This window comes from Triturus cristatus, chromosome 2_2, assembly GCF_964204655.1.
Source record: "Triturus cristatus chromosome 2_2, aTriCri1.1, whole genome shotgun sequence".
Taxonomy (NCBI): domain Eukaryota; kingdom Metazoa; phylum Chordata; class Amphibia; order Caudata; family Salamandridae; genus Triturus; species Triturus cristatus.
This window is the reverse complement of record NC_140582.1, coordinates 1,256,477,663-1,256,549,751: the sequence shown is the minus strand read 5'-3', so window position 1 is coordinate 1,256,549,751 and position 72,089 is coordinate 1,256,477,663. Positions and strand designations below refer to the sequence as shown.

The following is a 72,089-nucleotide window of genomic DNA, read 5'->3' as shown; positions in this document are numbered from 1 at the left end:
TTATGTTCAGGAAGGTGACCCTCCTGCACATCAACAATCTTTAATAATAAAAAAAGCATTTTGTAACTTCCATATGTGCTGCATTAAGCAGCACACATAGAAGTGACAAAATGACATTTCAAGACTTTTTATGTGCAGGAAGCGGGACCTTCCTGTACATAAACAATCTTCCCCTGTTAAGTGCAGCGCCAGCGCAGGGGAAACGCAGGGCTGCACCATATTCTTGTAAATATGGTGCAGCCCTGCGTTTCTGAAGTGGCGGAGTGTGTTGTGAAGCCACGGAGGCTAACGACACTCTCCGCCACTTCAGTTGTATTTTATATTGAAAGAATTTGCAAGAAAACGAAAAAAGTTCATCGGAAGGTTGGTGCTGCATCTCCGTGACTAGCTTTTCAAGGGTTGGTTTTATTTCGCAGTACGAGGCTCCTGCTCCTGTCAGGGCCAGACTGGAAATCCAAAGCAGCCCTGGCAAATGATTTCAGACCAGCCCCCATACGGTGCACACCAAGCGCAGTGAGTGAGCCCGACCACTACAAAGGGGGCTTTGGGAGGCTCTCCCCCCAAAACATTTAGGAAACAATGGTGCAGTCTACAACACATTTATCATTATATATTGAATTGTATTCACTGTTAAAGAATAGTAAATGAAGACCTGACTATGCACCAGAATACGACAATCTTTCTGGGGGGTCTTCAATGATTCCCCACTATCACCCTTCAACAGTGCTTATCTCCCCATAGCTCCTCTGTCACCTGTATTTCATTTTATATAGCATCTCTCATACCATTGTAGGATGTCAGAGCACTTTACATCACACACATATAGAGACAGTGAATCATACGTGTAAATCAGTGTATAGAAAATGTTACATAAGGCAAAGGGTACTACAAGGTGTATGATTCACATGTCATACATACTGGTAGGCATTTTTAAAGAGTGCTTGGTCTGGAGAAGCACAAACTCAGGATTCAGAACATAATACAGTGGTTAGCATTGACTTTAACATTAAAAATGTATTTCCACCCAAATAAACCTTTTTAGCAGCATCAGGATAATGAAAGACTGGGGAAAAACATAAGTCACTAACTTGTACCTTGCAGTTTGCAAGCAGCTGTTTGATGACAGTTTATAGGTCACTCTGCTAGATTACGTTTGTCACTTATGAACTGCACAGTAACAAAAGAATCTCTCTGACAAAAGCAATAACCCACTGACCTATGCATATAAAATACTGTTTATTAAAATACATGGTACACGTTCTTTGCAGAAGGCATATTAACCCTCTGAGCTACATTAGATAAGTCAAAGCTGCCACTGGACAAAACTCTCATCTCTCTCCAGCAGGAACACTAATCACTGGTGTTATCTTGACATTTTTATTGTTCTTTGAAAACTGCTAATTAAACAAGATACTTTGCAGTGCTTTCAAAACTGCTGTCTGCGGACCCCCTAGGAATGTGTAAGGGACCCCTGGGGGTCCGCGGACCACAGTTTGGGAAACACTGGGTTAAGGGGTTTATTAAAGGCAAATTCAAACTTGGGGCATTTATAGCCCTTAACATTGGCTGGATAGTTATACATAAATATATATATGTCCATCATGTTTTATGCTATGCATATATGTGTATAAGCATATATATATATATATATATATATATATATATATATATATATATATAGTGTTTTAATACATGCTCCAGGATCCCCACACCTAGGCGAGAATATTCTAATGCTAATGACTTTGATGACGATTACAGGTAAGTAACTTACCCACTTATGGCAATGAACATGAGACTCATTTCTGGCTTGCCAGTCGCACTTAGGGGATTAACTGCAGTAACAACAAGGTGGTGGATGAAATTCACTAAATCAATCTCAGCCACTGGCAATCGCTTGGGCCGAATTCCAGTCCATCGTTTTTCACCACCATGCCACTCTAGACAAAGGCATGCCTTATGTAAATCAATACTAATCCTGCTCCAAATAGGAAACCGGAATTGGTTGCTTCTGTTCTGAGAGGACCTGGCCTGGCATTCGGGCTTGACTGTTCCTACTGGACCAGGGTCAAGACGGACTTGCATACGGCTGGCTCCAAACTGAAGTGTACAAAATAACAATGGACTGGGTTTTGGCCAGATTAGGAACTTGTGGATAAACCAGCCTACCTTACAAATAAACTATCAAAAGCCAGACAAACAAGACCTCTAAGAAGCTTAAACAGACTTCTCCTGATTCTGCCTAAATTCAAGAAAGAGAAATCTCAAGCCTGCTCCTTCTCTGGGAATTGCCCCAGAATCTGGAACGCTCTACCCCAAAACATACAAGAAAATCAATCTTTTCCTCACTTCAAGACGAAACAAACTCCTTCTCCTCAACAAATTTTATAATCCACCCTCCTAAAGTTCCTGACAGACTCGTGCTGCCACCCACAAAGTTCCGACTAAGCTTCCAAATCATTATCTCAGGGAAAACCCCCATGCCTCTACTCCCACACCACTAAGATGCCCGTCCCCAGCTACCCGTGAACTCTCTCACCCATTCAATTTACCGAATGCTGCAACCTCACTGTCACTCCCACGCCCTAGGTATGTTTACGTACTCCCTGGGTAATCCTGTGCAAGTGTTTCTATGCATTGTTAATATATTATTGTTTCTACCTCAATAATGTATCAGCTACTGGTCCGAATGCCTTCATATATTTCGTTTATGCACGCCGCAGCCCATTGTATTCTTTGGTCCTATGTATGTTAACTTACTCCCCGTGTAACCCTGTACTAATGTATCTATGCATTATTAAAAACATATGTACAGGTATGCTGTTTCTGAATCAGCTACTGATCCTAATGTCCTCATATTTCACTTATGTACTGCCATTATGTATTTATGCCTACCTGTCGTAGGCTCAGTGGGAGGGTGTTCCAGGTCTTGGCGGCGAGGTGGGAGAAGGATCTCTCGCCGGTGGTTGTTCTTCGGATGCGCGGGACGGTGGTGAGTGCGAGGTCGGCAGAGAGGAGCTGGCGGTTGGGGATGTAGAAGGAAAGTCGTTTGTTGAGGTAGGCTGGGCCGGTCTTGTTGAGTGTCTTGTGTGCGTGGATGAGGAGCTTGAATGATATCCTCTTGTTGACGGGCAGCCAGTGCAGGTTTCTCAGGTGTGGGGTGATGTGGCCGTGCGTGGTACATGGAGGATCAGTAGTGCCGAGGTGTTCTGGATGCGTCGCAGTCGTTTGATGAGCTTGGTCGGGGGTCCCGCGTAGAGGGAGTTTCCGTAGTCGAGTCTGCTGCTGACGAGGGCCTGGGTGACTGTTCTTCTTGTATCTGTCGGGATCCACCTGTAGATCTTGCGGAGCATGCAGAGGGTGTTGAAGCAGGAGGAGGAGACGGCGTTGACTTGATTGGTTATGGAGAGCGTTGAGTCAGTCAAAGATGATTCCCAGGTTGCATGCGTGGTCGGTGGGTGTCGTGGCTGCCCCCAATGCCGTCGGCCACCAGGAGTCGTCCCAGGCTGAAGGGTTGGAGCCAAGGATGAGGACCTCCATTTTGTCCGTGTTCAGCTTCAGTCGGCTGATCTTCATCCAGTCGGCGACGGCCTTCATTCCTTCGTGGAGGTTGGCTTTGGTGGTGATGGGGTCCTTGGTGAGGGAGAGGATCAGTTGAGTGTCGTCGGCAAGGAGATTATGTTGAGGTCGTGCTGTGCGAGCAGGCCCAGGTAAATGTTGAACAGTGTCGGGCTGAGGGAGGATCCCTGGGGTACACCGCAGATTATCTCGGAGGCTTCGAATCGGAATGGGGGGAGGCGGACGCTCTGGGTTCTGCCAGAGAGGAAGGAGGTGGTCCATTCCAGGGCTTTGTCTCGGATCCCTACGGCGTGGAGGCGTGCGCGTAGTGTGCGGTTGCAGATGGTATCGAAGGCGGCGGAGAGGTCCAGGAGGATGAGGGCTGCGGTCTCACCGTTGTCCAGCAGAGTCCTGATGTCGTCGGTGGAGGCGATGAGGGCGGTCTTGGTGCTGTGGTTGCTGCGGAACCCTGACTGGGAAGGGTCCAGGATTCTGTTTTCTTCGAGGTATCGGGTTGGCTGTCTGTTGACGATCTTCTCGATGACCTTGGCCGGGAACGGGAGCAGCGAGATGGGCCAGAAGTTCTTGAGGTCTCTAGGGTCTGCCTTGGGTTTTATGAGTAGGGCGTTGATCTCGGCGTGTTTCCAGCTCTCTGGGAAGGTCACGGTCTTGAGGGAGAGATTGATGACGTTGTGCAGGTGTGGTGCGTTGGAGCTGCTGGCTTTGTTGAAGATGTGGTGCGGGAATGGGTCTGACGGGGAGCCGGAGTGGATTGTGCTCATGGTCTTGATGGTGTCATCGATGCTCACGCTGGTCCAGGCAAGCAGGGGGTCGTGGTCGATGGTGTGCGGAGAGTCTGTTGTGTTGCTGTCTGTTGGGGCTGTCTGGGTGTTGAAGCCGTCGTGGATGTCTGCTATCTTGCGGTGGAAGAAAGTGGCGAGGGAGTCGCACAGGGATTGCGACAGTGGGATGTCGATGGTGTTTGAGCTGGGGTTGGAGAGTTCCTTCACGATGTTGAAGAGCTCCTTGCTATTGTGTGCGTTGTTGTCGAGGCGTCTTTGAAGGAGGTCCTCTTGGCAGTCCTGATGAGGTGATGGTGGTTGCGGGTGGCATCCTTGTGGGCTGCGTGGCTGTCCGGAGTCTGTTAGCTGTGCCATTTCTTCTCTAGTTTCCGGCAGGCTCTCTTGGAGGCTAGGAGTTCTGGGGTGAACCAGCTGGCCCTCTTGCTGGTGTCCCTGTGGGGGGGTTTCTTCAGCGGGGCGAGGGTGTTGGCGCAGTCGTCAATTCAGCGTCTGTGGCTGTGGGCAGCGTCGTTGGTGTTGGAGGGTTCGGTGGGTGGGCTGAGAGTGAGGTTTGCTTGTAGTTGGTCTTCGGTGATTTTTCTCCAGCAGCGGCGAGGGATCTGTTGGGTGCGGTGGTGTGTGGTGGGTTTCTGGAAGGAGAGGTGGATGCAGCGGTGGTCGGTCCAGAGGAGTTCGGTGGTGTGGCTGAAGGCGATGTGGGGGCTTGCGGAGAAGATGGGGTCAAGCGTGTGGCCGGCGGAGTGGGTAGGCATTGTGACGAGTTGCCTCAGTCCGAGGTTGGCGAGGTTGTCGATCAGGGTTGTCGAGTTGCTGTCGTTCTCAAGGTGAAAGTTCAGGTCTCCAAGGAGGATGTAGTCGGTGGAGGTCAGGGCGTGCGTGCGGATGAGGTCGGCGATGGAGTCACTGAACTGGGGTCGGGGTCGTCTGTAGATGAGGGTGCCTCTGAGGCTGGAAATGCATGTGTTCCGCGGTGCTGAGTGTCGTTGGTGCTGGTCGAGACCCTGATGCTGTTCTTGTGGACGATGGCGATTCCTCCTCCGACTCCGTTGGTGTGGTTTCTGCGGGTGATCTTGTAGCCGTCTGGGATGGCTATCTCGATGTAGGGTGCGGAGGAGTCGTTCATCCAGGTCTCTGTTAGGAAGGCGACGTCCGGAGATGATATGTCGAGCAGGTCCCAGAGCTCGACGGCGTGTTTGCGTGCGGAGCGGGTGTTCAGTAGGATGCATCGGAGGTGGTTGAAGTCTTTCTTGGCGGGTTGTTCGGCGGCTCTGAGGCTGGTGTAGCTGCAGTTCTGGCAGGTGAAGGGACCGTGTGTGTGTTTCGGGGCGGCCTTGAAGCAGGTGTTGGTCCGTCCAGGGTTGAGAGCGTGGAGTGTGCTGGCATCGTAGCGGTGGAGGTCGTCGTGGCGGGTGCAGCAACCACGGGTTCTGGCGCTGGGCACGGTCCAGGCGCGGACGGGGGCAGACTGGCTTGCCTTAGGCACGCCAGTGGCGCACCCGCTGCGCGCGGCCGCACAGCATCTGCAATATATGGGGATGTGGGAGGGAGGAGCAGCTGGGAGGCGGGATGCAGGGGCAGCAAATGGGCAGTGAGGGGCGGGGACGCAGCGGCGGGAATGGGAGCGGCGAGGGCACCTGAAGGCAACCGGGCACAATCAGGGTCAGCGAGGGGGAACAGAAGCCAGAACGGGCACGGAATGCAGGGGCAACGAGGGGAACAGAAGGCAGGCAGAGCGAGAACAGAAGGCAAAGCGGGTACAATCCGGGGCAGCGAGCGGGAACAGTAGGCAAAACGAGTACAATCAGGGGCAGCGAGGGGGCACAGAAGGCAAACGGGTACAATCAGGGTCAGTGAGGGGGAACAGAAGGCAAAACGGGTACAATCAGGGGCAGCGAGGGGGAACAGAAGGCAAGAGGGCACAGAATGAAGGGGCAATGAGGGGAGCAGCAGGCAAGCAAAAACGGGCACAGATAAGAATGCAGGCAGTACAGGGAGGACAGACAGCGACAGAGAGACAAACCTAAGGCCTACCACTGGCCACCAGGGATGAGGCGCAGGTGGTAGCCTGCGGGTGGAGGAGGGCCTCGACTTCTACAGCAGCGGCAGGGTCAGGACACACAGGCGGAGCTGTGTAGTGGGGGAGCAACATACCAACAAGGTCACCACATAGTGTATATATACAAAAATATGTCTATTTATTACATAAACACTCACAAACACATTGGTACATCTCCTACCCGGAGATATAAATCCAAGTAACACAATAATACTTCAATTGCAATAGGTAAGTAAGCACAAAATACAGTGGTCTCCAGGGGGAGACCAAACCATGTACTTACAAAAATGTAATGCGAACTTTGATCGAAGTCAGGACTTGGAACAGGTGACTCCGACCCAAGGAACCACCTAAGGCAAGTACCCAGGAACCCACCTGAGGCTGTGTGCAGAGTGGAAACCCAGCCGCATGTCCAATAGAAATCAATGGGGGAGTCATGGTTGCAGTTTTGAAGAAGAAGGACCCTGAAGAAACCCTGTGCAAGACAGAAGGTTTGAGAGTCGCCCCACCCATGGATACCCCAGGAACCCAGGATACCTGCACCAGGTAAGTCGGGTGCATAGGTGTGAAGTGACGTCGGAAACCACTGTAGACCAAATTGGAGTGAAGAACTATTAGACATGGGATTTCTGGTTGGCTAGGGCTTGCGCCTAAGCCAGGTAGAAACCACCACTCTAGTCAGGGCAAGGGAGTTACACGCTGAAGATAACCCCTGCTCACCCCCTTGGTAGCTTGGCACAAGCAGTCAGGCTTATCCCAGAGGCAATGTGTAAAGCGCTTGCGCAACACACACTGCAGCAGCAACACACTAGGCACACCACAAAAGGAACTCCACACAAGGTTATATATAAAAATAGACTTTGTATTATCCATAACACATTAGAATAGTAATCACACAATATACACTGTGCCAACTGGCACTAGGCAATATTTACAGGGGATTATATACACATGACAGGGCCAATTGGGCCACTGTCAGAACCATCACAAAGCACAAATAGTAAATGTAGAACACAACCAGTAATTACTGGCAAAACACTGAACTCGGCATTATATCCTGCAACATAAATCACACTATGCAATCAGCATCACATTAGGCGTAAAACACATTATGCGCCAACCTCATAAGCTTAAACATATTCTAAAATAAACCTCACCACCATAAACACATTATGTAATAACCTCATAAGCAGAAATCACATTAGACCATAACCTCACAAGCATAAATACATTATGCAATAACCTAAGCATAAATCACATTAAAGGCATATTGTCACATAAATCACATAAGGGCCTTGCGCCCTATAACCTACAACTGACCCCCAGGCCAACTGGCCTTCTCTAGGGGCTCAAATGCCCCGTGTCCAAAATGTCATGGCTTGGGCTGCCAATGCAGCAGAATCAAAGGTGCGCACCAACAAGGTGCAATACTGAGCCCCTCTCACCTGGGCTCTGCTTCACCAGTCTCCTCGGGACTCTGTGGCAGGCGCAGTAACACGCGGGGCTCTCTCTGCTCATGAGAGCCCCGCCTCGAATCCCGCCTGCTTTCAGCTTCTTCTTTGGCACCGGGGCTCCCAACAGCTTACAGGAGCCCGGCTCGGACGCACCTGACTTCCGGTTCTCGATCGGGCCGCGGCGGTGATTTCTCTGTAGCGCCATAGTGCAGGGTGGGCACCCGCCTCAAGGATAAATACATAAGCGGGGCACCAGCTAAACAGCATTAATGCGTGTTGGGCACCCGCCGAACTTCCTCCAAATGCGGGGTGGGCACCCGCTGTTTCCATATGCATAAAGCGGGGTGGGCTCCCGCTCTGTGTGCAAAATGGGCGGTGGGCACCCGCTCCACAACACAGCACAGGGGAATCCCTACGACGGGGATTCCCTCTGAAACATGGGCAGCTCAGCGCTGCGAAGCCCACGCGCTCTTCTTCTGGGGCAAATTAAAATATATCGCTCACGAGGCGCTAGGGAGCCTGGGCTTAAAAAGGAAAGGTCCAAAGCAAAGTTTCTATGGGCATAGCTGGGCCCAGGGAGGCCAGCACACAGGGCCCTTCAGAAGGGAGGCAAGCCCTCATGGCAGTTCCTCCTGGGCCCCAGCAGCAGCAAGCCCCCAGCAAGTCAAGGAACAACACAACTCTCATGGGGTCACAGCCCCTATATTTATATTCCACATTCCTTTGTCTGCAATAGAGAGCTTGGGGGAACCAGCAAAAACTGGTTCGGGGGGCAATTGGAACACTTTGTTTACCAGGCTCCTCTTCCCCTTTGTCAGGTGGGGGCTCGGTGATCAGACACACCACAGGGGGCGGAGCCAGCATTGTACAGGGCAGGCACAATCATATTCAGGGTCAGGGTACTACTCCTCCCACTACTCCAAATGTAGATGTCCTATTCAGCCTAGTGCTGACTCACCCTTCCCCTCCTGGAGCCACACACACACCTCCCAGTTCCTGTCACTCCAAAGCCAGACATGCAATTCACATCAGGCAGGTAGACACATAGCACACAGAAATGGCAACTTCTAAAAGTGGCATTTCTAAAATAGTTATAGTAAATCTGTGCGCAGCATTACCACCATTCCAAATATACTAAACTTGACCACGCTACTCCGCTCATATCAGGAATTACCACTGAAACACTTATTAGTGAATCACCATTGCATTCCTATGGGAGGGCAGACCCGCAGTAGTGAGAAACCAAAATGGCTTTGTCACTACCAGGACATGTCACACACTTAAGGTACATGTCCTATCTTTTACCTACAATGCACCCTGCCAATAGGGGTGACTGACATGTAGTAAAAGGGGGGTCACAGACATGGCACACACTTTAGGTGCCACGTCACAGCAGCAGTAATACTGCGCGCACAGGCCCTGCAATGGCAGAGGCCTGAGATAGGTTTGAGATAGGTTTGAAAGGCTACTTTGGTGGGTGGCGCAGTCAGCGCTGCAAGCCCACCAGTAGCATTTAATTTACCAGCCCTGTGTATATGAGATACCACTTTACAAGGGACTGACAGGTAAATTAAATAGGCCAAACAGGCGAAGACCAATCTTACCATATGTAACACAGAGAGCACACGCACTTTACACTGGACCGCAGTGCTAAAGTTCCCAGAGTCCTAAAACCAACAACACCATGTCAGAGAAAAGGCTAGGAGAAAGGCAAAAAGTTTAGGGATGACCCTGCGAAAAGGGTCAAGTCCAACAAGAACCTGTAAGCAGAAGATACAGTATCTATACCACCCAGAGGTATGGAATAGCAATGCCCATCGATGACGGGCATTTCAAGTGAGGTGACAGTGACCTTGTCGCTGCAGCTATGGGGACCATGTGACGCTAAGGAAGACCAGGAGCAGTGCATGAGATGTCCCACGTCAGAAGTCAAAAACCAGAGGGTCTGTGTCTGGCAGGACCACCAAAAGCATTGGCAGCTGCAACAGGCGTGGAAAACGGAGAAGGAGAAACGTTGGGACCAGCAAGGTCCAAGGAATGTAGCACAAGCAGGGGAGTCAGAGCAGGCAGGCCCCGAGCAAGCAGGGGTGCCCACTGAAGCAGAAGAATACCCCAAAGATGACCCACAGGCCGAAGGCACAGGAGTCGCAAGAGGACCTTGAGCAGCTCACCAAGAAGAAAGGCCCATGGCGCAGAATGCAGTGAAGATGCTGTACTTGGCAGGAACAGATGCTGGAGCTTCTTGTGGCCCAGAGCCAACAAGCCTTGGCAACTGCATTTCAACAAGGTGCATAGGGGTACAGTCCCAACGGTTCCGACGAGGGCTACAGAGAAGACAAGTCAGACCACGAGGGAGTAGCAGAACCACCACCTGTGTTGCTGGGCCTTTTGAAGTCCGTGGGACGTCAGGAGCAGCAGACGGGTCAACTTTGTTGTGGTGCCCACAGATGCAGGGGAGTGACTCCTTACCTCCAAGGGAGATTACTTTGGGTGTCCTTGATGCCCACAGGTCTGTTGAAGATCCTGGATGAAGCACAGAGATCGAAGAAGACTTGCAGAACAGCTAGACCAGGACCAGCAGGAGTCTTCCTTGACGCAGTCTCGGTTCCAGTAGAAGTCCAGGTGTCCAGACGGTCGAAGAGTGACATGATTTCAGGCAGGAGTCTTGTACCACAACGAATCTGCAGTCCTACCCACAGGTAAGTCCTTAAATACCCTTTGAAAGGAGTTAGGACAGCTCAGGGGTCCTTCCCAGAGGAGAGGCTGGACAGAGGGGAGGAGTCTCCCATGTCCTTTGTCCAGTTTCGTGCCAGAGTAGGAGTAAAGGGCTACCAGAACTGGTTTAAACTGGTGTATGCGAGGAGGGCACAAAATGTGTCCTTTAAAGCAACCTGGTGGCTCTGGCAAGCACCCCCACCCCTGCCCAATACACTAAGTCCTGTCTGGGGAGGTGGTCACATCTCCCTGCGACAGGAAACCTATCAGGCAGGCAGAATCGTTTCTGTGATCAGCAGCAACACTAGCTTGCTGTCTGACCCTGAAAGGCTGTAACCGTGAGTACATGGGGGGGACCCCAAGGGAGACTCCCAGTACATGGGATCATACTTCCAACACTGAAATCAGAGTTGGGGTATAATTACAACATGTTTGATACCAAACACGAACGGGTTCAGTGCAGCCACCATACACATCTCGTAATCACAGATCTCCACTGTATGTATTAAAATGGCTGACCGCACTTACAAAGTATGGAGAATCGACTCTGGGGTATGTAGGGGTGTCCTGCTCATGCAGGGACACCCTCACACTTATAGCCAATCACCCTGCCTTCAGGACTGAAAGGCCTGCTAGAGGGGTGATTTATAGGTTTTAAGCGAAGGGACATCAGATCTGAGGAAATGTATATCTATTGTGAAAGGTGCAAGCACCAACTCACACAGGATGCAATGGCAGGCCTGTAGTCACAGTTTGAGTGGTCTCCCATGGGTGGCACAATACATGTTGAATCCCATGGAAGACCCCTGGTGTATCTATGCCTTGGGCACCATAGCACCATATACTAGGGACTTAAAAGGGTACACCAGTAGCCAATTGTGGATGTTCAGAATCACTTACCATAATCAATTTCAGGAGGAAGCAAAGTGACTGGGGTCCTGATTAGCAGAATCCCAGTCAGGCTAGTAAAAAAAAAACAACATACAGACACCAGCAAAAAGTGGGGGTAACAATGAAAGCAGATCCTACTTCCCTACACTACCCCAGTAGGTAATGATACTGTGTCCTGTTAAAGCAATAGTTATATTTATAAGCGGTCTCTTCCTCAAAGATGCCTTAGATATTGTGGTCACGCACTGCCATTCCGTCTTTAGGTCTACCCCAATTTGTACTGTATTATGCGTTGCTAAAACAGGGGGGTTGCTACTGATCGAACAGCCAGGTCTTGAGTGTTCTCCTGAAGGTCTGCAGGTCTTGGGTCTGTCGTAGGCTCAGTGGGAGGGTGTTAATACTAATAATAATACTCCACATTTGTAAAGCGGTGTCGAAGGCGGCGGAGAGGTCTAGGAGGATGAGTACTGCGGTCTCACCGTTGTCTAGCAGGGCCCTGATGTCGTCGGTGGCGGCAATGAGGGCGGTCTCGGTGCTGTGGTTGCTGCGGAACCCTGACTGGGAAGGGCCCAGGATTCTGTTTTCTTTGAGGTATCGGGTTAGCTGTTTATTGACGATTTTCTCGATGACTTTGGCCGGGAAGGGGAGCAGAGAGATGGGCCGGAAGTTCTTAAGGTCTCTTGGGTCTGCCTTGGGTTTGAGTGGAGCGTTGATCTCGGAGTGTTTCCAGCTCTCTGGGAAGGTCGCGGTCTCGAGGGAAGGTCGCGGTCTCGAGGGAGAGATTGATGACATTGCGCAGGTGGGGTGCGATGGAGCGGCTTGATTTGTTGAAGACGTGGTGCGGGAATGGGTCTGACGGAGAGCCGGAGTGGATTGTGCTCATGGTCTTGATGGTGTCGTCGATGCTGACGCTGGCCCAGGCTATCAGGGGGTCGTAGTCGATGATGTGACGAGAGTCTGTTGTGTTGCTGACTGTTGGGGCTGTCTGGGTGTTGAAGCTGTCGTGGATGTCGGCTATCTTGCGGTGGAAGAAGGTGGCGAGGGAGTCGCACAGGGCTTGCGACGGCGGGATGTCGTTGGTGTTGGAGCTGGGGTTGGAGAGTTCCTTCACGATGTTGAAGAGCTCCTTGCTGTTGTGTACGTTGTTGTCGAGGCGGTCTTTGAAGGAGGTTCCCTTGGCAGCCTTGATGAGGTGGTGGTGGTTGCGGATGGCATCCTTGTGTGCTGCGAGGCAGTACGGGGTCTGTTCATTGTGCCGTTTCTTCTCTAGCTTCCGGCAGGCTTGCTTGGAGGCTAGGAGTTCTGGGGTGAACCAGCTGGTCCTCTTGCTGGTGTCTCTGTAGGGAGGATTCTTCAGCAGGGCGAGGGTGTTGGCGCAGTCCTCAATCCAGCGTCTGAGGCTGTGGGCAGCGTCGGTGTTGGAGGGTACGGTGGGTGAGCTGAGAGCGAGGTTTGCATGAAGTTGATCTTCGGTGATTTTGCTCCAGCAGCGGCGGGGGGATCTGTTGGGGGCGGTGGTGTGTGGTGGGTTTCTGGAAGGTGAAGTGGATGCAGCGGTGGTCGGTCCAGAGGAGTTCGGTGGTGTGGTTGGAGACGTGCGGGCTTGAGGAGAAGACTGGGTCAAGTGTGTGGCCGGCTGAGTTGGTGGGCGTGGTGACAAGTTGCCTCAATCCGAGGTTGTCGATCAGGGTTGTGGTGTTGCTGTCGTTGTTGTTCTCAAGGTGAAAGTTCAGGTCTCCCCGAGGAGGATGTAGTCGGTGGAGGTCAGGGCGTGCGTGCTGATGAAGTCGACGATGGAGTCGCTGAACTGGGGGCGGGGTCCGGGGGGGCGGTAGACGAGGGTGCCTCGGAGGGTGGAGATGTGGTCTGTGTGGATCTGGAAATGCATGTGTTCGGCGGTGCTGAGGGTGTCGTCGGTGCTAGTAGAGACCCGGATGCTGTTCTTGTGGACGATGGCGATTCCTCCTCAGACTTCGTTGGTGCGGTCTCTGCGGGTGATCTTGTAGCCGTCTGGGATGGCTATGGTGATGTCGAGTGCGGAGGAGTCGTTCATCCACGTCTGTCAGGTAGGTGACGTCCGGGGATGTTGTGTCGAGCAGGTCCCAGAGCTCGACGGCGTGTTTGCGTGCGGAGCAGGTGTTCAGAAGTATGCATCGGAGGTGGTTGAGGTCTTTTTTGGCGGGTGGTTCGTCGGTTCTGAGGCTGGTGTAGCTGCAGTTCCGGCAGGTGAAGGGACCGTGTGTGCGTTTCGGGGCGGCCTTGAAGCAGGTGTGGGTCCGTCCGGGGTTGAGAGCATGCAGAGTGCTGGCATCGTAGTGGCGGCGTTCCTTGTGGCGGGTGCGGCGACAGAAGGCAAAGGCACAGGTAAGGGGGCAGCGAGTGTTACAGAAGGAAAAACGGGCACAGGGTTACCGGGGCACAGAGGGAACAGAACGCAAAAGGGCAGAGAGACACGGGGCAGCGAGGGGAACAGAGGCAAAAACCGGGCAGCGAGGGGAGCAGGGGGGGGAACAACGGGCAGAGAGACACAGGGCAGTGAGGGGAACAGAGGAAAAAAACGGGCAGCGAGGGGAGCAGGGGGAGAACAACGGGCAGAGAGATACGGGGCTGCGAGGGGAACAGAGGGAAACAACGGGCACAGAGCAAGTATAGGCAGTGGGGGAGGACAGAGAACAGCAGTAACAGACAGAAAAAAACGGAAACAGTATAGGCAAAACAATAGGAAATCAAACCTAACTCGGCAGCGGCAGACCCACAGGCGTTGCTGTGCGGCGGGGGAGCGACCTACCAGGTAGGGTCAAGGGTCGCTACCTTTAATCCCTACTGTCCATTAAAGGTAGGTGGGTCACAAAGGTTTGCAGTTCTAATAAGTAGGTAATTGTTCTAAAAGGGTTGGGAACCACTGGCCTAACAGAGTAAATTTACTTTCAGTTTCCTAATTATACAAGTACATCTTATATTAGCCTCAGCTCCAGTTAGACCAGTTTGCCTCTCACTCCGCCTGTCATGTGCATCTGTTTGCCTCTCACTCTGCCGGTTGTGTGAATCTGTTTGCCTCTCACTCTGCCTGTCTTGTGCATGTCATTTTTTTTTTTTTGCGGAGTTTTATATAGCGTGAACTTGACCCGAAGGTATCGGGTATCAGATCGCTTTACACGAGCACCAGTTGCGTTACAGGAGGACACATTCATTTTTTGTTAGACACAAGGAGATTAAGTGATTTGCCCAGAATCACAGGATGTTCAGCGTCATTGCCGAGACTCAAACTCGGTTCCCCAGAATCGAGGTCGACCACCCTAGCCGTTAGGCCAACCCCTCTCACTCTGCCTGTCTTGTGCGTGTTTGCCTCTCTGCCAGTTGTGTGCATCTGGTTGCCTCTCACTCTGCCTGTCTTGTGCATGTCAGTTTGCCTCTCACTCTGCCCATCTTGTACATCTGTTTGCCTCTCACTCTGCCGGTCGTGTGCAATCTCTTTTGCCTCTCCCTCTGCCCGTCTTGTGCATCTGTTTGCCTCTCACTCTGCCCATCTTGTGCATCTGTTTGCCTCTCCCTCTGCCCGTCTTGTGCATCTGTTTGCCTCTCACTCTGCCCATCTTATGCATCTATTTGCCTCTCACTCTGCCCATCTTGTGCATCTGTTTGCCTCTCACTCTGCCTGTCGTGTGCATCGGTTTGCCTCTCCCTCTGCCAGTCTTGTGCATCGGTTTGCCTCTCTCTGCCAGTCTTGTGCATCTGTTTGCCTCTCACTCTGCCCGTCATGTGCATGTTTGTTTCGCACTGTGCAAGTGGTGTGCGTGTTTGCCTCTCACTCTGCCTGTCTTGTGCATCTGTTTGCCTCCCACTCTCCCTGTCTTGTGCATCGATTTGCTCCTCACTCTGTCATGTTGTGCACCTCAGCGCAACCATCACCCTCTCTTGCTTAGCTTTCCTGCTCACTATACAGAGGACCATCCCCACACTGCAGGATGGATGGACCGCTCACTCATCTCAAATGCCTTGTCGGAAAGTGTCATTAACACTAGAAGTGAGGGTTTCCAAGTTCCAGGAGAGCTGAGAGAGGCACAATAAGCCAAATCTGGCATGGGGGGTTGGGTGCATGGAGTATCTGTGTGGGTGCATGGAGTATCTGTGTAGGTGCATGGAGGGCTGGAAGCATGGCTGGCTGGGGGCACTGAAGTATCCAGGTGGGTGCATGGAGGGCTGGAAGCATGGTGTATTCGGTGGGGCATGGAGTATTCGTGTGGGGGCATGGAGTAGCCAGGTGGCATAGAGTGTGTGAGTGGGTGCATGAAGGGCTGGGGGCATTGGAGGGCAGAGGCATGGAGGGCTGCCGGCATAGGAGGGCTGCCGGCATAGGAGGGCTGCCGGCATAGGAGGGCTGCCGGCATAGGAGGGCTGGGGGCATGGAGTATCCCGGTGTGTTTTACGTTTCACTGTGACGTAGCTCAGTGACTCTTTTTATGAACGTTACTGGAAGCACATGTGTGGGTTCTGGAGACAGTTTCCGCTGGCTGGGCTTGCACCTTCAGGCTGTAACAGCCTTACCACTAGACAATTAAAACAATGCAGTGCCCTTTGCCTTTCCTGCACAGCAGAAGGAACTTCAGCTCACCCAAAATTCCCAACAGAGCTGTGCGTGGTATAAAAACTGAGGAAAACAGTAATGGACTTTGCAATGACTTGCACAGAAAATATACAAACACATCCATGTACACTAAACCAATGAAAGGTATGCAAATCTTCCATCGCGTTGTGCAAACAACACTTTTATTAATTAACTGAAAAACATAAATTACCATCTTGATATCTAGAGCTATTAAGAGCAATAAACAGGAAATGCACCTTTTTACTTCCTGCATAAATGTATTGACACTGGACATCACCCCTACTGTGGGGCAGGACTCAGTTTGTGATTGTTTGCACTTCCATGTGTCCTTTGACAATGCTTCTGTCCCAACCTCAAAGCACCTCCCCACAGGCGCTGCCGCTTCAGTCGTGGTCAGCAGCGCAGTCGCCAGGGCAGCTGGAAGCCAGGTCATCGCCATCCTCATAGGCAGTTCCACACCAAATGCAGTAGAGATGTTTCTCTCTTAAATAAGCCGTCAGGGACTGCAGCTTCTCCAGGGAAGTCAACTCTTCAGCCGTGGAGTCCTCTTTGTCATCCCCATCTTCCTCTTCCTCTTCCTCCTCATCCTCCTCATCCTCAGGTTTGTCAATATTGGGCCAGAACCACAGTTCCTGAGGGGCTTGCAAGCCCTTCTGCTCGTCGAGCTGCAGACAGGCTCTTTGACTTTTCCTCAAATCTGCCTCAATCCTCATTTCTTCATGCTTGCTCTTGAACCGCAGGCGGAAGTGGTCTGCAGCTTGCTCCGATGCGCGCTGTCTCATCTGTATCTTTCTCCTATAATTTTCAAGCTTCTCCTCTGCTTTGCGCTTCTGCAACTCTTCATGGCCAAGTCCACTTCTGCCTGTTAAACAAAAAGATATTCATTAGACTCCGAGAAGAAACAAATAAATGTAAAATAAAGTGTTTTAAAATGTAAACTGTAATCCAACAAAAATAAAACATTACCAGCGTATGTACCCCGCAGCAACAGAACATGACAAGGATAAAGTTCACATCAACAAAACCAACATATTAATAAGGTAAGAATGATTTTTACTCAAGATCCTCCACAGTTTTAATTGTGCCTCACCAGCCTGTGTGCAGCAGTCAGATGTTAATCTGGGTACAGTAACATTGTGCATTTGTGGACCCATCACCCCCTCCTGCAGGCTGTCGGTTCGATGGCAGCCCACACCACAAATCTGCAGCTTGCCCTTATAGACCAAGACTTGTAGAAAAACGGCACCAAATTTTTTTTTAATCAATTTCAGTGATGGGAGATAAACAATTGAGAGACTAATAAAAATCTCGCCTGACACTCATAAATGAAACTCTGCAACAAAAGTGTAAGCCTCTAAATGTTACCGGACAATCATGTAAGCCACAGAAATCAAAAAGAAACAAGCATTTGCAATGCAATAGGTCTCGCATTTGCAAAAGTTTAAGCTATTAGCATTGTTCATGCCTGTTTTTTATCTATTTTATAAAACAAACACATAAATAAATGTCATTTTCATTTACAATGCCAATAGCTAGTGTTGCATTATTATTAGCAATGCCAACTGCGCACACTTTTATAATGCGAGACCTATTGCATTGCAAATGCTTGTTTTAACGAGGCCTCGAAACGGGTCTTTATCGGGCTCTGTTTTGTGCCCTGGCACAGGAGGTCTGGCACAGGCGGTCTGTGTTTTTTCTTGACTTCAGTGACAGCAGTCTGCTGTTACTGCAGTCCGGAAATAAGTGCCAGGGCGCAAAACAGAGCCCGATAGAGACCCGTTTTGAGACAGCAAGCACATCGATGTGTGAGTGCTCACACTGCTCACTTCTCACTAAAAGAAGTTACGGCATAACGTCATGCCTAGTGAGCGTTGTAGGGGAAGGGACATCCTTTAAAGAGAGTCATTTTCTCTCTGGATTTCCCTTCTCTTTTGGAAACTCAGGAGCAGCAATATTGTCGTGGTGTCACCAGGGCTTTAAGTGGAAGCTTTTCCAATATGATATACCAGCCATAGTTGCTGCTTATTTATCTTAAACTAACAACCATTGACAAAGCCAATAGTCCTAACTTGTTGTAGGTATAATGTTACTTGTTGTATCATATCTAGATGCAATGACAGAACCAGCAAAATAAAAGTCGGGAGGGGGGGGGGGGGGGGCACGCTATGCTTAGCACAGATTTTTTGCATATGTGTTTTAAGCCACGCCCTTAATTACATTGGCCACGCCCCTTTGAGAGACCCTCCAGTTTTTTCATCCCACTTAGAGCCCTGGTTACAACTGTAGGGTGTTTGTTTCACGAGTTCTAGATATTTGTTTTCACGCTCACGCTCTAGGCATTGACAGTTACAGCCGCTCAGCAAAGCTTTGTGGGTCCTTTGTCTGGTGGAGCGCGTAGATGATTTAAAAGGTGGCTGAGACATGCAGGATGAAAGAGTGTCAGTGTAGAATGCTGGAGATGAGAGACTGCCAGCGTAAGATTCAGAAACTGAGAGAGATCGCCAGTGTGGAGTGCAGGAGATGAGAGAGGCCGTCAGTGTGGAGTGCAGGAACGAGAGAGACCGTCAGTGTGGGGTGCAGGAGACGGAAGAGATTGTAATTGCGGGGTGTACGAGGTGTGGGAGACTGTCATGTAGGATGCAGCAAATGAGACTGTCAGTGTGGGTTGCAGGAGATGAGACACTGAGTATGGGACGCAGGAGACGAGAGAGATTGTCAATATAGGATGTATGAGGCGGGAAAGACTGTCATTGTGGGATGCAGGAGTTGAAATAGACTTAGCGTGGGACGCCTGGGATAGGAGAGACTGTCACTGTGGGATCCAGAAGATGAGAGGCAGTGTGAGTGCTGGTGTGTGGGTAAGAACGGACGGCATGTAAGTTATGAGAGTGCAGCGTGGTTTCTGTGGGGTGAAAGGGAGAGGAGGGCTGCTGGTCTGGGTGGATGGTCTATTGGAAGAGGGGGGTTGCCGTGGGAGGCACTGATGATGCAGTACTAAGGGAGAGAGCCAGTGTGAGCACCGAGTGGTCGCGTGACATGTGAGGGTACAGGTCGCGGTGCCTATGACACTGAGTGAGGGTAAGAAGCCGGATTTGACGGACAGCTAAGGTTATCTTCCATTGGCCTGCGGGGCGGCCGCAGATTGGTCAAGCGGAAGGGGAGACTCTGTGTTGCTGTGGAGATGCCAGAGTTACCGCAGAGTGCAGCTCCCACTACTGCTGGGGCTTCATGACAAATACCTCTCCTTAATCCTTGCGAGAGGCACCATTGCGTAAGGCTCGGTCTCCCTCTGGGAGCCCCTTCCGGGCGGCACCGGAGGAACAGAGGGAGATGGAAAGGGCGTGGAAGGGATGGCTCTACAGCTGCTGGCGCGAGATCTGGGGGCGGAAGGAGACAGGAAATAGGGAAAGAATGCCAGAAGAACTGTAATAATGAGGAGGTAAGCTACAAAACAAGTTAACGAAAAATGCTACTGCCGGCCACAGCTTGCAGTGCATGCGCGCGAGTGGTGCGCGCGCAGCAGAAATCACGCCATATGGCGCCTCTGCTCAAGCGCGCGCCCGCGCACATGCACTGCAAGCTGTATCCTGCGGTAGCATTTTCTGAAGCCCTCACTTAAAGTCTCGGCCAGACCAGCGCAAGCGCTGGGTCAGGCGAGACCTAAAAACTGGTTAATTCAGTGTGAAGTGTAAGGGGAATGCGAGGGATTTCTTGGCGTAAGAAATGATGGAAGACTTGTGAGTGAACTGCATCTGCTGGCTCATCTACAAGACTAACAGGAATAAAAGAGAAATGTGTTGCCGTAGACAAACGGTAACATGAAGGTAGGCACGGTCATGCAAAGTTTGTAAGAACATCAGTCTTAAGAAGGTGCGTGCACACACCCTGTAATGACTTCTCAGCATAATAAACTCACACTGATGCCAGCGCTGGATTTATTACAAAATGCACTCAGAGGGCATTTTAGAGATGCCCCCTGAAAAACGGCCAACTCCATCGTGCCCAGCTGACTGGTCTGCACCAGCCTGCCACACACACACATGTTTCTGACCCCCTGAGGTGGAAGCCCTTGTGCTCTTGTGGGTCAGGCACAAAGCCTGCTTGGGTGGAGGTGCTTCTCATCTACCCCCACGCAGGAACAGCATTCAGGGATGTGAGCCTCAAAGGCTTCCTGCTCTTTGTTATGCTAGCCAGGGCCTATCCAGCTAGTGTAGATGCCAGCCCCTTGACCAAGCCCCACTTTTTGGCAGCAAAGTCGGTGGGAAAATTAGTAGGCAGGAACTGTGCGTCACCATCAGCCAGGCCAACCCCTAAGGTGCCTTACACCGAGGTAACCTCCTCCTTAGGAAATCTCCATTTTGAATGGAAGGATTCTAGCCAATAGGATTGGGAAATGCCCCCTTCCCAACAGGAGGAGAAATACTAGGGGTGTAGTTACCCTAAAAGTTAAGTATCCCATTGGCTACTACCCGCCTGTATTGCCCCTAAATTCAGTATTTAGGGGCACCCCTGTATCTTGATCTTCAGATTCCTACAACCTACGATGGAGAAGGTTGATGAAGACAGTGCAGCAAAACCAGAAGCTGCCGACAGACTTGGCCCCCGCCCTCCTGGCCTGTCTCTGGGTTAAAGAACCTGCGAAGATGACGACGCCTGTCCTGTGGCCAGTGACTTCCAGAAACCCGAGGAAGACTGCCCCCTCTTCAACAAAGACCAGATCTCTTGGGGACAGCGGCCCTGTCCAGAAGAATCTAGCTACAAGGACTCCAGATCCAGCTCGAACCACGATTCCTGCCCACTCTGCACCAGATGCCCATGGCCCGAGTCTGAGTGGCTCACTTGTCCTGTGAAGTCTCCCCAGCGATCCTGACCTCGTCTCCAGCGGTTGCTGACCTCTCCTGGACTCCACGAAGACGCCTGCCTGCAGCCTCTTTACGAAGGGTTGCTCTGACCACATTTGGCCCCAGTGAAGAAAATCTGACACCAAAAGACACCCCTGCATCCTCAGCAACCCGACTTCGGTGAGCCCAGCCGACAGTGCCCAGGTGTCCGGCGACTCCTAAACTTACCTGCCCAGCTGTTGGTCACCATAGTCCAGCCTTCTGGTCCGAGCCTACAGCCTCTTTGTGCGACCGAGATCCCGCTTTACTTGCATTGGGCGCCCGACGCTGATTTGCACATTGTACCCGACTGACCCCTGTGCCGCTGGTGGTGTAGGACCGGTACTGCTTTGTAGACCCCGCTGTGCTCGCTTTAATCTCCAGGGTCTGTGCACTGAAACCTCGGGCACTTACCTGCTAACCACACCTCTTGTGGGTGCCCCCAGTCTCCATTGACTAGCATTGGGCTCAGTGACCTCTGCACCCAGCTGCCCCAGTGCTGCTGGTGGTATAGTACCTACCTTGATCTGGCCCTTGCCCAGTGTTGGTCCAAACCTTCGAAGACAGGATGTGTTAAGTTGAGTACTTACCTGTAACTGCATATAAATTGTTTTCTTTCCATAGGACTGCATTGCATTTCTGCCTTTTGCAGTAAATGTCTATCTCTTACCATTTCTACGTTTGCTAAAGTTTGATTGACATTGCCAAAGTATTTTTAATACTCCTGTAAAGTACTTTCAGACCTTTACAACACAATACCTACTGTATTTGAAAAGTACTGCTATACTCGAAACTGTTACTTACCTGCAACGGAGTTTCTCTTGGTTCTAATAATAAAATAAAGTAATAACTTTCATACAAAAATATCAGTCTTGGGTCTTCGAGTGTGCAAAAATTTCTTTCCATGACTGTGTACAACAAATGCTTAACACAGCCCTCTGATCAGCCTAACTGCTTGACCACACTACCACAAATAGAGACAGTTTCCTACAAATGTTTAAATAAGTCATATTTAAACATTGCCAGTTTAATAGAATAATTGTGAAAACGTTTGATGGAGTGGGGGGGATCCGATGATTTTTGTTTTCCTGGTGAGGCGCGGCATTAAAAGGTTTGAAGACCCCTGGTGTACAGTGATACTTTGCACAGCAGAGTGATCTACAGTATGGACCACCCCCCACAGATGCGAAAAGAGCTGTCTGCACCTAGCTATCAACGGCCACACTGAACAGGGATTAGGGACGAGACAAAAGGCTGCCCTTTTATCTTAACAGAGACTGAAGGCCCACCTTTCACCAACACCATCTATCAAATGGCCATGCTTCAGGGGGACTAATCAGCAGGTAATGTGTCTACTCTGTTCCCACTTCAGTGTTGAGGTCTCCACCATACAGCTTCAGGAATGTAAGCAAAACACTTCCACTGCCTGGGGGAAAAAAAACTTTACTACCGGTTGACCGGTTATTGGTTTAATTGTATTTTAATGCTTGCTATTTTAACTCGGTCACTAGCTGCCCAAGGACTCTAACCTGAGGCGTCCTGCTTCCTGGTCCACCACGGCTTGTGTCGTTTGCGTGCAAGAAGCTTTTAGCCTTATTTCCAGTTCGCCCTGTCAGCAGCAGGTTGCAGTCTAGCTGCTCCACTCACATCACTTACGGACGGCTATTTCTAGCCGATGTCGACGCGCAGCAGGCCAGGACCCCTCACTCTCCACCATCAGATCACAGTTACTCTCTAAGATCTGTTTATTCCTCAGTAAAGCAGAATAAAATAGATAACTTACACATAGAAAATGCCCCTTATGATCCCTGTTGGAGTATGTTTCCTGTTCAACTAGAAGGCCCTGTTGCTTGCCAAAAATATAGATTCCAGTGTTCCACAATGGCCTCTACAGAAATCAACAACCCATCAGGGCTAAGAAGCAACCATAAAAATCTCAATACTGCCACCCCAATTGTCTCTCAAATGACTCCCTCCCTAGAGGGCACATCTGCTCCGAAGAGCTTTTTAGTTAACGCTAGATCCTTGCCTAAACATGCGGTAGGGACCTGTTCGCCTCCTCATCACCGGAGGTTGGTTTCCTCACTGAAACCTGGTTAAGTTCTACCACTCTTACCAGCTCTTACCCTTGCACCACCTGAGAATTATAAAATGCTCAACTGGACAGGAGAAGGCAAGACTGGTGGCGGCGTTGACATGGTCTTCAAAGACAATATCAAGCTTTCAATAATGGATATTGTCGCGGGAGACTGGGCAGAAATTTGCACATTTAGGTTTGACTTCTTCTCTAAAATCAGCTGGAAAGGCGCTCTAGTATACCGACCGCCTGGATCCCAAAAAAGAGATTAGTCAACGCCTACTCGAATATATTGCACCCCTTGTGCTAGCAGCGCAACAGTTCCTCCTGTTGGGAGACTTTAATAACCATGGGGAAGATTCAGTTAACCCAGAGACTAGCCAATTATTTCCGATTTAGCGACACTCTGCCAATACCGACGAGTCAAGGGATCTACTCATGTCGCAGGTCATACACTAGAAACAAACAAAAAAAAACTATCAATGACCTGCGAAACGCCCAATCCTTCACTCTGGGCAGAGCACACACTCTCCTGCTTCCAGATTCCTACTCACAATGTGACAGGAAAAACAAACACATGTTACAAAAATCTGTCTAGATAGTGGCAGAAAATTCCCCCGGTTTTGGTGGCTAAGGAGCTGATGTTCACTATCCCTTCAGATAACCCAGACGTTGATCAAGCACTCTCTGACTACAATACAGCTCTGAATTCAGTTTTTGAGAAAATAGCTCCTCTCAAACATTATGATAATGGGCTACATTGACCCCACATGCCTTGGTGCACGACAGAACTAAAAATGTAGACAGCCTTTTGTAAGAGTTAGGAAAGAAGGTGGTGTCAGACTAATCATATAACTAATAAGGAGACCTATAGACTATCCTTAACCGCAAACCATCGCAACATCAAGATAGACCATAAACTGTTTATAGTAAACCAAATTGCAGAGGCTAAAAATTCCTCCAAAGCCCTGTTTAAAGTGCTTAATACTTTAAAAATCAAAGTATATTTATTTCAGTTCATAAAAAGCATAATGTTTAACACAGCTTTGACCAATAGAGATTACAAGTTCATTATATGTAAACAAGCACTTCTTTCTAGCATTAAGAAAAGGTTTATTGAAAAGATTAATAGGATCATAAAAACAATAGTTCATATATGCAGTAATTTTTAATTCATAAATACATTAAGGTGTAATAAAGAATAACAATGATATATATTATCCATTAAAATAGTAAAAGGATAATATAGAAGAGGATATGAATACAATCAAAGGTTCACAGAAATCGTAAATAACAGTACATTTCAAAAATACATAATGTAAAAAAATATTATAGAAATTGATAAATTAAGTTTGAACAATTGCTATTAAAAATAGAGGCTAATATGATATAAAAATAAATGCCGATACTAGAACGCTGGGTATTCATTACAATTGGCTCCAGTTTAATGGCATTATTGGTTTGTTAAAAATCAAGTGCTTTTCCTGATAAAGAGCGAGCGCGTTCGTCCAGAGTCACCTTGAGTCAGACAGTTATTCATTTATTGAAGTGACACAATACCCCTTCTGTTCCTCCTTTTTCCAAATGTGTGTACAGATATGTTCATGCCGGGTCTCCTAAGGTGCATGAGGACTTTAAATTGAGACTCGTCGGGATAAAATACGATCATGTTTATGTAAACCAGCCAAGTTATTGTTGTAATAGCATCAAGCCAAGGTACTTCTAAAGACGCAGACGCCACGCTAACTGTTTGACAAACTACAAGTGCTTAACACGTTCATAAATCCGGCTGCACGCTCCCTAGAAATAACTATTTCGCAAACACTCTGTGATGCCTTCGCCAACTACTTTGAAGACAAAATCTAAATGATTTATCAACATTTCTCCAGTCCACCTGATCAGGCTTGTGAGGAGCTCGATTTGTGTGCACGTTCCCCTAATTGTGCTACTAGCCTAAGTACATTTGAAGATTCTTCACCGGAGACAATTCAGAAAACTTCTTGTCTCAGCTAAGTAAGGCTCTCCCTTAGATGTCTGCCCTCCCAGAATTATGGCAGACCTCTCATATGAGCTTCCCCCTTAATCGGTTCACTATTTAATTTATCTATCAACATAGGTAAAATTCCATTGGACTGGAAGACGTCTAAGATCAGACGTTTTAAAAAAAAGGCCAATTTGGCACCGAACAATCTCACCAACTACCGACCTATCTCGCTCCTCCCTCTACTGGGGAAGCTATTAGAGAAACACAAACAACTTATAGACTATTTGGAGGCCAACAGAATCTTAGACTCATTTCAGTCCGGTTTTAGACCGTCACACAGCACAGACTGCTCTGTTATCGGTCACTGAACACATCAGATGCTCTCTCGATGCTAACATACCATCAATGCTGGTGCTGCTGGACTTGTCTGTAGCATTTCATACTGTATCCCATCCCAGGATACTTGGTAGGCTGAAAGAGATTGGTATCCACGGAACAGCTTTACAATGGCAGTCTGATTTCCATTTTAATAGGACCCAAACTGTCATTCTGGGTCCCTACAAGTCTCGTACCATGACACTGGACTTTTCAACATTTATGTTGCACACCTCGCCAAAATTGGAAAAGCCTTCTGCTTCAATATTATATCATACGGCGACGATACCCAGCTTGGTTATCAGCTGTCTGGACTATAGTAATTCACTCCTGGCATCTGCCAATGAGACGTTGCTATCTAAACTTCAGGTGGTACAGAACACCATGGCACGTCTCTTTTGCACCCTCCCCTCTAGAACGGCATCCTGCCCTCTCCTACATGCTTTACATTGGCTGACAGCGAGAAACAGAACTATCTTTAAGATCTGATGTTTGACTCACAAAGCTATATTTAACTATCTTCAAAGCTCACTTGCTACTCCCCCCTACAGACTCTTAAGATATTGCAACAAAGCTCTGCTCACGGTCCCTAGGTGCAGAAAGTCCCAACCAGAAGGTAGGTTGTTTTTTTCCTTGACCCTTTGTATTAGAAATGCAAATCTGCAAGGACCACCTCCAATTCACGAAATTGCTCAAGACTATCCTATACTAAAAGTAGTACTCTCCGCCTGGTATCTTTATCTTCGCGCTGAGATACACCTGGTGTGATTCGCGTGCATAATAAATTAAAATAACCTATTTTGAGCATAGGAAAAGACCAGGGGCTACCAAGATGGAACCCACATCCCTCCATTACTCTGGCATACAATGCATGTACTGTTAACGCCAAGTATACAAACACACACTACACCTTGCAGGTTAACGCTAAAATATACGTTAACATATAGTTGCACAACTTTAAGTGAGTGGACAAGTAGGCTGCTACTCCAGGTCTGGGCTGGGAGCAGGGGGTTGGGGATCTTGGGTAATGTTTCCGAGGTGGAATTTTTCAAAGTTCTTTGCTAAATATTTCCCTACAGAACTCGGTCCTAAAATATAATTTATATGAGATGGTATACATGTTCACTGATTCACTGTGCTCATAACCTTATTATAGAAAGGAAAGCAGAGTTGTAGTAACTGAATGCACGTTCTGTACAGGTTTATAATAATCTCAAGTGACATGCCTCGTTATGCTATCAAAATTAATAAAATATATTATATTGAAAAGGGGTCTGGTCACAACTATGGATTTACAAAACGTGATGTGGTACTACCACCGCTCTACATTCTAAACCCAGTGAAATGAGGACATTCATGATGCGCTCTTAAAGTTCACAGGACAGGTCTATTTCTTTAGAGAGTTCTATATAGCGCTGGCAGGACCCAAGGGTATCAGTGCGCTTTACAACATGTACACAGGTAAATAAGAAAAAACAGAGAGAGAACAAAATGGAGAATCATTTGGAAGGCACTACAGTGTATTGATCCGAAGGTTAAAGGAGCCGAGCGAGGAGGAGATCCTTTAGTTTTTTTTTTTAAGATCACGAGGGGTTTGTTCTGAGATCTGCTGGTAGGAGTTCCAGATTTGGGGGCATTTCCCGAAAAGGAGCAAGCCAGGGCTTTTTGTTTATGCCTCCTTGGGGGAGTGAGAAGTAGGTTGTTGGTGCGGCTCAGGTTTCTTGCCCGGCCTGCCTTGGTGAGCTTGGCAGCCAGGTAGACTGGCTTACCAGTGTGACGGACTTTGTGGGTGAGACCAGCAGGTTTGAACTGGCAGCGAGCTTCAATAGGGAGCCATTTGAGGACTTTCAGGGAGGGTGAGATATGATCGTGCCTTTTAGCTCCAGTGACCATCCTTGCTGCTGCGTTTAGAGTTGTTCTCATAGGGGCTAGGTGGGATTTTGCTGTGCCTGCGAGGGTAGAGATGCCGTAGTCTAATCTGGCTAGAACCAGGGCTTGCGTTGCAATCTTGAGATCATTAGACTTCATGCACACAATAGATTAGCATGCGTCTAAGGCCAAAATAAACAAGCATTTGCAATGCAATCAGTCTCGCATTTGTGAAAGTTAGAGCTATTGCGGTTGTAAATGACCATGTTTTTTACTTATGTTATTTTGTTTGCAGCGGAGTGATTATTTAGAAAACGAGTGTTAGAGTTATTGGCATTGTAAATGTAAATACTGTTTAGTTATGGAGTGGATGTATGTGGTGTGTAGTGGAATTATGTGGTTGCCATCCTGATAATGTGAGCATTTAAGAAGCAGAGGTGTAGTAAGGATGGATTGAATGGATGATACCTGCATGAGTACATGGATGGATGCGGGGGTTATTAGATGAATGAAAATATGGTAGGTGATGCATGGGTAGGATAGTTACCGGTGGTTGGTATAGAACCAGAAAGATAGATACACAGGCAAAATATCCTTTAAAAGTTTTTTACTACTTTACTGAAAGTTTGATCAGAACTGGACCAATTCCATATTACAAATCTTGAGCCCAGACTGCCTAATTAACCGTGCGAATAATTTTGTTATTGAAACTGTTTGTGTATTGATTTTTGTAAAACAAGGTTTTTTTTGCTTTTGGTACACGGGGAGATTTAAGTGAGTTGGCCAAAATCAATGAGTGGTCAAATTTAGGGGGTTTTAGGCTTACTGCCTGAGAGTAACTGCATGTACTATGAGCAGAAAAAACTAGAAGTTTCCTTTAAGAAAGTTTTTTCTTTGGCTTTATTTTCAGAGAATATACCATATCCATCTTCGAAGACAGCAACCCCAGCGGCAAACCAGCCTGCGTACAGTGGGGTTGTCCCAAAAGTCTGCATGCACCCCTCCTCAAGCCTAAACCAGCAGCATGGTCTCCAGTAAGCTTTGTGCTTGGGTTTGACATGCATATTCACACAGCAACATTTTTTGTTGCTTCAAATATATATATTTTTTTATTTGAAAATAAAATTATTATATAAAACATTTGCAGATCCAAATTTGCAGGAATGCTTTGCTTTAACACAAAAAAAAAAAAAGCTTTCCGAAACACTGTCTGTGTGAATGCCTTTTAGATCGAGCTTGTGTTAAAACCGAAGAGGAACGAACTGTGTATTTATAAGGGGCACTATTTTAGAAACGTTCAGAAATGTCCAAATAGTTCTGCAAAACTGCCTGCAACTGCAGAGGCAACATCAAAAGGAATTAAGTGAATGCGGTTTTTATTTTTGAATACGTGCCTTTAGTCATAAGATGGCTTTCCCATACAAGACATGGCATGTTTTATAGTGCCCCAATTCTCTTCCTGAATGTCGCTTGCACTCACTTCTCAAGGACGTCATGCCAGCCTTGCTGCTGCTCATCTTTGTTGTGCACTTCCGAGCTCTTGATCTGTTGGCATGTGTTGATGGCATGAAAAGGTGCAGCCTCCCCCACCAAAGAATAGAGCCCTACCTCATACAATTAACTTTTGGTGAAGAAAAAAAGTAAGAAACAGAGGAAAGAGCAGACAGGGGAACGAGAGCACACAAGCAGATAGATTAGTCATCAGCTAGGCTGGATAAAGAGACAGAACTTATCTGGGTAGAGGCAGAGAGTAAACTACCAGACATATGAAAGAAAGAGCAGATAGGAAGAGGAGAGACAGCAGCCAAGAAAGGGACAAGTCACATAGAGGAAACAGCAGTTGGGAGTGGGAAAGCCACACTGACAACAGGAGGAGAGGTGGGGGCTGCTGCATTTAGCGCCCTTGTACGTTTTATGTCGTGCACTAAAAGAGTTGGCCTCCTGAAGCTGCTGTAGAGCACAGCAGCACAAAGGGGAGTGGTAGGGGCTCAAATGTATGTTTAAGGACTTTTTTTTTATACTATGCGTGACGGCAGAACAGATTTTAAATAAACAACCCATATGAAGGTGGCCCGTACAGAAAGCAGCCCTCACGCACATTAGAAAAGAAAACTGTGTAAAATACTCGACGGGAGGGAGGGGGGGGGAGGCGGTGGGGGGGATGGATGGTAGCCGAAGGTAAACCACGCCAAAGAGAGCAGGAAATAAATAATCAGAAGCAGGAGGGAGGAGGAGATGGTGACTGCACCTAGATAAGAAGGAGACAGTTTGGTTATCAGCGAGTTCCTGAACAAGCAACAATAAAGCAAGAGTGCTTGTAAAGTAATAAATAACATGACAAGTAACAGCACATGTAACCGGGCCAGTCCTCATTGGAGGTTACAAAAGTAGAAAAGGAGGGAATGCTGAGCATATTACCCAAAGAAAAGCAGCCATTTACAAAAGACAATAAAAGGAGTCATTGAGAAAGCTGGGCGGTGCTTAAAGCCCGTATTCCAGATACACCATGTCTCGAAGAGACAGCGCAAGCGTTGCCTATGCGAGACCTAAAAACAAGGATACCAGATACTCAAAGTCGGACACTCAGAGCTTGGAAACACAACTGTCCACCACGCTGAGGAGCCTCCTGCCCTAAAGAATGCAGCACTTCTATATCTAAAATGTCGTCGCTAGGTAATCAGAGTGACAAATGTGAGATAGCAGCAGTGTTTTTTATGTTTTCGAACCCCGTTAATTTCATCAGCTTTCTGAAATTCATGTAGGCATTTATTTTGAACACCAGGCTTTTCCCTTCCCCTTTTTTTGGCTTTGTATTTTTCGGTGTCTCTGCAACATATAACTTTGTAGCAACCACCTTTAAACCACAAGAACTCATTATCTGTAATTTGATAATCAAACATGGGATTTTTCTATTTTGGCTTGGTCTGGGAATCACTCAAATTAATATTGCTTAGAGTATTTGGATTAAATTCTTTTGTTTTTTCTTCACACCGAGTAATTCTGTAACCTCTATTTAAACTACTGGTAAATGTAAGACTAGTTGTTTATTTGCTGGAATCTTACATATAAAAGAATTTGCTTAAATGGATGGTTCTAGTCTTTTCGGGATAAAAGAGAAGGATTAATTCTAAAGAGAATTCACTGTAATTCACATTCCTCATCTGGCCCTTGATGATGGTAGAGTAAGCCCATTTTGCGTTGCAGTCTTTTTGACCACAGAGAGGGGTGGGCCCCCACTCACACAATCACCCACGCTTATTTAAAAGAGAGCACAAAATGGTGTCAGGCGAGACTTTTCATCCTGAAGCGCCAAGACTATGCTGATTGTTATCATACCGGTAAGATCTGAACTTGCTTTCTTTTGAGAATCTTTGGTATTTCTTTCATATTCAGGGACAACTTTGAGTTACGCTTTGAGTTACTTATTAAAGGTGCGTAAAGCGTATATGGTTGATTTTTTGCTGTATGATGTAGTGCTTGCAACTGACTGACGCTAGTTTGTTTTTTCGAATTGCCTAACAGTTGTGCTTAAATTACATCAGTTAAGTGCAATGAGAAGGATATAGTTCCACAAAACGTATGGTCCTGACACTTAACTGCACCACGACAATTTTCAATGCCGTTTTTTTATTGTTTCCCTTTAACGCGAGAACAAGACTTTGGTACAGCTAGACAGATTGTTCCGACTAAGGGAAACAAAGTTGTCATGTTTATGCGGTTGTCAGAAACTGATCCCTTCTTGTGTATTCGAGAAGTTTCTAGTGACCTCTGAGTTAGCTGGCACACACAAGTAATTAAGTTTAACCCGTTCCATGCGCGCGGAATTTCCGCGCTGTGCAGGCGGTTACATTAGTGGGTGGGGATTCGGACGGCCGGGAGCTGTCGTGCGCACACGCCCACCGTGAGGCGTGACGGCTCCCGGCTGTCACGAGCACGGAAGAGGTTAATGTACTCGATAGAGACATACTGACCTCAGTCCTATGTCAAATCTATAGTGTATATTTTTCCAATGCGCAGAGCCTATCAGGGATATAAAAACTACACTACATGGCACACAACGTTTGGTCAGGCAATAATTTAACGCTAGATACTAAAGTAACTCAGTCATGCTTTTCTCAGAGACCCCTACTCAGAATATTCCATAAGATGTCTGGAGTGGGTAGGGATAATATCCGCCATAGCTGAGGAGGACAAAAATCCTATGTATTAGCTCTTTGGTTTGTTCAACGTTTAAGGATACAGTGTTCCAAAATATTGTGCACCTTATATTTGTTCCATTGAAACTTGCTCTGAAACTTTCATTAAACAATGACCGAAAACGGCACAAACACCAATACTGGTGGAGCTGTACCCCATGATGTCGCAACAGCTTTTAATCATACTGGTTTTCAAGAAACCGACGAGGATGCTATAATCATCCATCCAAATTTAAAGAGAGCCATCACTCTAAAACTTATAAAACATGGTCTGACACCAAGAGGTGGTAGAGCAGTTTTCGTGATAGAGGCACATGAATCTCACCAGACAGAGGTATTCTATTCATGGATAGTATTCCCAGAATCAAATCCAGTAACACATGTGTTTCACTTCTACAAAGAAGATGATCCACCTGAGGAATATATTCCTTTCGAGGATATTGAAATTCCACTCACATACCAGGACCATGAGCTCTGGTTTACAGGCGCCCTAAAACATTACAATAACATTACCAGGCTCGGTCCACTAGGTAGACCAGTAGCAACATGGCCGATTTTAGCCGGCTACACACCTCATCCTGACACTGAAGAAATGTCAGATGTGGATCTACTAGCTCAACTCAAGGAGCTAATCAAAATTTAGAGACAATTGTTTCAATATGTCATGCGGACTTTTACAGTCCAACCCCCATTAACCATTCAAAATCCAGCCCCTCATCAGGGGAATACATTAAAAATCATTCCACAGACTTTACACGTAGTCATGGGTAAAATGCCGACAAAACGAACAAATTCCATTCTGGATAGCTAAAAAAATTACTCAAATCGAAGCAGTATTTCCTAATACTAGCCCTTATGAGAAACACAGAATTCTAACAATCTATTTACCAATGGGGATCACACCACATCTGGAAGACTGCACCACTTGGGGCACAGTCTTTGCTGCAATCTACACAAAAACACATGGTGTTCCGTCCATGGCGGTAATACCTGATGTCCTGAAACAAATTCAAAACAAATACGGGGCAGGGTCGGCTCTGAATTTAGGTGTGAAGTTACTGAAAATTTTCGACCAGGTCTTTATAATATTATTGAATATTAAAGGAGAAGCAGCATCAGTGGCGATCTGCCAGAAATTAAGGGAATTTGATGTAACAGAATAACCACAAGAACTAGCCAGAATTATTGTAAAATCCTATGAAGAATTAGGCAGAGACAGTTTGGGGGGGAAACCAGTTAAACCACAATTGTCTGAAAGTCCTGATAAGGTCTTTTCTAAAAACACTCCTACCTCTTCTAAAAAGAAGTGGGAAAATAAACAGCATTCCAAAGAGAAGCATTCTCAATCCAGAGGTAGGTCTCCTCAAAAGGAGGCCTCTGAAAGGAGGTGCAACCTCAGGAATAGGGATAATTTGAGAAAACCTGACAGAAATCAAGATACTGATACACGTTCCTCTCGTACCTTTCAGATATCATCACAGACATTCGAAAGAAGGGGACGGTCAGAGAACAAAGAAGAACGCGTGAAGTCCAAAGACGATCAACACGTTCAGAAAAACAAACCAAAACCTCAATTCTCCAAGAAGAAGGTAGCAGGTCATAAGATCAGACATGCCAAAATGTAAATTTGATACTTGTATAGCGCACAACTCACCCGCAAGGGTCTCAAGGCGCTTGTACGAATACCGCTGTGGAACCCATCCTGGCTTTTCCTGTGAGGCATCCACTCCTGGGCACCCCCAAGGTGGAGGCCAGGCATCCTTAGCGTTGTGGGGGCCGTTGTGGAGATTAAGCAAGCTATTGCCCAGAGTTGCAGAGTGGGACTCCATGATTGGAATAGGCACCGAGGCGAGAATTATCAGGTCCGTGGAATTTTTTAGCCCAAGACCCGCCGAGGCGGGGAATTGAACCCTGGTACCGGGCTAGACCTCTGCATCAGGGTCTGCCGCTCTAATCATTGAGCCACACTTCTCCACCAAGGATTCTGAGGACGCAACTAAAGAACGGAGAATGGGCTCAGACAATGTTGGACAGTGCAGCAGAAGTTACAGTAGCTCACCAGAACCTGAAGGGGCTTCTGGAGACAGTGGACATGAATGAGGACATTCAAGTTGAAACTGCAGACACCAGGGTTAGTTCACCTCATAGGTTATATGAAATAACACTGCGAATGGACGGAGACATACAAGAAAAGTGAAAGCACTCTTTTGGGAGCATCTTTTAAGGGGTTATGATATACTTCTAGCAGAATGAGACTGTCCACCAGAATTTGTCAGGGAGTGCCCACATGGCGAAGACATTATACCAGCCTTCTCTAACCATGTTCCAATTCATTTAAAATATACTTATGCCAGGAAATGGGCAGTGGCACAAGCCCCAGCATTGTATAAGAATCATGTAGGATGGGATGAGGACTCACCTCACCACAAAATCCAGTTAAAAAAAATCAACCAACTGCACAAAGGCAGTACCCAATTAAGCAAAAAGATAAAAAACAGGTCAGGGAGATCTTGGATGAACTTGAATACCAGGGGGTGATTGAAACATGCACCATATCCATGAACAATCCTTTGTTTCCTGTTTCCAAACCAGACAATACATATAGTCTAGTTTTGGATTACAGACACCTTCATGTTGTACAACATTTGCAGTGCAAAATGCACACAGTACAGCATTAATGAATAACATTGTGCGTAAAAAGTACAAAACCACATTAGACATTTCAAATGGTGTCTTTCGTCAAAATATTGCACCTGAAAGTAGATATTTGACCGCTTTCTCAATAATGGGGACCCAGAGTCAATTTTGTCGACTACCACAGGGGTTCAAGAACAGCCCAGGGTTATTCTCAGCAAGAGTAACAGAGTTACTACAAATTTATGATGACGAGGCATTGTCATACGTCGATGATATATATCTGACAGACGATGACCTGGACAGACACTTGAACAGGGTGAACACCATTATATTGGGCTTCGCCTCGGAGGGTTACAAATTCAACTTTAAAAATTCAGGAATTGCCCATCTCAACGTCCTTTTCCTAGGATATGAACTTTCAAGTGAAGGCAAAAGCCTCGCAGCCAACTTTTTAGAAAAGTGTGCGCTGCTCCAACCTCCAAAAACGCTGAAGAATTTACAGTCGATTCTAGGTTTCCTGAATTTTGGAAGACCATACATTCTAAACTATGCAGAGAGGGTTAAATCTCTCTACGAATTAATCAAACCTGATTTCAAAGCCACCACATGGACACAAGGACACAGAAATTGTGCGTTCACTTCAAACAGACATGTTAGCAACTAAACACTTTCAAACACGTGTAAACGTATGCAACTTAGTTATCCGAATCATTCCGGGTCAATGCGGATTCATCTACCCATTGCGTACAAATCACACTTGTATTCAAGCAGAAATGAAATTGACTTCTACAGAAAAGATTCTGACAGCAGTTCAAACCGTTGTAGCAAAAGAAAGAACCCTAGCACAGGGGAAACGAATAATGATGGTGACTCCTGTCCGAGCCTTGGAAGCAGTTACTAAAGCGAGCATTTTGAATGCAAAAGCTTTACATTCAAGATGGATACAATGGGTTAATTCTCTTGCTGCAACCGATGTTGAATATGTTTTTGATCCTTATTTGAAAGCACAAGCATTCCTGAAATACGAAGACGAATGTCCTCTGCCTATTGAAATTCTCTCCTTTGATCAGTACGAATTTATAATTCATACTGACGGATCTGCACAACCCGCTACGGGAGTAAACAAGCTTACAGTGCAGCTTGCGCGATTGTTAAAGGTCGTATGCGCGATGGCAAATTCAGACCAATGGTCACAAAAACGCAATCTCTAGGAGATTGTACAGCTCAGCGAGCTGAACTACAAGCATTCAAGATGGCACTTGAAAACACGGATCGCGAATTCCCCACACTCCTAGTGTGCGATGCTTTTTACTGTGTTCAATCTTACAATGAATATTTACAGAATTGGCTTCAAAATGGTATCAAGGATGCAAAAGGTGGCACAATCAAGCATTAAACGCTTTGGGAACAAGTAGTTTAGTTGCGAAACAGACTACAACAGACTCATGTGATACACACGCTGAGTCATCAACGTGATGGCGTTCACGTTGAAGGGAATTCATTGGCTGATGAAGCCGCGAAAGGGGCTGTGGAAACAGCTTCTGTAGCTGCAATCACTCGTTCAAAAACAAAAATAGACAATGAAATAATGCTGGCTGTCAATGCTTCAAGCAAAGGCAGCTGAGCAGCGGCACCTAAAAAATTTCCACGCAAATACTCCTATATAATTGTTGCGGACAATGTTCCGTTTGCTCAAATCCCTGGAGTGGGGGATAGGGTAATACCAAACATGTAACACAGATTAGGAATAATCCTAGCAGCACATAAAGGGATCGCCTCTGCCCACGCAGGTGTTTCCGCCACAGTGTCATTATTAAAACAGAGATACTGGTGGCTAGGCATTAGGAAACAGACCAGTAATTATGTTTCGGAATGTGAAATATGCCAGAAGATTTAATAAGCCAGAAGATGAAAGTCTCTACTGTGAAACGTCCTGCGCAGACGCCCCTGTTAATTTCAGATAAACCATTAGATTGTGTTTACCTGGACAACTGCGGTCCCTTACAAAGGGATGGTAACTATAAATTAATTATAGGCCCATTTCGCTCTTGCCTTTTGTAATAAAGGTCCTTGAGAGATGGGTCACAAAAGCCTTGTCCAGCTATCTGGAATTAAACTCCTGCCTGGATACAGCTCAGTATGGCTTTAGGCCGGCACATGGCACGGAGACCGCATTGGTCACCGTGTTAGATGATCTGCGAACGCGTGTCGACAAGGGCAGATCAGTTTTTCTGGTACTGCTGGACATGTCGGCCGCGTTTGACACGGTTGACCATGCGGTTCTCCTGGAGCGTCTCCGTAGTGCGGGTGTAACCAGTCTAGCTTTAGACTGGTTAACGTCCTATCTCAGCGACAGACAGCAAGCAGTGGCTTTACCACCTTTTCAATCAGCCACTCGACAGGTGAAGCAGGGAGTTCCTCAAGGGTCGGCGATCAGCCCGATCCTGTTTAATTTATATCTTCGCCCCCTTATAGCACTGATTAAGTCATTCGGCATATCAGTCATCAATTATGCCGATGACACTCAATTGATTTTTTCTTTTGAGGGGAGTGAGTCGGTTTCGAAAGACATCTTTCATAGCTGCATGTCGGCCACGGCTGAATGGCTGCGAACCAACTCACTCCAGTTTAATGGGGCTAAAACGGAGGTTCTCCATTGCTCTCCTGACCGCCTTCCTCGGGCGTTGCCTGATGACTTTTGGCCACCTTCCATACTTGGCCCTGTGGCAGGAGCTAAATCGGCCCGTAATTTGGGAGTGGTGTTTGAACCGGACCTACAGTTGGATGGTTCAGTTAATAAGACCGTAGCGACTTGTATGGGCCTGCTCCGCGCTCTACGCAAAATTTTGCCTATTCTCCCCAAAGGCTTTAGAGCAGAGGTGGTGCGGAGTATTATACTCAGTAGGTTAGACTACTGTAACGCACTGCTCTTAGGAGCTCCTAAAAAATTGATCCTTAGGTTGCAGAGGATTCAGAACATGGCGGCAAAACTGGCTTTATCGCGCCCACGCTCTGCTTCCTCCTCGGCAGCTTTAGCTGAGCTACATTGGTTGCCAATTCAACAGAGGATCGCCTTCAAGGCGGCATGCCTTGTATTCAAGGCGCTGCATGGACTTGGACCAATACCACTCCAGGGCCTGTTTTCTTGGTATCAAGCTGCCCGGCCTTTGAGATCCTCATCGGCGTTTCTGGTGCGGGTTCCTAAGATCACCAGAGTTAGGATAGGTGGCCGAGCTTTTAGCCACACAGCCGCCTCATTATGGAATTCCCTCCCGCTAGTGCTGAGGGGTAAGCAAGATCTGACCTCCTTTAAAAGGGACCTTAAGACCTATCTGTTCCCTAAGGCAATGTAAATATTCTTCCGGTGGTTTAATTTGGGGTCTCAGCGCCAGGATACCCTCGGGGTGACAGATGCGCTTAATAAGAGTTAAATACATACATACATACATAAATATATCATGGTGGCAGTGGATTCTTGTTCTAGGTTCCTGTGGATGTGGCCTCAGCGCTCGGCTGACGCTCTGTTATAAGATTTGCGAGTCTTTATCGGCACATACGCAATTGGCACACTACATTCTGACCAGGGTCCTGCGTTTAGCTCTCGAACTTACAAAGAAGCTATGGCCAGTTTGGGCATAGCATTGCGGTATTCTTCTCCATTCCATCCTGAGGGAAATTCTGTTGTGGAAAGAAAAAAACGGGACATAAAGCAATCTAACAGCTAGGGTATTAGGTTTGGGCTATGGGTAGGTCAAACACCTTTATGGGGTCCAACGCGCACTTAACTTGCCAAGAAGTTCTCTAGGGGGAGTCACTCCGTATGAAGTCCTATTTGGAACTAGAATGTTGGTACCGGACCTTGATATGCAAGGCACAGTGATGGAAAATAAGAAATTTGATATCAAAGATAATTTGGCTGTTTTACAGGACTTAAATGAACTGAGAACAAAACAGAGCAACGTGCTCCTGAAGCCAACCATCACTGAGGAAAAACCGGCCGTCCCAGCAAGGCCTGTCTGGATCCCAAAGCTTGGTGATCTAGTCAGAGAAAAGATCGCGGACAAGAAGGAATTTGAGCCTTCTTACAGACAACCAGTACCTGTCCGAGCAATCCACGGATCAAGAGCAGTACTTTTGCCGCCCCTTGCTGGTAAAAAGGAGAAAAGATTTGTGTCCATCGACCTGATCAATCCACACTATGTGGCCGATACTAAGCAGTAGGCCAAGTGGACTCCGCCAATGTAGCAGACGCACTCTGCTGGCTACAATCCAAGCGGTTCAAACTGAGAGACTCATCACCTTTGAAGATTCTACAGTGAGAAATAAAGGACTAAGCAACAAAGCTATGGAACTTGTCCCTCTTGAAACCCAAATGACAGTTCGTCCAGATACACATGTCTACAACGAAGTAACAAGTGATCAACTGGTTCCAGCGATTTAAAAAACATCCTGATGCAATTCCAACAATTGACTGAACTGCCTCTGGCTATTTCATGAACTTTGATAATTTTTCTGAGGATCCAAGTGAACCCGAAACAAAGCCAGCGAAAAAGAACTTTCAAAGAACAAGCAACAGACTTTTTTTATCTCCTGAAAAAGACTTGTCTGGTTTCACCATGGATTGAACTATGGACTGTTTTGGGAATATTCTTCTTTCTACTTGGGTTAGCTCTGGTAATAACTCTGGGTATGCTGATTAATGGAAGATATATTCAATGGACACAGCAAGTAAAAGAATGAACTTACTTCTCCAGCCACACAAATCATCCCATCATGAAGCAAGAAACTTGTCAGCAGTGAATATCACAGCCGTTCCTATACATGATGGTATAGTTTGGGACCAAACCGAATATGACATTTTTAGACCGTCAGAGCTTTTGAAGATTCCACACTTATTCAAGATTTCATTAAGTGACTTTATTACCTCCAGTACCTTTTCTGATAATTAGGACTTCGAGACTGTTAATAATATGATGTCTGATCTAGAGATGTCATCTGCATTCACTAATAATGAATATTTACAAGGTTCATCGGACTATGAACAAATGTATTGTTATAACCACTTTGGTCATCATTTCTTGCATAAATCTGCAACAACTAGAAATATATTTATGTATAACCAATGGGAACATTGTCCTACACCTCCAAAGGGTAGCTCAAAAACTTTTGCAAAGAAGTTTCCATATTTTTCAGGCTACAATTTGTCTAATCCAGTCACATTTTACTTTAAAAATGTGAACAAGACAGGAACGAAAAATACGTTAACCAATACGAAACAGATTTATTCTGCAGCCTTTACTGCCCAACTGTCTAGACAAGGTTTTGAATTTTGGAAAGACAACATTGAGACAAAGACTGTCTGGAGTACAAAAGATTGGCAAGTACAGGGGGTAGAAGCTTTATTTAGAGCCTGTATCATCCCTGAGCAAATTATGTTTTTGAACAACACTGTCCAGCAAACGTCTTGCCTTGGATTAGCCAGGATCAAAGACATGAACACACCGACCGTACCCATACCTGCAAGCAATAGCACTACACGGGGGAGGTCGACGTACATAATATTTTACATCACAACAGATCAGATCCAGAATGGAAAAAATGGTTGCTCTGGCCCACAGCCACGAATAACTGTCAAGATCGATTCCTGAATAAAACACAGGGTTTCACTATCAATAGACCAGACCCACGCTATGGTCTAAGACAGCATCCAGGAGTAGAAACAACATACAGTGTAGGGAAACTCTGCCTTGACTGGCTACAGAAAGCTACACTGAAGGATGTTAAACAACACAACTTTACTTCTAGAAAGCGCAGACCTTAGGGAATTCTCGCTAGGACCAAGAAAACCGCGTCAAAAACGTTCCAAACATGCCGGTATCTACGTTGCTTATAAGGAAGCATGGATGGTTACCCAAGCAGAGACTGCAGAACGAATACGAGAAATTGATCGTATTAATTTAGAGAAAACTCTCTGTAGTAGACAATGGGTTAACGACTCTGTCGTCCAGAATATATTCATTGGACTGCATTGTGTCTTCTATCATAGACATCATGAAACAAGACTTGGTCATGTCGCAACATGGTCAGTCTCAGCTACGTTCTATCATGCTATTAGGCTGGACGCTACAAAACTCGCGTGCAGGCTATGTGCCTTGGCGTTTAATCAACACTACGTCACTGTTTTCAGAATTCAATCTCACTAATAGACAGATCAAACTGGCGCAAAGGGGAGCAGACTACACTATGCTGTGCATTGAAAAACTACCATTCACGGTGGCAGAAAAACCAGCTACTGAGTAGATCGTACATGGTAAAATTACTCTGTTACAACTTTCCATTTTCAGTATTGCCTAAAACATATACCAGTTGGCAAATATTAAAGGATACATCAAGACATCCTGGGAATTACCTTACACACACAGATGTTGGAGTGGGGAACGTGAAGTGTTTCTTAGCGGTGAAAACTGTGAGCACACACAAAGCGGTTTTCTCCTTTGTCAGGGTATTAACTTACACGGGCCTGTGATGGTTCCGCTACAAACTTATCCCGTCACCTGCAAGGTTCACCGGCTGCAGTGATTAATCCAATTTTTGGCCAACTTTCTGATGGGAGTTACATTATGTTGAATGATCACAGCTGCTGTGGCATATTGCCAGGTATTTCATATCTAGTTACGGTTACATCCAGGGTCACTTGCTGTATGCAAGTCTTGTTTCCACAAATAGATACAGTCAGGGAGTCACCTTTGTGGCCTTCACTGAACATCTCTTCTATACGAGTTGATACTCTAAGCAGAATGAAAACCATTCTTTTACAAAAAACAGTGCCACTGACCTCGGCCAAAGAAACCTATGATCTCCAAGTCGCAAGAACTTCTGCAGCGATACACACCCTTTTGTATACAAACTGCCCTGTACATTTCTCAGAAATGTTGGGTCGTATCTTAAACAGGTCTGATATGAGCGGTATTATACATGTATTTAGGAACATGTGTGCAGGACTGTTAGCACCTTTTCAAGCAGTCCTCTGAATTTTTCCAAACTTCGTGCACTCTGTGTTTGGCGGACTGCCGCTCCTTTTAGCACTCGTTGCAGGGATCCTATTTTTGCCCCTACTGCTACGATATGGCATGCCTCATCACCAGCGTCACTCCAGGCACCATAGAGAGAGAGCTCTATTGGAGATGAAGTGTCGTGAGCGCATCGTCCAAATTTTGGGTTTACCTCGTCTACGACAATTAAATACCACATAGTTTCTGTCATTCAGACCAATCTGGCAAGATTGCATCTTACCTGTTCTACGCTGCCTGCTCTGCGGTGAAGAATGCGTGCTAGACATCTGTCTAACACTCCCATCAGTCATGCCTAGGGATATCGATACTCTGCTGGACCCAGTAACGGTCCATACTGTGTGTTGTCCCCAGCGGCTACCAATCTTGATGACGGCATTCACTGAGATCTCACAGATGCAAATAGCTACTGCTGAGGTACGAGAGGAGACCACCGGCACGCAGGTAACATCCGATTAGAACATTGAGGATGCGACCAATGCTGAAGGCGATAGTTCACATCTATGTGTAGTTAATCTTTTAAACGAGGTATTTCAACTTTCACCTACAACTGTAGGCGACTTTTTGTCTACAGGATTAGAAGATTTCATGTTTTCTCCAGGCCCACAAACTGACTTTTGATTCAGGCACACAGTGTTCCGAAGAGACTCTGAATTTGGCCTTCATTCTTTTCAAACAAGGGACTGACTTTGGAACTTTTTCCTATGATTAATTTTTTTTTCTTCCAAATTTGTATTTTTCATTTTTTGGCACAGTAATCTTCTTATAGTAGAACTATTCATAGAGAATAGAATTCTTTGAAAAGCTTTCAGATACATTATGCCACCTTGTCACATCAACATTTGATTTGTATTAACCTGATATGAAATGGTTTCGGCTCTTTTTTCTTCTGCATTAACGAGCCATTTCATCAAATGTATACATTTATGATTAATTCTTGTTGGCGTTTTTCAATACATGCATATGCTTAGAATGAAACATTGCTTTTAATATTTACAGCACTTTATGCATAGCAATGTGTTTGTAATGCATTTTTAGGACATATGCTTTTTAGATATGTTTTAGCATGTTTTGAATTATCATGCGATATTCTCTTTTAGACATGTTTAGTATGTCTAGGATTTAGTAATGTCGGTCATACGGGAGTGGGTGTTGTATGTAGATTTAGATTCCGTATATAGGTTTCCCGATTTATGCCCTTATATAGGTACAATTCATATTGCCCTTATTTAGGCATAGAAAATCCAGCCCTTATTTAGGCATTGTCCATGCTAACCAAACACAGGCATGGTCTCCAACATCCGTCCATCCACGTCACGACGAGTTCTTGGAAAACCTGACTCTTGAGCCTTTAGGAATTTCCCTTGCTTGGATATGGATTTCTCCGAGAACTCATTTAGTATGCATGAACATCTATTTCTTAGAGCTTCATTCATGATGTTCCGATGCCCGACTTGTATGTCAATACAGGCATTCCTAAACACCTTCAAGGTATAAATATACCTGCACTTGCCCTGACAAAACATTGTTCCGGCACCATCCAGCTCAACTGCCTACTTGCGGTTCGCCACAGCATGTTCGGAAGGAAATCGAGTTCCAGCCTGACGCACTGACCAGACGCTGTCATCCTCTTCGCAGAGAATCCAGCTCCAGTGTTTCTGACTCCCCCTGCGGGGTGTTGGATATCGAGTCGCGGAAAAGATATTCCAACCTCACACATTCTAAGGTATGGAGCAGACTAGACCGTAGAGAAACTTTTGGCAACTCTTGGCAAAACTAAAACTATAGCTAGCTATACTTTAGAAAATGGCACCTACTTCTTACCTCGTACTACACTTAGGTTAGGTACACTGGGGTAGAACTATTTAGAAGCATCGTATGAGTATCCACCTTTTAGCCTGTGTTATTTATGTCTGTATTTTAATTAATATATGTCATAGCAACAAACCATGCTATTGCAGTAGTATTTTATCTTACTGCTAACTCTGTACATATTGTACTTCGCAGCCTGCCTTATGATTGTAGCAGTTCATATCTTCCATGAGAAATAATACTGTTCAATAAACCCTTTTTATTGAAACGCTGTCTCTCTATTTCTGTGCAACTCTGTAGAAACGAAGCATGCACGATTGAGTGAAACGGTTATCTATTGTTTCCACGGTTCTGAGATTGTTCCGACTCTAAGGGAAACAAAGTTGTCATGTTTATGCGGTTGTCAGAAACGAATTGCTTCTTGTGTATTCAAGAAGTTTCTAGTGACCTCTGAGTTAGCTGGCACACACAAGTAATTAAGTTTAATGTACTCGATAGAGACATACTGACCTCAGTCCTATGTCAAATCTATAGTGTATATTATTCCAATGCGCAGAGCCTATCAGGGATATAGGAACTACACCAAGGGAGGTTTATACAAGGAGTATGGGTGTCACTAGTAGTTTTATTTTCTTCAGTTTGGGGCTGCCAAGTTCTCTCTGGCCATCCTGCACAAAACAAATACCAGAACAGATTGTCAATCAATCAATCATAGCATTTGTAAAGCGCACTACTTACCCTGAGGGTCTCAAGGCGCTGGGGGGTGGGGAATGATGCTACTGCTCGGAAAGCCAGGTCTTGAGGAGTCTTCTGAAGGTCAGCAGGTCTTGGGTCTGCCGTAGGCGGATGGGGAGGGTGTTCCAGGTCTTGGTGGCGAGGTGGGAGAACGATCTGCCGCCGGAGGTCGCTCTTCGGATGCGGGGGGACTGTGGCGAGGGCGGCGGAGCGGAGATGGCGGGTGGGGGTGTAGAAGCTGAGTCCGGTGTTGTGGAATGCCTTGTGTGCGTGGGTGAGGAGTTTGAACGTTATCCTCCGGTTGACGGAGAGCCAGTACAGGTCTCTCAGGTGGGGTGTGATGTGGCTGCGGCGAGGGATGTTGAGGATCAGGCGTGCAGAGGCGTTCTGGATGCGTTGAAGTCGTTTCAGGAGTTTTGCCGAGGCTCCTGGTGTAGAAGGCGTTTCTGTAGTCCAACCTGCTGCTGACGAGGGCCTGGGTGACCGTTCTTCTCGTTTTGGTGGGGATCCACTTGTAGATCTTGCGGAGGGTGTTGAAGCAGGAAGAGACGGCGTTGACCTTAGTCATGGAAAGGGTGGAGTCGAGGATGATCTCTAGGTTGCGTGCGTGGTCGGTGGGTGTTGGAGCTGTTCCCAGTGCGGTCGGCCACCAGGAGTTGTCCCAGGCCGAAGGGGTGGATCCGAGGATGAGGACCTCTGTCTTGTCCGAGTTCAGCTTCAGTCGGCTGTTCCTCATCCATTCGGTGACGGCCTTCATTCCTTTGTGGAGGTTGGTTTTGGCGGTGTGGGGGTCCTTGGTGAGGGAGAGGATCAGCTGGGTGTCATCGGCGTAAGAGATGATGTTGAGGTCGTGCAGCCGGGTGACGTGGGCGAACGGTGCCATGTAGATGTTAAACAGCGTTGGGCTGAGAGAGGAGCCCTGGGGTACGCCACAGATGATCTCGGTGGCTTCAGAGCGTAAGGGGGGAGGCAGACGCTCTGTGTTCCGCCGGAGAGGAAGGAGGTGGTCCAGTCCAGGGCATTCTCTTGGATCCTGGCGTTGTGGAGGCATGTTCATAGTGTGCGGTGGCAGACCGTGTCGAAGGCGGCTGACAGGTCCAGGAGGAGGAGGGCCGCGGTTTCTCCGTTGTCTAGCAGGTTCCTGATGTCATCAGTGGTGGCGATGAGGGCAGTTTCGGTGCTGTGGTAGCTGCGGAACCGGACTGGGACGGGTCCAGGGTGCGGTTCTCCTCGAGGTAGCGGGTCAGTTGTTTGTTGACGGTCTTCTCGATGACCTTTGCCGGGAACGGGAGCAGGGCTGGAAGTTCTTGAGGTCCGCCTTGGGTTTCTTGAGTAATGCGTTGATCTCGGCGTGCTTCCAGCTCTACAGGAAGGTAGCTGTCTTGAAGGATATGTTGATGGCTTTCCGGAGATGGGGTGCAATGGCGGTGCTGGCTTTGTTGAAGATGTGGTGTGGGCATGGGTCCGATGGAGATCCGGGGTGGATGGTGTTCATGATCTTGATGGGGTCGTTGTCGTTTATGTTGGTCCAAGAGAGCAGGCGGTTGGTGCGTGTGGAAGTCTCAGTGGTTGTCGGGCGGTTGTGGCATTGAAGCGGTCGTGGATGTCTGCGCTCGAGATGGAAGAAGGTAGCCAGCGAATCGCACAGGTCTTGTGAAGGTGGGATGTCGTTGGTGTTGGAGCTGGGGGCTGGAGAGTTCCTTCACGATGTTGAAGAGCTCTTTGCTGTTGTGTGCGTTGTTGTCTATGCAGTTTTTGAAGGAAGCCCTTTTGGCGGATCTGATGGTGTCTGCGCGTGGCGTTCGTGTGGGCTGTGTAGCTGTCCGGTGTTCGTTCACGGAACCAGTTCTTTTCTAGCTTTCGGCAGGTTGGCTTGGAGGCCTGGAGGTCTTCAGTGAACTAGCTGGCTTTCTTGCTGGTGTGGCTGTTGGAGGGTCTCTTGAACGGGGCGAGGGTGTTGGCACAGTCATCAATCCACTGTGAGGTTGCGGGTGGCGGTGTCGGTGGGTGGGCTCTGGGCGAGGGTGGTGGTTAGCTTGTCTTCGGTGACTTTGCTCCAGCAGTGGCGGGGCATCTGTTGGGTGCGGTGGTGGGTTTCCGGAAGGTGAAGTCGATGCAGCGATGGTCGGTCCAGTGGAGTGGTTGAAGGAGACGTGGGTGCTTGCGAAGAAGATAAGGTCAAGCGTGTAGCCGGCGGAGTGGGTGGGTGTTATGACTAGTTGTCTGAGTCCGAGGTTGGCTAGGTTGTCGATCATGGTGGTGGAGTTGGTGTCGTTGTTGTCGAGGTGGAAGTTCAGGTCCCCGAGGAGGATGTAGTCTGTGGAGGAGAGGGCGTGTGTGCTGACGAAGTCGGCGATGGAGACGCTGAACTGTGGTCGGTGTCCGGGGGGTGTGTAGACGAGGGTTGCTCTGAGGGTGGTGTTGGGGGTCGCTGTGGATCTGGAAGTGCAGGTGTTCGGCGGTGCTGAGGGAGTCTGTGTTGGTCGAGACTCACAGTGTTCCTGTGGACGATGGCGATTCCTCCTCCTACTCCGCGGGTGCGATCCCAGTGGGTGATCTTGTAGCCTTCCGGGATGGCTATGGCGATGTCGGGTGCTGAGGAGGGGTTTAGCCAGGTCTCCATCAGGAAGGCGACGTCTGGGGTGGTTGAGTCGAGTAGGTCCCAGAGTTCAACGGCGTGTTTGCGGGCGGAGCGGGTGTTGAGAAGAATGCATCTGAGGTAGTTGGGTTCTTTCCTGGTCGGTGGGTTGGCGGGCTGGATGCTGGTGAAGCTTCGGGGCGACCAGGCAGCAGGTGCGTGATCGTCCGGCGTGGAGTGCGTGGTGGGTGCTGGAGTCGTAGCGGTGTCGGGGTGTTCCCGCGGTCCTGGGCACGGTCCAGGCGCAGACGGGATTGCCTTTGGCGCGCCAGCGGTCGCCATATAAGGTGAGGTGGGAGGGAGGAGCAGGTGGGAGCGGGCAGCAAATGGGCGCGCAGGGGGGCGGGGCCACAGCGGCGGGAACGAAAGCGGGATACAGAAGGCAAAGAAAGGGGAAAAAACAGAATAACGGTGCAACAACCGAGACGGGGACAAAAACGATCCAGAACTGATAAAAATACAGGATCAGGGACAAGAAAAAAGCAATGAGGCTGACGGGCAGAAGGGGGCAGAACAAGCACAGAACACTTACGGCCTCCCACTGGCCTCGAACTACGAGCAGCGGTCAAGTGGACACAGACGCACAGGTGGTGCTGTGCGGTGTGGGGGTGCGGCCTAACCTGTGAACAGGGTCGGGGGTCGCTCTCCTTACCACGCAGCGGCCGCCATATAAGGGGAGGTGGGAGCAGCTGGGAGGCAGGAGCGGGGCCGCAGGGGCGGGATACAGAAGGCAAAGAAAGGGGAAAAAACAGAATAACGGTGCAACAACAGAGACGGGGGCAAAAACTATACAGAAGTGATAAAAATAGTACAGGATCGGGCACAAGAAAAAAGCAATGAGGCTGACAGGCAGAACACTTACGGCCTCCCACTGGCCTAGAACTACGAGCAGCAGCGGTCAAGTGGACACTGTCTACTCTAAAATCAGGCTCTCGGTGTAGGTCCCCCACAGCAGAGCCAGCAGGGGCACCGCCGTCTGAAAGGGATATGGACGTTGTGGCAGAGTATCCTGTCTGCCTGATTTACATCAGCCCTAGTGTTTTTTCTAAAGTACCCTGAAGAAAAAAAAAACTCTTCAGCTTCTGCGCTACACAAACATCCGCGCCCAACTCACGTAAGGTCACAGCAAAGGCTCATTTCCTACCTGTTTTAATATGCAGAGGTATGGGCTCAGCAATCCCGTCTCCGTGCTTGCCCAGAGACTGCCCCTTTTTGTAGCCCATTTTCTGCAGTAGTGCAAAGCCTTTGTTTTCGTAGCCAATGGCACTATTCAGCACAGTGTCTCGCCGCTCTTTCTCCTCTTCTTTCAGGCTCTTTTGACGGTTTTTCAGGTTTGCCTCCTTGTGCTTCTGTTCTTTCTGATAAACATCTTGGATCCGCTTGGAAATAGGTAAACCTGGCCTGATATCTTGCTCTGTGCTGATGAAAGCTGCAGACATGTAGTCCTCTTCCTCGTCTGAAGATGCCGCCATTCTTGGTCACAGCCCCTAAACACTGCACACCAGAGAAGCAGCACTGAGCACGATTCTGCAGCTTAAATACACACCAGGTCCTTGTCCCTTACACCCATGGACGAGGGGCCTTCAGCTCAAACAAAGACAAGGACCCTACCATTGAACCACACAAGAGACCCCTGAACCCACACACAGAAGAGGGCCTAGCAGCTCAAACACACACCAGGGCCGTGAAACACACACACTTTAGGCCTTTGTAGTTCAAATACTCACATGACCCAGCTCTACAAACCCAGACGTTCCTGCAGAATAAACACACACCGGTCCCCTGTCCCAAAAACTAAGAGGATCCTACAGTTCAAATACACAGCGGGCCCTGCACCTCAGATGCACAGCCTGGCGCTGCAGCTCATATGCACAGCCGGGCCCTGCACCTCGGATGCACAGCCGGGCCCTGCACCTTCAGACGCACAGCCGGGCCCTGCACCTCAGACGCACAGCCGGGCCCTGCACCTCAGACGCACAGCCGGGCCCTGCACCTCAGATGCACAGCCGGGCCCTGCACCTCAGACGCACAGCCGGGCCCTGCACCTCAGATGCACAGCCGGACCCTGTACCTCAGATGCACAGCCGGGCCCTGCACCTCAGATGCACAGCCGGGCCCTGCACCTCAGATGCACAGCCGGACCCTGCACCTCAGATGCACAGCCGGGCCCTGCACCTCAGATGCACAGCCGGGCCCTGCACCTCAGATGCACAGCCGGGCCCTGCACCTCAGATGCACAGCCGGGCCCTGCACCTTCAGACGCACAGCCGGACCCTGCACCTCAGATGCACAGCCGGACCCTGCACCTCAGACGCACAGCCGGGCCCTGCACCTCAGACGCACAGCCGTAAATAACATTGACAGAGTACCTTTACAGTCTCCCACTCAGCCCTGTACCTCAGTCTCCAGCCCCGTAGCTCAGTCTCCCACTCAGCCCCGTAGCTCAGTCTCCCGCTCAGTCTCCCACTCAGCCCCGTAGCTCAGTCTCCCGCTCAGTCTCCCACTCAGCCCCGTAGCTCAGTCTCCCGCTCAGTCTCCCACTCAGCCCTGTACCTCAGTCTCCAGCCCCGTAGCTCAGTCTCCCACTCAGCCCCGTAGCTCAGTCTCCCGCTCAGCCCCGTAGCTCACTCACACACAGAGGCGCCCTCCGCCTCGCCCCCGGACAGCAGCTAAAGCAGAAGAGCCGACGAGGGCGCGGCCATCCTAGCACTCCACCGGAAGTGATCGGCAGACGAACCCGGAAGTGGCTGCTTTGTATGCGGCGCGCCTGCAGCGGACCCGAAGTAAGACGCCATCTTTGTGAGGGGTGGGATTCCGTCGCTAGGGTACGCTGTCGGTCACAGCTGCCAAGGCCTCAGATTGGCCATGTGGGCAGTGTCACGGCTGCCAAGGCCTCCGATTGGCCATGTGTGACATTTCATAACTGGAGTGTAATTATGAGTGACATTTCATCAATTATGAGCGACACCTTCTCTCCCAAAATTAAGCAATGAAGATGAGAAAAACTTATATATCAGAAATGATACTCATTGGAGCGATGAGAAACTCTAAGAAGATTTTGAACCTGCTGAAAAGCACGAGAAACAGTGGGGCCCTAATCTAGAGCTCTCGTAACCTGATGGCACCGTAAAACCACTATCTAACCTCGATATTAAAACTTAGACTCGGACCTTAACAGGAATATTTATAATGTTAGCAGCTTTGGCCTTTTGCACTTACCAAGTCTGTGAGTCCCAGTGCTGCAGCTGGGGATATGAAGACTGCTGGCCATGGGTCCCGCAGTCTCTTGGACTCTGTCACCTCCTCGCTGCAGACATCTGCTGGCCATGGGTCCCGCAGTCTCTTGGACTCTGTCGCCTCCTCGCTGCAGACATCTGCTGGCCATGGGTCCCCATAGTCTCTTGGACTCACCTTCTCGCTGCAGACATCTGCTGGCCATGGGTCCCCGCAGTCTCTTGGACTCTGTCGCCTCCTCGCTGCAGACATCTGCTGACCAAGGGTCCCCGCAGTCTCTTGGACTCACCTCCTCGCTGCAGACATCTGCTGGCCATGGGTCCCCGCAGTCTCTTGGACTCTGTCGCCTCCTCGCTGCAGACATCTGCTGGCCATGGGTCCCCGCAGTCTCTTGGACTCTGTCACCTCCTCGCTGCAGACATCTGCTGGCCATGGGTCCCCGCAGTCTCTTGGACTCTGTCGCCTCCTCGCTGCAGACATCTGCTGGCCATGGGTCCCCGCAGTCTCTTGGACTCTGTCACCTCCTCGCTGCAGACATCTGCTGGCCATGGGTCCCCGCAGTCTCTTGGACTCTGTCGCCTCCTCGCTGCAGACATCTGCTGGCCATGGGTCCCCGCAGTCTCTTGGACTCTGTCACCTCCTCGCTGCAGACATCTGCTGGCCATGGGTCCTCGCAGTCTCTTGGACTCTGTCACCTCCTCGCTGCAGACATCTGCTGGCCATGGGTCCTCGCAGTCTCTTGGACTCTGTCACCTCCTCGCTGCAGACATCTGCTGGCCATGGGTCCCCGCAGTCTCTTGGACTCTGTCGCCTCCTCGCTGCAGACATCTGCTGGCCATGGGTCCCCGCAGTGTCTTGGACTCTGTCACCTCCTCGCTGCAGACATCTGCTGGCCATGGGTCCCCGCAGTCTCTTGGACTCTGTCACCTCCTCGCTGCAGACATCTGCTGGCCATGGGTCCCCGCAGTCTCTTGGACTCTGTCGCCTCCTCGCTGCAGACATCTGCTGGCCATGGGTCCCCGCAGTCTCTTGGACTCTGTCACCTCCTCGCTGCAGACATCTGCTGGCCATGGGTCCTCGCAGTCTCTTGGACTCTGTCACCTCCTCGCTGCAGACATCTGCTGGCCATGGGTCCTCGCAGTCTCTTGGACTCTGTCTAGGGTGACCAGATTCTCAAAACAACAAGCATTTACAATGCAACGGTCTCGGCATTGTTAAAGTTAGAGCTATTGGCATTGCTCATGACAATGCCGTTTCTTTAAATGTTTTAAAAACACACAAACAAAAATAATGTCATGAGCAATGCCAATAGCTCTAACTTTACCAATGCCGAGACCATTGCATTGTAAATGCTTGTTCTTGTGTGGACTCGTGATTTTGCAGGGCTCGTAAGTCGCATATAAGGCGGTCATCAGAGGCTAGCAGGGTGCTGACACTATCTGGAGAGACCTCTCCTACACTATCTGGAGAGACCTCTCCTATCATTTGTGTTACTGATTTGCTTCTTTGTAGGAGATGAAACTTTTTTTAATTTCAGCTTCCAGATGAATTTATAAATGTCAGCCCTTGTTTGTGGATAGTCAAAATTACTCTCCGGGCAGAATGACAGTCCGAGCGGAAGGAGTTGCTGTTAAGCATTGTCTAAGTTTATTTCTGACAGATTGATTATTGTATTTGTTTTTTCTGTGTTCAAAGTCATTTGCGCCTCCAGTTCTTGTTGGCTGATTTCTGATTTGCGTGCGTTCTCTCGTTGGCGTCTTCTTTGCCGTCTTTCCCGGAGTTTTGCATTCCTCCTTTTTCTGTTTTGGGATTTGCAATCCTGGGGCTCAATGTTTGGCGCCTTTCCTGCCGTATAAAAATTAAATTCCTCGGCTAGCGTTAACTTTGGTCTATGATGAACTACCCTGTCTACTCTGCCTGTATTTTGTTCCGACTCTGATTCACATTCCACAGCTGAACGGAGGTCAGATATGGATAATGTTGCCTGTACTTCTCGACCAGCAGCTGCTGTGACTCCTGCGCCTGCCCCAAATCTCACGGCTTTATGTGTGGCTTAGGCTGCGTTATACTTTCTTGAAAAAGTAAATATCTGCCCGTTGTCAGTCATTCTTATCCCTTTGGAATTTAAAGGGTTTTCGTTTTTTGATTATATCTTCCTACTTTTTCAGCCTGAGTAGCATATCCTCTCCGACCTTAGTTGTTATCTCATTGCTTTCTAATGCCTCAATTTGTTCATTTATTTGATCTATATGTTGCTGCAGGTCAATTTTGTCGCTTTGGGCATATTTTACTAACATTTCCACAAGCCTTCTTGATGCGTCCAAATTACTTTCCGCCGACTCCCGTAACATGTTGGGATTAGGGTTCTTGTTACTCGGTGCAATCATGATACGGAGACCCCGCGGGATCCTGCCCACCGCCAAATATTTAGATAGAGACTCATGTTCCCACCACTTGGCTTGTTCTGTTTTCATGGGGTTTTCCAACTTTTTATACATTTCCTTTATATTGGAAGAACCCTGTGGCGCGGTGGAGAAGGAGACCGAGAGACTGGGGTAGAGTTTTTAGTAATTGCTTTATTTTACGTGCTCACCGTGGGTGGGGGTGTTTCATATAGTACCAAGTCAAAGTTCTAAATAGGTATACGTCAGGGAGCAAGGAACCACAGAAGCTTCCGGTTTTCTGGTACAGGAGGTCTTGATCTCTCCATATCGCCACACCCAACATACAGGAAGAGAAAAAAAGAAAATCTCTTTAAGGGGGTTGTTCGGTAATCTGGAGTATTAAGCAGGGGAGAGGAGTGAAGGAGAGCACACCCGACCGACACCAGTGAATTGCGCTTTTCCTAAGAGTTTACACGCTCCGTGAGAGGAACTAGGTCTTGACGTTTTCAAACTGCCCTTGTGCGCCGTTTATTTATTTATTTTTTATTTAGTGCATTTTTATAAAGCGCGGACATTACCCAAAGGTGTCAGAGCGCTGTACAATAGAGCTAGTTACGTTACAAAAGAATGGTGTAACACAATAAAACATTACAAAGAAAAACTGTAGACTAAAAATGAAGGTTACACGGTTTAGTGGTAGCGGATTAGTAAATGGGGCTCAGGGGCACACGGTTATTACGGGAGTCAACTGTTGGCATCATGGGGGCGGGGCTTAAAGCTGCCGATTTTGGAGGGAGGGTGATAATTGCGGGGCTAAAGTGTTCTGGAGGCGGGCTGGTTTGAGGGTAGTTACAAATGGGCAGAGTAGTGGGAATGGTACAGCGGGGGTTCAAGTGCCATTCATAGGCGAGGGATGGGGTACGGGAGGGGGGTCCAAGGCTCGCACCGGCCGACTTTGGAGCAGAGGAGTGAAGTTTAAATCTCGGCGCGCCTGAGGAACATCCTGTGAGCCTGGGCGAATGAAATATCTCCCAGAAGAACACCTCAAAGAAGGTACTTCAACATCGGGGGCGGGTTGAGGCTTGGAGGAAGACTCAGCGTGTGAGTGGGTGTGGGAGAAGGGAGGTGCATTAGGGGCCCTCAACTTGCCAAGCTAGGGAGTTAATTACAAGGTTAAGGCTGGGAACCAGGCGGCCTGGGAGGTTTTGCAAGGTAAGAAGAATGGAGTCTGGCCGGTTAGGATCCATGGGGCGTTCCTCCACATCTGGGGGGAGGGGAGGGGGAGCGGGGAGGAGGGGTGTTGTTGCGCCAGGCACTATAGGGCGCAGCAACCGGAGAGCATGGGTTGGCGCCATTCTTGCCAGGCCGGGATTCACCTTTCAGAGGTGGGAAGCATGCCAGGCCTCAATGTACTGCCCCAATGTTGGCGCTGTAGCCCGGAATACAGTGGCGCAGACACTTTTAGACTCTGTGGGCAGAGACACAGAAAACGCTGCAACGCAGCGGGGATTCCTTATATTTTCCAATTCAAGCACTGGGCATCTGAAGGTGGGGAAACGGCAATGAGCAAAACTGCTGAATACCCGCTTCTGAACAGCAGAGATTTGTTTCCCACATCTAGGCGCTAGACGAAGAGAGAGCAGGCAGGGGCCTCGCTCTGATTTGGATAGGTCTACGGGACGTTTGTCCCTCCCTTCACTTTTCCGCTCCCCCTTCCCCACACAGCCCCTAGCTGGCCCCGTACCTTGTAGAGCCACGACCCTCCTGAGCCGTGGCCGCTTACTAAGCGTTGCTGAAGAAGGTCCGGATTCCTCCTTTCATCTGCTTTGCTGGGTGTCCCACTTCGTCCGGCTCCTGTGTTCTTCACCTCTGGGTCAGCGGCAATCGTCAGTTTCCCGAGCCCCGGGAAAACAAATAATGTCTCGATGTCCCGTCCTCCTCCAGGCAGCTCCGTTGTCCGTGTCGAGGATCCTCCAGGCGATCACCCCAGATGTTCTGTCTCTTTCACTGCCCGGGCCCGAGTGTAAGGGCGCGTGACAACAACACAGCGCGAGGGGCCCAGACAAACACCGAAAACGGACTGGAGCCGTAGCCATGGTGAGGAGTGGGGCGGGGTGATGCTGTATGGTTTGGAAGCGCAATCGTAGGCCTGGCATATGGCACAAATATCACTGAACTTTATTTGTGATATGGTGTAGAGCGAACATGGCACAAGAGTTTTGCCAAACCGCCGCCTTTCTCCGAGGCAGAGCAGAAATGCCTCGGAGAAACGCAGTGTCCTTTTCAGATTCGGGGGCGTGTTTGTCTTTTCTGTCCTCCAGCCATTGGCTGGAGGAGAGAATGAGACTTTCTTTAAAAAACACGCCCCCCCGATCCGAAAAGGACGGGGCCTGATCGGAGTGACTGACCTCTTCTCCAGTGGCTGGCCAGCATTTACGAGGCCAGCCAATGGAGAACAGGGGAGAAGAGGGGCTGGATCAAGCCCCTCTTCTCCAAGTCATTAAATCTCCGACTTCCGGTTCTGCCTTTCGGCAGACCGGTAGTCCTCGACCTAAAAAACGGGGACAGGTCATAGACATAGAAGTAGGACTAATGTTTGCCGTAACCATCGACATAAAAGTAGGACTATTTGACAGCTGTCATAGACATAGAAAAAGGACTACAAGGACAGCTCCCTCCGCAGACCGAGATGAAGCATTACAGACGATATTAGTTTTTGTCATACCTCATGTGGGCTACATAATGACAGAGATTGTCATCAGACTTGCAATTATACATCTTGGAAGATCATGAGGGGCCTAATTCAGAGTCCTGCGGTTAGGGTACTTCATCAGAAACTTGACTGACTACCTTGTCTGCAAAACCCTCTGCTTGCCCACTCTATTTTGATTAGGGTAGGCTGCCTGCGCTCCAACGGCATTGCCCCTTCAGGCTCTGCTCACGGAAATTTCACTTCGACCGCCCAGCAGAGTATGGGCAGTTAGAGTAAAGGCATCAGACGGTCTCAATTATTTCGAGTGAACAATATGATGTGCCCTTCTTTCCGTCCATCACTGCCCAATAGAAACTAGTGGTCACAAACAGAAAAACAAATAATCATACCCAACAGCAAGATATAAAACACTCAGGGTGTGGGGGCATTTTTGTATTGTTTAGAATAATCTTCCACTTTAGAAGTTTGTTTCGAATAAACAAATATGTTTGGAGCGCGGTCATCAGAAACATGGCGGGCATGCACCAAACTTTTTGAGCAACAAAGATCACTGCAGGGCTGAAGGTGTTCTCTTGATAAGGTGTCAGGCCAGACTGATGGAGGCAATGACCGATGGCTGCCACGTCATGATGACATAGGTTACGCTGCGTGAACAAAGAGAAGGGAAATCCCGAGAGAAAATGTCTCTCTTCAAAGGATTTCCCTTCCTGCTACAGCGCTCACCAGGCGCGCAACACCCATTGAACTCAAAGGGCTTCAGACCCTCCCCCTCCCCCCCGCCCCCCCTCGTGTGTGGCAGCCCGGGATGAGACCGCTTCCCGGGCATGCCAGAGCACTTCACAGGTCTTTAAAAAGACCATTTGCATTTAATGAGGCCTCGCTGTTGTTTCACCCCTTCTAAGAGCCCCTGCAGCTCCACTCTGCCTAGATTCAGCCCCCCCCACCCCCGAAATCAGCGCCACTCTGCCTACTGTTTAAAGATTCAGCCCCCCCCCCCGAAATTTTTGCTTAGCCTCCCCCGAAATTTGGCTCTAGCTCACAGTGAAGTCACACGCAGTGAAAACAGAGCATGCGCGCGGAACAGTAAAAAACCGGGACATTTCTGTGTTTAACCCGGACACTGTTCTAAAACGGGGACATTTGACTCACTTGGAGAGAAGTGTCGGGACACGGGGACACTTCTCTAAAAACGGGGACCGTCCGGGGAAAACCGGGACGTCTGGTCACCCTAACTCTGTCACCTCCTCGCTGCAGACATCTGCTGGCCATGGGTCCCCGCAGTCTCTTGGACTCTGTCGCCTCCTCGCTGCAGACATCTGCTGGCCAAGGGTCCCCGCAGTCTTTTGGACTCACCTCCTTGGCTGCAGACATCTGCTGGCCATGGGTCCCCGCAGTGTCTTGGACTCTGTCGCCTCCTTGCTGCAGACATCTGCTGGCCATGGGTCCCCGCAGTCTCTTGGACTCTGTAGCCTCCTCGCTGCAGACATCTGCTGGCCATGGGTCCCCGCAGTCTCTTGGACTCTGTCACCTCCTCGCTGCAGACATCTGCTGGCCATGGGTCCCCGCAGTCTCTTGGACTCTGTCGCCTCCTCGCTGCAGACATCTGCTGGCCAAGGGTCCCCGCAGTCTCTTGGACTCACCTCCTTGGCTGCAGACATCTGCTGGCCATGGGTCCCGCAGTCTCTTGGACTCACCTCCTTGGCTGCAGACATCTGCTGGCCATGGGTCCCCGCAGTCTCTTGGACTCACCTCCTCGCTGCAGACATCTGCTGGCCATGGGTCCCCGCAGTCTCTTGGACTCTGTCGCCTCCTTGGCTGCAGACATCTGCTGGCCATGGGTCCCCGCAGTCTCTTGGACTCTGTCGCCTCCTTGGCTGCAGACATCTGCTGGCCATGGGTCTCCGCAGTCTCTTGGACTCTGTCGCCTCCTCGCTGCAGACATCTGCTGGCCATGGGTCCTCGCAGTCTCTTGGACTCTGTCGCCTCCTTGGCTGCAGACATCTGCTGGCCATGGGTCCCCACAGTCTCTTGGACTCACCTCCTTGGCTGCAGACATCTGCTGGCCATGGGTCCCCGCAGTCTCTTGGACTCTGTCGCCTCCTCGCTGCAGACATCTGCTGGCCATGGGTCCCCGCAGTCTCTTGGACTCTGTCGCCTCCTTGGCTGCAGACATCTGCAGGGAATCGGGATACGTTTCACAGTGGCGGACGGCGGTGAGACAAGCTGCAGAGTGGCACCGCTCTCTTGAGAGCCGTGCTTGTGCCTTTCAAAGACACTCAGACCCTACTCTCAGACTCATGCTTTGACGGGACACAACACCCAGGGTCCCCCACGACAGGGGCTGGGCAGGCAAGGAAGCAAGTGTGGAGGGAAGTCAGGAGGTGACAGGGCGAGCACCGGCCTCCTCCTGTAATTATTGACCACAGCACAGAGAGAGGCAGCAAATAACTCTTGGGGGCTAGGCGGACTGGAAATTCAGATTTAATAAGTGTGTCAAAGGAGATAAATACCTTGACACTCATTTACTTCACATAGTGAGCGCCATCGCTGCACAGGACAAAGATAAGCCACAATGACTCCTCCACAGCGGCAGCAGTCCGCTCAGAATCGTGCCTCATTTTTTTTTACAGAGTTTTATATAGCTTGAACTTCACCCGGTATCGGTATCAGAGCGCTTTACATAGCACCAGTTGTGTTACATGAGGACACACTTTCATTTTTGTTAGGCACGGGGAGATTAAGTGATTTGCCCAGAATCACAGGATATTCAGCGACATTACCGAGACTCGAACCCAGTTCCCCAGGTCCGAGGTTGAGCGACCTAGCCGTTAGGCCAACTCCTCTCCCCAAATATGCCGCTGACTGAGGCACCCACAGGGGGCCACTAGAGAGGTCAGCGCTCTAGTGTCGCCTGTGCACCCTAAACCCCTCCCCGCCCCCCTTTGGGGGCCGGGACTCTGGTTGGAGTCCCCCCACTTCCTGCCTGGTCGTGACGCGAGGGGCATCACTTCCTGGGCGTCTTGGTCTTGGGGGAGGGTATATATCCCCCCCACCATGTTGGCGACCTCTTTGTTGCCGTGCACGCCGTCTCCCACGCATCGAGGGTTGTGCGCCGCCCGCTGTCCTGTCGTCCCTGTGTGCCTGCATCCCGTCACAGTGAGTGCCCCCGCCCCGTCCATGGGCAGTACCAGGTTCTACGGGGGCCAATGGCACGGGATGCCATGGGTGGGGGGGCGCGAGCATCTCTGTTCTTTCCTGTGCAGCATGCTTGCTACGCACGGGACCTAGGCAGGATGGTTGGCAGTGAGATACCTCCGTCACCTGCCTCACGGCTCTCGTGCGTGCCGGTGGGGGGCAGGGGCCTTGCGGCACTCGCCGACATTTTTCCTCGTTCTTGGCAGTGCGGGGCCCCGCCCCACCCGGTGTTTTTGCAGTCCTTCAGCCAGCACCACTGGTGGGCATGAGACACCCAGTTCCTCGACGTGGGTCCTACACCCACAGCTAACTGGTAATTTTCTTCACTTTTATGCGGTTATCTCCTGCCCTTGGGTTGGGGGCGGTGCTCCTGGGACTGAGGGGGGGGGGCTTCCGGGCTCGACCCCCCCCATCCTGCGCTGGCGGGAGCCATTGTGGCCTGTGCTGTGTCCCGTTCTCTGGTCAGCGCCTGGGTCTCTGTCGCTGTGGCTGAGGGTCCTGTCCCTGTGCAACATGCATGCGCAGTGCATGGGTCCTTCTCTCTGGGGGTCTAGGAGCCGCCTGGGCCATGGTCCTGTGTCGTGTCTGAGCCCCACTCTGCCCCGGGTCCTGCTACGCCCCTGTCTGTGCGGGTTGCGCACTCGCAGTGTGTTTCCCCAAGCGACGTGCGGGGAATGGTGTGAGTGTCTATGCGGCCTACCGTCCTTGGGCTTCCACTTTGCGGGGTCTCGTGTCTAGGGTTCCCGCAGCCTCGGCCCCTTGTCTTGCAGCTCCATGCGCAGGGGGTCCCGTGCGCTTTGCGGGGGGGCAGGCCCTCCCTGACGCACCAGTCCTGGCACACCCCGCTGGGAGGGCCCCTCGTCTCTATGCAAGTATCTGGCCTCTTGTATGCGAGCGCTCCTCCTATGTTTATCTGTCTTTGCTCTCTCCCTGGTCTCAGCTATGGCCTTTCGGGAACAGTCACGCGGCTACTCCTGCATTTAACATGCCTCTCCCCAATCGTCTTGTTTTTCAGCTGCTGTGGCACTTCGCAGGTTCTGAGGAGAAGTGCGGGATCGTACGTTTGGAGACAAGGTCAAGGTAATTAGACGGGGGGCCCAGAAGTTAGCTGGCATCCTGGGTGTTAAGGCTCGCCGTGTAGGGCGCTGTTTCTGCCTTCGACCTTATCTTGGTATATGGGAGTGGACCCTGGTAAATGCCGGTATTGTATGGCAGTACCGTTCCTTCCGGCGCCTCATCCTTGGTTTTGTCTCCCATAGCAGGTCTTCTTGAGACGATCAGCGCAGTTGACGCCAGACTCTATAGGGGAGGCACGCACGCAGCAGGTATGGGCACTGGGGAGGGGCATCTTGCTAGCTCAAGGAGCAGCGTACGTAGTTTTGTGAGCTGGGATATCTGTTGCCCTGCCCCGTCCAGTGGGTGGCAGAGCGGAGTCATTGCCATGCTCGTGCGGGGGTGTGGGGCCTGAAGGGCGGGTGACCGGGAGGTTTGGGGGTACCTCCTTAACCTCCTCCTTCATTTCCACTCACAGTGTCTACGAAGCTCGTTCCGACCGGCACCTGTGTTCCGTCCCTTTTAAGCCTGGTCGTAAGTAAGTACGGAGCCACGGCGGGGGGGGGCAGAGTGGGTGTTCCCTGGGACCAGAGCGGGGCAAGCAGGGCACCGCGGCTTTGGCTTCTTGGGCTAAACTCTTATCCCTTATCCTTCCAGATTGTGAGGCATTCGCAGGAGACAGGATGGATAGTCAGGGATCCCCACCGCTTTTCTCGCAGAGGTCCCAAGTCGATGAGACCCAGACTGGCATCTCCGAAGATGCGCGGATCGCAGCTTTCCTTGACCTAGCCAAGACCAAGGGATTGGCTTGGGCCACCAAACTTTTGAAGGCCAATAATCTCGAGGACTCAGGAATCACCAGCGAGGTTCCGTCCGCAGAACACGAGCCCAGGGACGAGGCAGGCCACACTAGGTCTAAGCGGACACGCAGACCCACGGCCAAAGACTTCCCAGCAGAACAGCTGCCAGCGAAAAGCTGGGCCATGGCCCCCCCTCGTGGCACCACACCCCTTCTTGCGCCCCTGATACCTGGACCAGCACCCCAGCCAGCAGCCCGCCCTCGGTGGCCTATGCTACTTCTGATGCCCTGGGTAAGCTCACAGACACTCTGCGGAGCTTCATGTCAGAGGTCAGAGCGGGCCTAGCCCTGGCCAGCTCGCCCAGTGTGGGGGGGGGGAGTGCTGTTCCTGCCCTTCCAGTTGGGGCAGCTGGGGTCCCGTCCTTCACGCAAGTCTGGAGTGGGCAGCTCGGCTAGTGCATCTCCTGCTCAGGTTGGGGGATCGGCCTTGGCTAACCTCTCAACTGTGGGTGGACAGCTACTAGCGGTGGGGGCCTCTCCGTCGCTGGCCACCCCCACCCTGGTACAGCCCCCGGTGGCGACTGTGCTGTTGCAGGGATTCTGCTTATGCGCAGAACTATGCGCAGGAAACCCAGGCCCTCGGTCAATTGCGGTGTACCAAAAACTCACCTCAGAACCCAGAACCCCTATCCGGCCAGCATCAGTGTCCCATTCGTTATCCGAGATTTAGCTCGGCGGTCCCAATGTATAGACAACCCAGAACAAGCGACTTAGTATATTTCTCAGGAATGGTGGGAATCAGAAACACCTTTTCGTATTTATTCTCGTACCAGTCCACAACAGAATAAACAGAGACACGGGAAAAGTTTAAAGAGTTTATTTTATAAACCTCGTGTCCTAATATGCAGCAGTTTGGCTAACATTAGCAGACAAACGATTAAAATCAAAACCATCAGCATAGTTACCATACCATAGAAAATGAAAGGAGCAATCATAATAAAATGACAGTGGCTCTAGGCCACCTTCCTTTCTCTAACACACTAATAGTATTATTAGACTAATAAAAGGTCTCTAGGGTTGAATGGGGAACCCCATACCGTATAGATCAGCTCCAAATGCAAATGCTTGTTTAAAATGGTGGGCTCCAGCCTCGTGACCTCTTTTCAAACTATTTTTGGAGTGATCCCGGCCTTTTTTCATTCTATTTTTTCCAGTGTCTTCGGAGGTCTCCCCTTACTTCTTGCCCTCGTAGCTGGAATACTATTGTTGATCTGTGCCTTGCGCTATGGATGCACAACTTGCGTGGCACGACAACATGTCTCGCTTGCACCATCTTCGTAACCAGATGATTGATTTCTATGGCGCCTTACCGCTAGCGACTCTGAGCGCAGCCTATGGATTATCCTTTCGGTTTGCATACTTTACTTGTGTGCAGCCTGTCTTTCATTGCCTAGATTGTCCGTTCCAATGGGCTCTGGATTTGTGTCGGTCAAAGGACTTGGAATACAACAATTTGGTGTGTGTCAGTCTAACTTTAGAAGCAGCCTCAGGCGCAACCTTAAAATAAAAGGAGGCCGGATGGGCCACACTAAAGTCAGAAAAATAAGTGAATTTTTCCACTAACTTGGCAGAGCTGCCCATCCTAGGGGCGGGGCAGTGTTCCCATTGTGTAAAATTTACAAAATTTCTAAACGTATTTGCTTTGTGCAGGAAATGCGTGCCATAATGTTGATAACAAAATTGTTCATCATAATTAGCAGTATCTAAATACAAATCCTCAGCATCAAATGCAGCATAATATTTCAAATCAGAAAACAGTGCTTCTATGGCTTGAACATCCCAATCATCTGAGTGAATGTTCTGCTTCACGACATCACCCATAGAAACACGAAACACATTTGGCACATTAATCACTTCAGTGGGGCCATGAAATTGAAATTTAACGGCATCCCAAGCGATCCCATCACGTACAGGCCAGGCAGTAATGTTCACAAAAGTCTGGTCCCTCTTCATAATGTGTGATGAGGAGTGGGGGGCCAAAGTTCCATAAATTTGTCGAATTGTAGCCCGTTCATTCAGGTAGTGTCCATTGATAAGTCTAAAAAACACTACCACAAAGCCAACGGACATAAACAAAAAAACACATATGAGCACCAGCCAAATGTAAGTCCAAGGTGGAACTAAAAAATGTCTTTTGAACCAGGCCACAAAAATTGAAACCTTGGACGGGGCAACAGAAGTCACTGAACGAGAATCAAAAGAATCTTGTGAGAGGGCAACTGTGGTGGATTGTAAAACTGGCAAGGTAACATCCGCAGGATAAGCATACTCAACTTCTTCAAGCACGCCACTAGGTGTTCGTGGCAACAAGGGACCAGTAACGGCATGCATCTCGATGGCAACATCAGGCACTATGTCAGAAGCTCGGGCCACAACAGAATTTCTCAGCATCGAAGGGCAGGAAACCGCCGGAGTCATACTAAGAAGAATCGGCCACTCGTTGTAGTTTGACATTGTCAATCGAAATGTACCTGTTATCCTTTCGACCAGGAAGTGGAGGTAAAATGACAGTTCTCGTACCCTGCACTCCAAGCACTGGAACCGGTGCACGATAAGAGGGGCCAAACTCCTTCTTGTTCTCCACCTTCTCACAGACCAGATCACCAACTCGAGGTAGCCAGCCGACTACCGGAATCTGAACTTCAATTTCAGATGAGGAGGGTACGTGTTCCTTCGCTAGACTGTTTCTGGCTTCTTGTAGAGTCTGCAATACAGCACAGTGTTCATCTACGTCAAAGGGTGCGGCTGACGCCGCCATGTCTAGACCATCAAGGCCTGGAACAAACATTCGAACACCAAAGAGCATCATGTATGGGGTCCGCCCACCCAGAGACCTTCTAGGGAGATTATTAAATGCACGTTGCACGTCATATAAGTGGGCAAGCCAGTTCCGGCCAGTACCCAAAACTTGGGCTGTCAAAGATTGCTTTAAGTCACGGTTCATTCGCTCCACCACACTATTGCCCTCAGGCCGGTATGGAGACGAAAACTTGACTTAGACCCCAAATTTCTCATGGCCTCTTTGTACGCCTTAGAGGCGAACGCCGGGCCCTGATCAGAATGAAAGGTACCACACGCAAAACTTCCAACAAAGACACGCAAATCCTTTATGACAGTGCGAGAATCAGCACTCCTTTGTGGCCATACCCACAGAAAACGTGTGCACAAATCCACTGCAACCAAGATGTATTTGAAAGCAGTATCAGTGGTAAAAGGACCGCAGTGATCTAAATAAACACAACCCAATGGTTTACTAGATATGTACAACTGAGTTTGTGGTGGGCGCGCCGCAGAAGAAGGTTTAATCTGCTGGCAAATGTCGCAATTAAGAACATAAGCTCTGGCCTGTTTTTACAAATCGCACCACCAGTAACGTTGTTGTAGCAAAGATACATGCGCAGACGCCATGCCCTCGTGGGCTGCTAATATCAAAGAAGGTCTGCAGTCCGCGTTGGGAATCAATCTGTCACCAACGTCGCTAATCCTCACTAATGGGACTTTATCAGGACTTAAGTGATAATGGTAACGAGCAGGGAAACCTTTCGGTGGTTTCGTGCCCTGCTCTGTAGCAGCAATAGCTGCCACGATGTCATCATCAATCTTACTTTTGGATCTTGTAACTGCTGCTACTAAGTATGTTGCCACTGCTGTTTTTGCCGCCTCGTCAGCTAAGCTGTTGCCGACAGCATGGACACCAACGCGTTGGTGACCAAGAGTGTGAATTACATTCACGAGAGGCAGACGGTCTTTAAGATCTGCCACTCGAACCCAAAGCAGTTTATGCTTAATAGTGCTGCCCTTGGAATCACGATAGTCATTCTGAGACCAAAAATGCAGATTGTCGTTGTAAGACTGAACACAGTAAAAGGAGTCACTTACAACAAGAGTAGTGACTCGGGGATCAGCAAACTCCAGCGCAAGCACCAGAGCACGAAGCTCCGCCAACTGAGCGGTACAATCACCCAATGACTGCGTATGCACGACATCGGACATGAATTCACCATTTACGAAAGTACCGACCACAATTGCGCAAGCCGCTGAATAGGCGTGCTTAGATCCAGTTGCGGGTTGCGCAGACCCGTCAGTGTATATGACACAATGGTAATCCTCGAGCGGGCGCAAGGACAGAGGAGCTGCATGAACGAATTCATACTGCAAAAACTCCTGAGTCTGAAGTGCCGCGTCAAAGATAAAAGTGACGTCTGGCGATGTCAAGGAAGTGGCCCATTGTATCCACCGTGGATGCAAAGCTTTAGAATTCGGTACACTCGCTTTCGTCACTGCCTCTAGGGCAGGATAGGGTGTCCGCACCGGATCACTCTGTTGTGTGTAGGCACATTCAATTGCATGGTGCATGTAATGTCCATGCTCCTAATCTAGCTTGCGTCCTGAAAGGGATTACGGTGCCTGTTATTACTCCATCTTTCACACTGCTTGCTAACGGTAGTTATTTGCTGTTAAATAATGAAGCTTGCTGTGGGATGCTAGTGGGAATTCCCTACATCGTGACTGTATCACAGAGGGTAGTTTGCTGTAATAACGTCCTTTTCCCACCCCCGCATGGCCGGCTGGATGTATCCATATGGCCTTCAATTCCAACCTTGAAAGCAGAGTTCAACAAGAGGAGCAGAATAAGGGCTCTATTGTCTCAGAAAGAAGTCGCTTTGACTTCGTCCCGGGAAACATTTGTCCTTCACGTAGCTAACACGCGCACTGAGGTGCAAGCGCTTTTGAATACTGATCTCCCACTTCATTTTGAGACCTTGATTAATACTATCTTTAATGCCTCATCCACAAGTGGCATAGCTCATTTTTTTTTAAATCGTGGGCTCTGGCCTCGTGACCTCTTTTCAAACTATTTTTGGAGTGATCCCGGCCTTTTTTCATTCTATTTTTTCCAGTGTCTTCGGAGGTCTCCCTTTACTTCTTGCCCTAGTAGCTGGAATACTATTGTTGATCTGTGCCTTGCGCTATGGATGCACAACTTGCGTGGCACGACAACATGTCTCGGCTGCACCATCTTCGTAACCAGATGATTGATTTCTATGGCGCCTTACCGCTAGCGACTCTGAGCGCAGCCTATGGATTATCCTTTCGGTTTGCATACTTTACTTGTGTGCAGCCTGTCTTTCATTGCCTAGATTGTCCGTTCTGTGGTAAAGATTTCATTACCGGTACTATTTTTTATGCGGTAAAGTCTAGTAAGAATAACTCAGTAAATATGAGAGGCAGAATCCGTGGTATTAGAGGTTCTAAAAGGCTTTATTCCTCTACAAAGGAAATACAATTCGAATTGCAGGCTTCACACTCCATCACCATGAGGGTTCAGGAAGGAAGGCAATACATTATTGACAAGTAATGGTATTTATATGGAAAGCATTACATTAAGACAGATGCAAGAGGCGTAACAGCTGATAATACAGATATAATACACATACGTAACGAAAAAAGGCGTAAACATGGGTGTAACTAAAATACGTCATTAAACATGATGTCACAAGTGGGTGGATCCATAAGAGAATCCTGCAATGTCAGCAGAAATACTTGGCAGAGATGCGCGCGCAGCCGCATGACGTGTGATTGACGTGCAACTAGAGGGTGAAGGGGACTTGACATTTAGCTCTACATGTGGAGACAGAAGTCTGGGGGGTCATGTCAACCTAATCCCAAATCATATCTAATATCTTATGTTTAAAGAACTGTATTATCCAAAAGGAAAGGTCTCTAGGATGAAATCTATTCTATACTGACTGTTAGTGCGTGTACAAGCGTCTAAGTGTCTACATGAGATGCGAGGGGGCAGGAATCTTCCATGGTAACAGGGGCTATGAATTACTTGCATGAGGACAGTGAGGCCTGGCCCTTTGCACGGTAGCTGGAAGAATGTTTACCTAAACTACTAGACAGGAATGCATCGGATGAGGAGCGGAGTAGATAATCTTGAAGGTGAAATACAGTTTTTGGCAGGCAACAGGCTGGATCAGGCACCGTTAGCCGCGCAGGGAGTAGGACAAAGTTCATGGATACAGATGCATGCTCGGACTGGAGCTTTCAGAGGCAGAAGGCAGGAAAAGGCTTGATGGCAGAATTCAGGGCCTACTCGCCTGAATCTGTAAAATGTGGAAAGTGAACCACATAAAGTCGGTGGCCTTTCATACCTAGGGATGGGATATCTGACCCATTCATGGTGGATCTGATAGAGGACATGTTGACGGTGGACGCACATGTATTTGCGTCTTGCAAAACTGGAACTGGAGGGAACATACATGTACTTATAGCATGCACATGGAGCCGTTGGGGTCTACGATAGGGGACATAACTGATCACAAAATTCATATTTCCTCATTCCCTCCTTGTCCCCTACGGACCCTCAGGAGATATCGATCTTCATCAATCCATCGATCTGTTCATATAGCATCATTTGTTCTTCTTTCTTCTTCCGGGATCTTGAACGAAAACTTGGAGGTGGGATACACGATGTGGCACACAGGCCACAAATCGCTGGCCCACATTGTAGACATAAGCAGCAACTGAATAGTATGAGAAAGCCAATACCTAGGAAGGATAGGATCCTCCATCCCCAGGCTGACAACATGCTCCAGAACCAACCGGACCAAGTCCAGGTGCCTGGGCTCTGGTGTATCTGGCTTATAATCTTATGAAGGCGGGTTATGGCTTTATATACTGACGGTGAATTTTCTGGTATGAAAATGCAGCAACTTGATCCGATGACTCTACAAGCTCCGCCCCTATCGGCCAGGATGACGTCAAGGACAAGACGATTTTGAAGCACAACAATCCGCATAGCAGACTGTTCTTCTGTTAAATTGCCTAAGGCGGAAGTAGTCTCGTTTACTACTGCGTCAAGGGTTCTAGTTAATCTACGTATCAGTTTACTATTAGTGACTGTTCCTATATAAGGAAAGAAACCTTTATTGAAATCTGTATATTGTTCCCATGCCGTTTCAGTGTAGTCGACAATCGGGAGATCTCTCTGCTGTCTATTGTGTACTAAATGGGTATTTCTATGATAATCAGGAGGAGCTAGGAAAACAGGTGGCAGAAGGAATGCTATGTAACAGGTACCATCCCAGTCTAGAGGTAGACATGTATATGCGGTTTGGCCACATATGAAGTAGGAATGACGGGAAGCTCTAAATGTAGATTTGCCTTGATCACTGAATTTTATTACAGTGGTGCATTTACTATGGCCCATGTGTATGGAACCATTCTTTCTTACACATAATTCCCCTTTAACTGGGAATACTGACATAGCGGGCAAGATTGGTGTAGCTTCGGATTCGACATTCAGAATCAGGAGGTTAAGTGTAAAATTACCTAATCCATATACTTCATTTTCTAGATCAGTTCCTGTTCTTTTGGGAAGTCCCTCCTTGTTAGGGTAGCAGACTTTAAGCAAAACCAAGTTCAGGTTTCCCCATACCCAGTTGTCTTGATAAACTGCGGAATTTGAATCTAGGGAATTAATCAAACTAAACCATGCTCCACAGGAGCCATTGTGTGTGAACGGATATGGAAAGAGGGGCAAAACTCCCTTATAGTTCTGATAAGGAGGGAGTCGGCCACATATCCAACAATTTGTAGCATTGCTGGTCTGATGGGAATGATGTAACATACTAATGAATGTGTTGTTGCGCAGCGCAAATCTATAGGACAACTCATGCGGAGGTAATTCGCTAAAAGAATGTTCAGCAGTAACATTATAAGCACGTTTAGAAATAGGGTAATACATATGCAGCAGTATACTAAAAATGATGATCAGAAGACTTAGAGAAAACAAAATTAATAATGTTACTGTGCAATGACTACGAAGTGATTTACAATACGCATGCTTTTTAAGCTGCATCTGTTGATTTCTTTCTCTATTCCGGTCTAGAGGATACATGTCAGAGACAAATTCAACCGATTCACCTTGGAGAGGACTTAAACAATCAAATTGTCTGACTGGCTAGACCTTAATTTTAGTTTATAAAGTTCCGTTTTCGTGGGTTCAACCAAGGGGAGCTTTGAGTCTGTCTGTGAGGAAATGCAGGGTTGAGTGTTCACACTGGACGGTAGTCCATAAAATTTCTTGATATGACTCGAGTGCAACCACCCTTTACGTCCCTCGATCTTAACGGCTGTCCTTGTTGCTAGTAGAACAAGTTTTGGCGATTTCCACCTAGGCTCCAGTTGGGTCTTCCGGTCGAAATTCCGCACTAGGACCAGATCACCTGGAACCACGTCATGGGGCTTCACCTCAGTGTTATCGGGAAAAGCTGCAGCTACCTGTGAACGACAAGATTGTAGTGCAGACATCAAGGAAGCCAGGTAATCTGTCAGCATATTACAATCAACATCAGTGATTTTGCGAGGTATAGGCGTCCCCCACATATTTGGTGGTCTACCGAAGATCACCTCGTACGGGGATAGCCCTGTTCGAGAATGTGCTACCATTCTCATGTAAAAGAGTGCAACTGGTAAGGCTACTATCCAATCGACACCTTTTTCTCTACATATTTTGGACAATCTAATTTTCAGAGTTTGATTATGGCGTTCCACGAGACCTGCTGCCTCAGGATGTCGGACACAGTGGAATTTCCATTGGTAGCCTAACAAAAGTGAAACGTGTTTCATTAATTCGGATGAGAATGGCTGGCCGTTATCTGAGTATACAACACGTGGCAAACCATATCGTGGGAAGAATTCTCGCACTAGCTGTTTGGCAGTAGTCGGGGCAGTGTAATCTGAAACCGGGTAGGCTTCTGTCCAACGGGAAAGAGCACAGACAACTACGAGAACATATTTGAATCCTCGACATCGTTCCATCTGGATATAATCCATCTGGAGGACTTCAAAAGCATGGTCGGGAGGTTGAAAACCGCCCTGCTCTACGGGGATGCTTTTACCTGGATTAAACTGACAACATATCATACAGGTACGTACTTTCTGTTTGGCTGCTGCTCGCAAGTGTTTGTTGAACCAAATGTGTTGAATACTGTCTAGCATAGCTTTTTCTCCTAGGTGCGCTGGACTGTGTATTGTGTTAATGATGACTTGAACCATGGAATCGGGAAGAAACCATATAGATTTTTCCTTCGTCATCCATCCTTGATCCGTTTGGATCCCTCCTAATTCAGTCCATTTCTTTATTTCTTCTGGTGTAGCGTGTGTCTGTATGTCAATTATATCAAGGGCGGGATCCTTAACTGTCATGCAATGTGTTGGTGTCGGAACTATTGTCTTTGTCGCGTCAGTTGTATGAGTCTGGTTCTGAGCAGTCTGTTTAGCTGTTCTGTCAGCTAGGTCATTACCCTGAGAAATGATATCGGTAACTTTTGTATGAGCTTTGCATTTCATAATCGATATTGCAGTAGGTAAATGAATCGCATCTAATAGTGCTTGAATGAGGGGTCCGTGTTGGATGTGGGCACCGTGAGAAGTTAAATAACCTCTCTCTCGCCACAGCACGCCGAAGTCATGGACGACTCCGAATGCATAACGTGAATCTGTGTATATGTTAACTTTCTTATTTTTGGCTTGAATACAGGCTTGTGTCAGAGCGATGAGCTCTGCTGCTTGAGCTGACAAAATGTTAATACAATTTGTTTCAATGACTTCAGTGTCTGTTGTGACTGCGTAAGCGGCCACTAACTCTCCTGTACTTGTTCTCATACATGAACCATCTACATACAATGTCAAGTCTGGATCTGATAAAGGGATATCTGTCAAGTCTTGTCTGGGTTTCGTCGTGATAGTAATGACTTCAATACAATCATGTGCTAATGGATCTGTTCCATTTACTGGCAAAAGTGTGGCAGGATTTAACGTATTACAACGTCTGATTTCTATGTGTGGCTGAAACAATGTCAATTCGTAACCGGTGAGTCTCGCTATAGTCAAGTGTTGTGTTTGTGTGCAGTTCAAGAGAACCTCTACTGCGTGTGGTACTTGTACTGTCAATTGATGTCCTAACACTATGGCATCGCTTTGTCTGATTGCTAAAGCTGTTGCTGCCACCGATTTCAGGCACGCAGGAAGAGCCTGAGCTACTGGATCTAATGTACTAGAGAAATAAGCACATGGTTTGTGTGATCCTGCTTGTTCCTGAGTGAGTACTGACAAGGCAGTACCTTCGCGTTCTGTAACAAATAGTGTAAACAGTTTATTGTAACATGGTGTTGCTAAAACAGGTGCTTGGCATAAAGCTTTCTTTAAGTTTTCAAAAGCATGTGTATGTTCTTGAGTCCAAGGGAGGACAGTCGGTGTGGCGGCCTCCTGTGTTGTCAACTGGATGAGTGGTTTTGCTAGAAATGCATATTGAGGGATCCACTGCCTACAGTAGGAAGTGAGGCCTATAAAAGCCCGCACCCCCTTTTGTGTCTTGGGTGGTGGCATGTTGGCAATTAACTGGATGCGGTCGGGTGTAAGCTGTCTTCCCTCCTTGGACAGCGAGTGCCCAAGGTAGACAACTCGCGGGACACAGAATTGCAGCTTAGAAGGGGACACCTTGTGCCCCTTGTCGGCCAGAAATTTTAAAACCGTCAGTGACGCTGTTTCACATTCAGGTTCGCTTCGGGCGGTGATCAGCAGATCATCGACATATTGAAGCAAGGCAGTGTTAACTGGCATGTGGATACTGTCAAGTTCACGTTTCAGTGCTTGGCTATAGATGCTGGGGCTTTCTGTGAATCCTTGAGGTGCGCGTGTGAATTTAAAACTTCGTCCATTTAAACTGAATCCGAACAAATATTGACTTTCCGGATCTATTGGGACGCTAAAGAAAGCATTCTTGAGATCAATTACAGTGAAGAACGTTGCTTCTGAGTCAATAGCTGTGAGTAATGAAGAGATATCTGGGACCACAGGGTATTGTGGTACAATACATTTATTTAATTTGCGCAGGTCAATAACTAATCGATATACTGGTGGTGCTTTTGGATCCGTTCTTTTAAGAATCGGAATTATCGGGGAATTACATACATTGGAGTCTGTTTCGACAACCACTCCTTGTGCAATGAGCTCGTCAATGATTTGCAGCAAAGCCACAACAGCATCTGGTGGTAACTTGTATTGTCGCATTCGTGGTAGTACTACTCCTGTTTTTAGTGTGACTCGATATGGTGTAATGTTCGTGCAACCAACATCAGTGGGGCCTTGTGCCCATAAATGCGTAGGTAAGCTCTGCAGCCGGTGATCCATGTCTCTGGACACGTAGTGACCTTTAAAATCACGTAAAAATAATCGTACTCCTTCCGGAGAACAACATATTATAGCTCCTAGAGCTTTCAATGTTTTTATACCTAACAAGTTTTCTGGACATGATTTAGTAAGCAATAAATCTGTAGTTCGTGTCAATGGACCAACCGTAAGTGGAAGGGGCTGTGTTACGTCATTAATTATAGGTTTTCCTGAGAATCCAAGGGAAATATTTTGTGAGCCTGAGAGGGGTGCCCCTGGAACTTCACTGCGTCGTATAGTTGTTCTGCTTGCCCCTGTATCAAGTAAAAACTTTCTGTCTTCCCCTAATAGTTCACTATGTACATAAGGTCCCTCTTGATCTACAGGAACCTCAATAAGGGGTAAGCCAACTTCCCTCTCTAGGCTATTTCATGTGTATCGCTGATAATCAGGATAATCTGCTTGTGCATACTGGTACATCTGTTGCGTTGTCGCTTGTGTGGCAGCAATAGGCTGCGCTGGTGGTGGTGCTACGGTCTGTTGTGGAGCTGCCTGTTGCGGAGCTAGTTGTTGCGGAGCTGACCTATGTTGTGCATGCTGAGGAATTTGTTGTTTATTCTGATCCTGTCTAGGTGGACGTGGTCTTTCCTGAGTTCTACCCGTGGCGATATTATGTTTCAAAACTGGACAATCGTGTATATAATGACCTTGTTGTTTACAATAGTTACATGTCCCTTTAACTGGACCTGTTGAATCACCCTTTTGGTGACCATCAGCTGGAACTGACTGAGCAACAAGCATTTTCATTTTTGTATCTTTCATACGTCTTTGTTCGTGTTCTTGTTCTTCTCTAATTCTATTGTGGTGATATTGCAACATCTGTAACATCTGTGACGGGGTGTTACCCTGCCAGGTACTCTCAAATTTCAATACTCTATTCTTAACTTGCGGTAGGGAATTTTCAACTAATTTTGTCACAAACAAATGTGGATATGACTCGCTACTTGCTTTTATGCCACTATTTATACCAAAACATTTTTCAAATCGGGAATAGAAATCACTAGTGTCTTCATCTTGCTTTTGTTTACAGGCTGAGATTGCACCCCAGTCCTCCTTT

General features: G+C 48.4%; 1 protein-coding gene across 5 annotated transcripts; it reads right to left on the bottom strand.

The window, feature by feature from the left end:
• Positions 1–16,219: 16,219 nt before the first annotated feature.
• GPATCH11 (G-patch domain containing 11) lies at positions 16,220–49,091 on the bottom strand. 5 transcript variants are annotated; one of them, XM_085643013.1, is made up of 3 exons: positions 48,751–49,091; positions 47,498–47,847; positions 16,220–16,942 (listed from the first exon to the last, which is right to left on the bottom strand). In XM_085643013.1, exons 2-3 carry the CDS (start codon positions 47,823–47,825, stop codon positions 16,464–16,466), a joined length of 807 nt encoding a protein of 268 aa, XP_085499139.1. In that variant the 5' UTR covers positions 47,826–47,847; positions 48,751–49,091; the 3' UTR covers positions 16,220–16,463. The 5 variants fall into 5 exon arrangements, with proteins under 5 accessions (XP_085499139.1, XP_085499138.1, XP_085499142.1 ...); XM_085643012.1 differs by having other exon boundaries at positions 47,498–48,819; positions 48,895–49,091; XM_085643016.1 differs by having other exon boundaries at positions 48,907–49,091.
• Positions 49,092–72,089: the final 22,998 nt, after the last annotated feature.

What these genes read in the sequence shown, in the direction of transcription:
- GPATCH11 (XM_085643011.1), bottom strand. Translation starts at nt 47,825, where the DNA reads ATGGCGGCATCTTCAGACGAGGAAGAGGACTACATGTCTGCAGCTTTC. An exon ending in ACCTCTGCATATTAAAACAG is followed by an intron (nt 16,943 to 47,497) that starts GTAGGAAATGAG and finishes TTTGTTTAACAG; the next exon opens with GCAGAAGTGGACTTGGCCAT.